We start from the raw sequence: 72,089 nt of genomic DNA on the forward strand, positions 1-72,089 counted from the left end.
GCGTTTATTTTCTATTTTGGCGTTCGTTTAAAAACGCAGCCCGGGAGTTTTGTTTTATCTCGAGTCGTAACACAATGAATTGAAATAACGGAAGAATTGAATTACGCCTTTCTCCGATGAATTCAACTGAATTGCTTTAGGTCTCTTCAATTATTGAAAGGTCCGTGGGTTCAGTTCAACTGTGATTGTGAACGTCCCCGTTTCAAGTTCCCTCCTCACTTCATCGCACCACATCGAAGTCTTCACCAATCCTCCGCTTCTTCTTTTCGTGCATCGGATCCGTGTAATCCGTCCGAGGATTATTGTTTAAATAAACATAAACTCGAGAATTATGTTGTTGTTGTTGTTTGCCGGAATAAGGGGGATCCAATGTAGATGGATTTTACGTTCGGAAGAAGAAAAACATTTCTTAAGCATCGATATATTTTTTAATTAAAAAATAATCTATATTTATGCCTGAGCCATTTAAATTCTTTTAACCTACTACTTTACGACACCAATGGAATTTCTTATTAATACACAGCTCTCCTCCTTGGTCTCTCTCTCTCTTTCTCTTATACGCATCCACACACACAGACAAAACTCGACCTATCCGTTTTCCATTTGGAACATAATTACACCTATTTATTCGGCAGCCTCTCCCGTTTTCGAACAGCATCGTCTCGCTTCGTCTTTACAATCGTTTCCTCCCCCACGCTTCTCTCCTCCCAAGCAAAGTTCACCACTTAAAACAATTAATTCTAATTCTCTCCAATAATGATGGAAGAGCTCCGTCCGTCCATCCATTCCCTTATTACCTCTCTCCGACTTGTTGCTCGTTGCACTTAAGATGGTCTTCCGCAATTGAAGTTACGAATTAGCAACACAATTAGTCGATAATTGCAAAAGGCAACCCATAAAACCCGAACTCAAGGTATTTCGGTTAATGCGAACTCACGGAGTTCTGGAAGACCGTCGCCGTTCCACGTGGAATGATTTACATTCCACGGAAACACGCATCCTATTAGTGACAACTTCTTTCTCTCTGAAATGGGACAATAAATTTCCGTTTTTATAACCCCACCGCAACGGACAACTCGGGATAGAAGATAAGTCATCAAATAAAAGGAGAACGGCTTTTCTCTTTTCGTCTCTTCTCCTTTCCTTTTTTTATTATCATCATTTTCAAACCTCTTTCAGCGATGGGATTTAGAATCATTACATTTTATCTGATTTGTAACACCGTGGTATAAATAATACCATCGATCAATCCATAAAGTTTACCACATCCATGATGCACGTGATAACAATAACGTCACATCTAACTTATTCTTAAACATAAAACAAATTCAAATTTATTAATAAATACTTACATATGAATACATCTAAAATACAATTTGAATAGTTTGCCTTATTTTTGTAATTCAAACAAGGCAATTTGCAATTATTTTAAACGTTTATACCTAAATTATTATCGAATATAAAAAAAATCATTAATAGTAATAATTACATATAAATGTTTACGTAATAAATTACATTTGTAAATTATTAGAAATTAAACATTTCCATTTATTTTACGTTGAATTTAATACATTAAACCAAATCGGTATTTGTATTTGGATAGGATCTTGTCAGGTAGACAATTATGTGTTATATTTGATAATCTATATAGTAGAATAGAAGCAAGCATTCTTTATTTGCATTTCGGTAGCTCCTTTGTTTGGTAAGAAAAAGGGTCAATTGTTTAAAAGGACTCTTTGCGTGTGTGTCAAGCGATTCGAAGTTGGATACTTTTTCGATGGCAGCCGGAGGAACACAATCGAAATGAGAGACCGAAAGAGCGAAAGGAAAAATGATGGATCCCCTTGTTTTCTCTGTTGCAACACATTACCTAAATAGCCTGCGTTTGCCGTGTAATTTATTTTCGACTCAACACGCATACAATACTATTAATTAAAGTTGTTAATTATTATAACAGTATTCGAACACGATCGAAAGAAACCATAATATTTTTTAGCCGTTGTTATTGAGCGCGCCCAGTTTCTAAAAACTTGAAATAATTAATCATTTAGGAAAGGAAAACAAAGAGCGTGCACACCGCGACTCGTTGTGGAGGTTGTGCCGTGCATATGATGATGATGGTGTCTTTACCCTGCTCATTCCTGCCACCAACTTTGGTACGAAACTATTTTAGACCGAGATTTTCAATGCGATTCCCGCGTGTTGCAAATGCCATAAAGGCATTTAGTTCCACCCGTTCGTCATCTTCATCTCCTCTTTCTCTTCTAGTACTACTCTCGTACGTATTTATTTCTGCTCTTCGCGAGAGAGTGATTTACAACGACCATATTCATAATGAGGTTAGAACTGACGGAAATCTTGGATGCTTGCTTGAGTTATGATCCGAGATTCCTTGCAGCAGTGAACGCGAGAAGAGACGCAAAGGCTGGCGAATAAGATTCCTCTTCTTCGCCAAAGAGAGAGACGGATGCTGTATGTGTGTTATGCGCCGCGATACGAATCCAAGGGCGCGGATCTTCCTCCTACCAAATGCAAAAGAATAATATGTTAATTAAGCTAATAAACAAGTGGATTCTATTTTTGGTTTTGAAAAATAAAGAACAACATGGCTTAAGTGTATAAAATGTGGATGAAAATAAACAAGCGGATTATGATCTTCTCTCTCTTGTTTCATATTCTTTAGCTTCATTTTTCTTTTTGTTTGTTTCATGACACCCCGGATTACAAATAAGAAATATTTAAATACGTTCGTCCCTTATTACCATTATTATTATTATTGTCATTATTATTAGCGCTGACCAGCTTTTTAATGCTTGTTTATAGTGTCCGAGACCTTCGCCAATGCTAAGAATAATCGGAATTTATCGTGCTGGAATGGTAGCTCTAATAATCTCCAATTTGAATAACACCACCACTAACAACAACAATAAAAAGACACTTGTTCTTTAACCATATGGCTCTCAAATGCTTCTTCTTTCTCGTTTACATAAAGTCAACGGTAGTGCAGAATATTGGAGGATATTTATATCCAGGTGCATTAGAGTAAAATAAGTTCTAATGCAATTCAATTTAAATACATCCATAATATATTAAATTTAGAAATTTTCTTGCGTTTTAGATTTCAAATATTATATTTTTTTAATTTATTTTTTAAATTTTGTCATTCTTCAGTTCAATATTTAAAAAAAAAATAATGTCAACTAAAAACAATAAAAATAAAAAACCAAAGTTTTCGAAGATTTTATTTGATTGAAACATATTAAAATTCCCATAAAATAAAACCATATATATACATATTTTTTTTATTACACATATTTATATATATATTCTTGGAAGGCGCAATATAGATTTCTTTAAAAAAAATAAGTTTTAAGTAATAAACGGAAAAATAGATATTATTATTTGAAATTACGTTTACTTATAAATTGGAATCATTCCAAACATTTGTTTACTACACTCATGATGTCGTAGTTACTATGATAGTTTTCAGTTAAATATTGTAACAAATAAATAGTTTGTATTTTGTTTTAGATTACATAAATTATCTTCTCGGAATGTGTTAATAGACGCGGATCCTGAATTACCAAATAAATATTTGCGCTTCTAACCGTTTCTGTCGAGATAAGATTAGCAAAACTGTTGTTTTAACAGGGACAATTCACAAATTACGTTGATCCAAGCAGGATTACGGCTACACGAAATTTACGTACTGTCCGAGACAGTTTAATAAATTGTATTTGGGTTTAGAGTATCAACACATGACGAGAGCACGGATCTTGACATAGGATTTATTTGTATTATCAGATCAGGAAGATAAAACAAACAATGAATCGATGAGTCCGCTTGTTTTAGTTTAATTTTTTAATGCAGAAAAGAATGCGACAATGTGTTTTTTGGATTTTTGTAACAGGAATTAAATTTTTTTCTGTTCGATTTTTCAAGAATTTTAAACATCATACTGTTCGAAGATGAGGGTCCAATGTGTACATGAAAAAAGTTAAAATTATAAGATTGATCTATTTATGATATTACCATGCCTGTTGAGGTGAATATATATGTGGGTTAAGTCACGAAATGTTAAAGAGTTAGTAATGCTGCGGTTGCATTGAAATACTGGTAAATGTTTATGTCGCGCCAGCAAAGATAATGGATCATTTCGGTGGGTCCCGTATGGCAGGCCATGGTAAAGAAGTAAGGTGTCTGGCGATCGCAATACGACCTGATCCATTTGTTACCTAACATTCTGTCGAGTCGAGGGATCGCTTCTCCTTCTTCTCTGTTCTTACTTTCATGTCTTCTACCTTCTCCTCTTCTCCACCACCCTCTTTTTATCCTCCTCCTCCTCCGACGTCGTCGTCGTCTTCTTCGTCTTTTTCGGGCCGTGCGTGTGCCGTAAAGAATTTCGCACCGCGTCCGTTCCGCTTGCGGGCAATTATGAATGAACGCACCAACGAGAGAGTAACAGCGAGATACCATTACTGAGCCAATGTTGGCTTAATATTGTAATTTATTATTAATGTCCGTTCGCATGCGATCCTGTAATATTATACCAATATCAGCTCTTCGGATGTAAGCCTTTCAATTACTTTTATTGTACGTCCTTATGTCTGCTAAGGACATCTTTCTACACTAGATTCAATACAGAAAACAATAATTACATTATTTACAAAAGCAATTGTTGTTCTATTTTTTAGAGATTATATATTTATTATATATCCATTTATCTGCTATTTTTTCCAGTATTCAACTGGATTTAGTGAATAATAATAGTTGCTTATTATTTATTTTTATAAGACAATTTGTGGAATATATATAAATGCAAATTTAATAAATGCATTTGCTGATTTTCTGAAATAAAATATATTGCTTTTTGTGCAACTTGCAATCTCTTTCGTTAAGCACACTTGGCCACTTCAAGAAGATTGGTATAAAGTATAAAAAAGAACAGTCAATTGTAATAATAATAAGGATGATAAAGGAAGTTGAAATAATTGTTTCACAATATAAAAAACGAAGTTTATTGAAACAATATGTATATAAAAAAGTAAAGAGACAAGGTACATGCATTGAGATTAAGATTGAGGTTGTTTTAAGTGTCGGTGTATCTATCTTCGGTTTCATTTTTTTTCTTTTTCTCTTAATTTGATACGGGGGGACAAAGTAAATATATATATACGTATATATGTATGTATATATATATATAAAAAGAGGACAGCTTTTGTGGGGGACTTTAGAGAGAGCGACCGAACACGGGGACGTTATCTAAACAAGTCCAGGCACTTAACATCGTCTCGGTCCTAAATAGCGCGAGAGCAAACGGCCCCGGGATTGAGATGTGACCGTTTACTTTATTACCAACATCCATCAACGTAACACCTCTCATTATAACACACTTTACATATCACTAAAATTATAATTAACATTATTTATTTACACGGGACACACTAACTCACACACTCATTAAACTTTCTGCCCCTGCTTCTCCCTATGCTCATCATCGCGCTGTCCGATTAGGTCCAGCTGAATCTCCTCAAGAGTTTTGCCCTTCGTCTCTGGTACGACAAGGAAGATGAGGTAACCGGCCAAGGCTGTGCAGACGGCGAAAGACCAGAAGGGTACTACCATGCCGTAAGCGTCGGTCAGGTAGTGAAATATTTTAGAGATTGCAGTCCCCAACGTGACGGAAATGGTCTCTGCAGCACCCAGAGCGTTAGCTTTTACGGAAGTTGGAAATAGTTCCGATAAGAATAGGACCGGACCGAAGGCCAACCCCAAGCAGAAGATTAAATTGAAAGCCATCAGACTCACGAGTGGTAACCACTGAACGTACTCCAAGTATTCCTCTAGGTATATTTTGATCATGAAGAATATTGCCTCTCCAAGAAGCGCGAAGCAGCATCCGAAAGCGGAGAACAACATTAACGGTCTCCTTCCGAACCTATCTATAATGAACAAAGCCAGAATGGTGCCGATCAATCCGACCATGTTGAAGCTGAAGACCGAAGATACCGGATCCAAAATACCATCGGCTTCAGTGAAGATCTTTACGGTATAGAACATAACCGGGGTCATACCAGTTACCTTGTTGGTTAAAGTGAGGATGATGAAGATTCCCATTGCTTTCCTATTACTTTTCACCGTGACCAGATCCAAAAACTTTGACTTTTCGCACGCCTCTTGCCTCTTAACAGCATTCTTAATCTCATCGAACTCTTTCGTATCGAATTCGCCCCTCAATTTGGTGAGGCTAGCTTTAGCTTCCTCCAGCAATCCTTTCTTAATTAGGAAGTAAGGACTCTCCGGCATCCACACGAACGTGAAAAAGTGAATTAAAGCAAATCCTCCACTGATGATCGAGCTCCAGAACAGCGATAGGTAACTACCAATTACGTTGATTAATAAGTTACCCATCAACGCCGAAACTGCGAGCGAACTTCCTAATATTCCTCGTATCTTCGGATCGGCGATTTCCCCGTAATAAATGGGCAACGCTGTGTAGATGGCTCCCTCCGCCGAACCAACAATGAATCGGATTACGCAGAGGACCCAAATATTATTGAAGAACGCCATGATCAGAAACGAGAGTGCTATTAGAGGGCCCTGGGTCAGCAAAAGATTTTTGCGACCCAACTTGTCGACTAATAAAGCGCCTAAGAAAGCTCCGAAAGGTCCTCCAATTAGAGGCATAACAGCCACCCAAGAAGCTTCATCACTGTTCATAGGGATCTGCGAGTCAGGTTCCTGCAGTTTTGGCAGAAACGGTGACGGCCAACCCAAATTGATCCCGCACGTTAAAGGCAGGAACGAACCTAAACATCGATGAAAGCAAATTATAAACACATTTATTAATTTAATTTGTAAAAGCCATACCTGAGACCATAGCTAAGAATTGTACGATCCTGTTAGCCATCTTTGGGCGGTGATGTTACGCTTTCTTCAATTTTGGGACGCCTCGAACTTTCGACTGCGCTACCGATCCTTTAGATCGCGCCTTTTTATCCTGTCCATTTTTAATTTCGGGGGGAAAAGCGTGTGTGCGAAAATCTTGCCTGTTATCTCTAGGCAGATAAGGAAAGTGCATGCTTTTGTTATAATATATAAAAAAAAAGAGTTCTGTTTAAAGAATATTAGCAATAATTTACGAGAGAAAAGGATGGCACAGGATGCGAACGCGCTGGAGAGAGCTCGCAATAATTGATTACGTCCTGATTTACAGCATTCTGTTCTTTTCCCCTGGTGTCCTTTTATTTTTCGAACGAGAAACCTTAAACGGCACCAACTAAAATTATTACGTCTTTGTTAGAAAAATTCACGGGATGGACGAAAAGGAAGAGAAGAATACGGACAAAAAAGATAAAATATAAATAAAGCAAAGAGTTTGGAGAGAAGCGAAATAATAAAGCAAACGGAGAGCGAGATTTATTGCGGACCGGGTTGTCCAATTTGAATAAGGTTTTGGGGCGCAAAACTTATACCCGAAACTGGGAATGCATGCACGCATTACCATCCACTTTACATATTACAGGGACCCAAAAGGAGAGGAAAATTTTCAACGGTTACGGCAACTCAATTAAAAATTTAAAGGAGTCCAATAAATTTAACTAAACTGTTTTCCTATGTGCATACACACTTTCCTCGATTTTATAGTGGAGATAATTCTGAATGATTTACTGTCCTAGTCAAGGCGGATACTTGATTTGTGTTACCTTCGTTTTAGTGTCATCTCTTCTCTTTTCGTGGTCCGAAAAACGATGACGACGATCGTTCTCCATTTTTGACTTATTGTTTTCAATATAAAACGAGGATGATAGGAATAATAATAATAAGAAAAAATAGTAGTAATAATATATAAATTCACCAAAAAGCGTATAAAAAATATATAAATAAAGTAACAACGCCGTGGACGCCGTGTAATAAATAAAAAAGGTACTAAAAATGCCGGCAGTAAAAATAAATACAACGCGGTTACGAAAGATCCTTAAATCTTGTTCTCCCGACCGACCGTGAGTGTGCTTCTTTATATTCTTCGTCGCATCATTTTTGTACCCTTCGCAAATATCTAATAATTTATGTTTCACATAAAATTAACCACTCTTTATTAAGCATCGTTACCGTGCTTAATAATATACATATAATTATGTAACATACAACTTTTTCTAATAAATCAGTAGTTCGGTACTTGAATTGGTAACCGGCTTCCTTTGCCATTTTGAATGACACTTATATTAAAAGCATACAATTTTCTAGAGTAGCAAATCTTGTAAACACTTAATTTCACATAATGTACACAATTTAAGGTCATGGTCATAAAGTCAGAACTTCCAATATAATAGAAACTGTAGTAAAATTATATTGATATTGAATGTAAATTATAATAACTCATAACATTACAGATGTTGTGCTGGTATATTTGTGCATGTTTATAATACGGCTAAGTAGTCTTGTTTGCTTGATGTCATGATGAAATTAGTGTATAAAATATATTTATTTTATAAAATTAACACAAATATTATTCAAGTTTGATGTGTCTACTAGACAACAACATAATAGTTACAAATATGAAAGGGATGAAACCGTTCGCATTTTCGAAGCGATGATAATATTCTTTCGGTTGTTAGGACTGTTGTTAATTGTTTGCGTAATTGTATTGATGGTGTGTTGAGGTCATTGCGTACATTCGGTTCTCGTAAAAGTTAATCGTTTTATAGTTGCGCTAAATATAGATGATTTAAGAGAGACGTTATCAAAAGTATACAATGGTCTTTATTTTTTGTCTTTTGTATACGAGGAGGAGAGATTCGGTAAATATTTGTACGTTTTGTATCTATCTATGCGACGGGAATTACGTCGGGGAGTTTTCCGCACTCGCAATTAATTTCGGCAAAAGTAAAATTTGATGATGAAAAGCGAAAGCGGCTTTACGGACTCTTTCTCTGTCTTTTTCTGTCTCTCTCTCTCTCGAATAGGTTGAGAGAGTGATGGTTGAGAGAGCCCCGGTGTCCTGGTTTCGCGTTGCGTGCTGATCTCTGCTCTTCTCTTTGCGGAGAGCGCACCACGGTCAGAACCAGTTATGAAAATGATCCGTCTGTTGTGGCGAAAAGAGAGGAGTCCCAGTGATGATCTCCATCACGATGATGATGGTGATGACGGTGGTTCAGATGATGATGATAGGCAACGCGCGCGGTCATCCTGCTTCTATCTGAAAGTCGAAAACGGGAATATGGTCCGAAGGAAGGAAGAAGGAAAAGCGAGCGAAGATCCGGGTAGGTTGTAGTTGTTGGTGAGCGCACCTCGTGTGCGCTCCGGGGCAACAGCTACCGTGCAGACACACCCCCGTTTCGACGCAATCACGCACATCATTACACCCGCCTCGAGCAAATCGGAACCGATAACGATAATAAATTTCGCGACTCCGGAGAAAGAAAGAAGGGAAAAAAAAGGGAAAGAAGGGAACAAAAACTGAGAAATACACGAAAAAAAAAGAGTACCTTCCGATCGCCGGCCGCATTCCGCCTTCCGCCACCTTAAATACCTAATCCTTCATTGGACTCGACCTAAACTTTATTGCGCATCCCTTCGTCCGCCGAAATTCCTTCATTATTTTGCTTTAAAAAATGTAAAACATTGTAAAACGTGAACGCTCACATTTCGTAACGGTCCGGCATCCAAATTCTTATACCTATATATATTTAAACATTTCTTTTACTTCTTCTTCTCTTTTATCCTCCTCTTTCCTTTCTTTCTCGACCAATTCGTTTGTATGTTTAGCTGTTCGCACTTGGATATATGAGACTTTATATAGATTTATTAGAGATCCGTCGATTGACCGAACGCGAGGCTATGCGAGAGCATCAAGAAGGATGAAGAAGAGGAGGACGAGGAGGAGAGAGCCGGGCAATGGACGACGACGGCATTTCTCTTCTTCTCTTCGGTCGGTGCTATCGGGCGCGCGCATCTCTCATTTAAATATAAACCGAAACCGAAAATAATTCAACATCAACGAGTTTACACACACACACAACTCCAAGAGGACACTGAAGAGTTGAAAGAAAAAGAATGCTGAACGAAATGTCCGAAGCAGTGAAGAATTTGCATCTCCTATGAGAAGCATTTCCAAAAATGGGAAATCAGACAATACAGTATTAGCACTTACTCCGATTACCTATCAAAAGTATTTCAGTTTCTACATTTCTTAGGTTTTATTTGAATTCAAAAGTTCATAAAATGATTAACATTCGTCTAATAATTTTCCTTTTGCCATTTATTTCAATATAGCAAATTGTCATTATTGATCACCAATCAAATTAGTTGATTCATCAAATATGTTGAAATGTCAAATTGGAAACCTTTATGAGTTTGAACATGAATATTGATGGAACACAGTAATTGCTTCATTGAATAGTGATGTAATTAAGAAGGAGCGTATGTAATGTTGTTTGTTGTTTGTTCTTTATTTTGTAAATTGGGAATAATTCAGGCTGACCACAGTCGCGCAGTTTATGACACCAACTGTGATTTAAATTTCCACCAGAGGCAAGATGCTGGTTACAAGCGTTTATTGTTTCGGAAGTAGTTTAATTAGTCGTGATTCTAATTAAAAGCGTCTTAAGCATAAATACACTTGGTTTATGTATGTACGTTCGTTTGTCCTTTTGCTTTTCTTGGTTGTATAATGTCCGTGGTTTCGACGTGCACGAGGCTATTGACCCGTCATACACTAGATGGAAGAGCGATAGACGGCAGCGTGGGCCTTCCAATGTGTCGCACTCCGCTAATATATCTCTTGCACTCTCTCTTGTACACATGCACGCATACGCGAATCGAGCGTTTTGCGCAAACGGAATGAAATTGAATTCAAATGAGAGTTATATTTAAAATATGCTATCTGCTTCTTGTTGCAGGTTTCAGCGATTGATCCTGATTGCGGGGTCAATGCTATGGTTAATTACACGATGGGCGATGGTTTCGCCACACTTAAGGAATTCGAAGTTAGAAGCGGTACAGGAGAAATCTGCATCTCTTCGGCGCTCGACTACGAAACCAGGAATGTGTACGAGTTCCCAGTGGTCGCCACCGATCGAGGTAAGAATGTTTAGGACCTTCGAAGGAGGCGTGCGAATTCATGACATGCTATCTTGGACTTTTCTAGGTGGGTTAAGTACGACGGCGATGGTTAAAATTCAGGTGTCTGATGTGAATGATAATCATCCGGCTTTTTATCCGCGCGAATACAATGTGTCTTTGCGCGAAGGCGCTGCCGCTTCGGCGTCAATTCCTGTGGTAATTGTGGCGGCCACCGATCCAGATTCAGGCCGCTACGGTTCTTTGGAATACAAAATTGTTGCCGGCAATGATGCGAATTTATTTCGCATCGACAGAAATTCCGGGGAAATATTCGTAACTCGGCCAGGACACTTGTCCTCACGCTCCTCCCCTTACCATCGTCTGAACATATCCGCAACGGATGGTGGCGGATTAAAATCATCGGCAGATGCCGAGGTCTTCATTAGCGTCATAGATAGTGCCCAGAAGCCGCCGATTTTCCAGCACGCCAGATACACGTTCAGGGTCAAAGAAGATGCAATGAAGAACACATTCGTCGGCTCCGTTCAGGCGGCATTAGGAAATTCGGGTAAGTTTAAATGCTGCTTCAACGATGAAACCAAACTAAACCAACCAATCCGATCAAACCATCCAACCAACCTACCAACAACCTTTTGCGAAGATTCATTTTTATTAAAGTCTTCCCGTCTGTCCATGTTGCTTAAATTGTGTGCGATCGTATGTGTGTGTTTGTGTATGTCTGTTTGTGAGAGCGAGTCGCAGCCGAAATCTCCCATGACCAGTTCCAGTTTGGGGAGAGTCTCTGCGCCGCTTCAAACGGCAACTTTTCACCGATGCAATAAATTGGATGTCACTCGTCGTTTCGCGGTACACCTGGGCCCCGCAAACAAGTCACAAAGGGAATACCTGAATAAAGAGACGGAACGAAACAAAGTAACGAAAAAGAAAAAACCACGAAACGAGAACGGTCAGAAGAAGTAGCGTAAATTCAACCCTCACTTATCCTTAACTTTACTACTTCTCGTCAAAATTCCATTATTTAATCAATGATAAATCTTCAATTGAAAATGTTGTTATGCATTATGATGTGCGCGGTAGGTTCGTTCAGATTTAAAAGAAAATCTGTCAAAAGAAATTTCGGTACTGCTGGTGGCTCTTTTTCTCTTTCTCTGTCTTCGTCCCCATATATATATGTATATACATATGTGTGTATACGTGTGTGTCAAGGAATGGCATGAGACGCATATCGGGGCAGGAAAACAATGCCCCGAGAAGCATTCACTTAGCATACTACCGAAATGTCGCCGCCGTCTCATTCTTCTTGTTCTTCTTTTCTTCTTCCTTTCAACGCGCAAAAATAATTGGACCATAGTTTTTCGGGTCCCTTCTAGGGTTTAGCAGAGCCGCTACTCACATGTGGTTCGCATGCAAATCAACCCCCGCCCGCCCCCGTTTCCTTCAATCCCGGGCGACGTCGACTCCTCGACAACCGCATGCTAATTAACCAGAATACTATCCGCACTCATACCCAGACGTCGCACACAAACACAAACGGACGGACGGACCTTATTTATATAAGTTTCTTTTATCCTGTACGGCTTCTTTTGTTCCATTTAACTTCAATAAACTGCTTCTGTGCAGGAAACAAAGCCAGACCAGGCCTACCCACATTACCTACAATCCACCGGTCCAATTAGTTTAGTAAATAAATTAGTTTAAACGAAGTTCACTTTCTTTCTTACTATTTATTATTAATTACTGTCACCGTTTGATACTTGCCTCTATTCCGCTACTCATATTGCTCATTTTTATTTGGAATTAATGGAAACACATTTATAAATAGGTGATCACTATTCAGTCAGGTACTCCATCTACTCGGGAGATCCCGATGGATATTTCCGAATCGATCCAATTTCTGGAACGATTCGAACTGCGGCCACCCTGGATCACGAACACAGAGCTAGCATCCTTCTGAATATCCAAGCCAACAGCGGCGACCCTCCAGTATATGGACATACTCAGGTATTATTTTGAAAAAAGCAATAAGCAATTGCAAGTTTATTAACGATCTGAATGAAATCGCAGGTGAATATAGAAATCGAAGACGTTAATGACAATACGCCGGAATTCGAATCGAACATGGTTCGAATCTCGGTTCCAGAGAATGTCGAAATTGGAACGACACTGTACGAGGCTCAGGCACGGGATAAAGACTCTGGTAAAAACGGCATTGTCCGTTATAAAATCGTGGGGATGAGCGGTGGATTATTCGAGATCGATCCTAAATCAGGCCACCTGAAACTCTCTCGTCGTTTGGATTACGAAACGACGCGTTGCCATAAACTAACAATTACAGCCTCGGACACCGGAGTTCCATCACTGTCCGCGAATCTTTCCGTAACCGTTGAAGTTCAGGACGTCAACGACAATGCACCTGTTTTTGAACGAACGGAATACGAGGCCAAAGTTCCAGAAACTCTCTCCATCAATGCTCAGGTTAGTTAAGCAAAGCAGAAAAAAGATCGCGAATAATAGAAGGAAGTACTAAATTCTCTTTTATTTTAGATTCTGCAAGTCACGGCAGTAGATAACGACATTGGAAATAATGCCCGTTTAACTTATCGCCTACAAAATACCTCGAATTCTTCGGTCTTCGGGATATTTCCAAACAGTGGTTGGCTGTATCTGCGTGGAACTCTTGACCGAGAATCGAAAGATCGCTACGATTTAACGGTTGTGGCGACTGACAATGGAACACCTACAGAGAGTGCAACTACTAAAGTAACCATCTCCGTTCTCGACGCAAACGACAACGATCCCGAATTTGAATTGGAATATTATGAATTCGGTGTCGAGGAGAATTTACCTAGAGGAGCCTACGTCGGTACAGTTAAAGCTACTGACAAAGATATGGGAAACAACGCAACCGTACGATATTTCCTCATACCAGGAAATACGAGTTTTCAAATGAACACAATATCAGGTAATTGAGAAAAATGTAAAACGAGCTATAGTCATATTTAACGTTCAAATTTGTATTTTCAGGAGAAATTACCACCAAGGATTTCCTAGACAGGGAACAGAAGGAATATTATGATTTGATAATTGAAGCCAAAGATATGGGCGTACCAGTGAGAAATTCACGAATTTCTTTAAAAATTAGAGTGTTGGATGTTAACGATAATGCTCCGGACATAGTCGATCCTCAAGAAGATGATGTCAGTGTGCGAGAAGCACAACCTCAAGGTTTGTCATTAAACCATTTTAGATTTATTGGAATTAATATATTTGATTTGCAAACAGGCACTGAAGTTGTTAGAGTCAAAGCCATAGATGCTGACAAAGGATACAATTCCACGATTACCTACAAGTTACTAAATAATAGGGATTCTGATGGTGTCTTTACCATTGATCCTACAACGGGAGTTATTAAAACAAACGCATACTTGGACCACGACGAAAGATCTATCTATCGTTTAACTGTGGCTGCTACGGATGGTGGAATGCCTGCTAAACAAACAGTCCGGACATTACGTATAAAAGTATTAGATCTTAATGATAACACACCAACGTTTACCAGCTCAAGTCTAGTGTTCGAGGTATGCTCGTATATATATCAAACATTTAAAAGAGTTAATTTTAATTATTTTATTTGTTTTGCTTTAGGTTCGCGAAGATGTTAAAATAGGACATGTGGTGGGATCAGTGGTTACCTCGTATTCATCAAACGAAGAAAACGCCATCTTAGGTAGTTCCAGCGGGCAAATAACTTACACGTTAAATTCATCGATTTCCGATGTTGTTCCCGATGCATTTGATATTGATCGCTCAACAGGATCCCTGGTCGTAGCAAGAAAACTTGACAGAGAACTGCAACCAGAGTACAGATTGGAGGTCACAGCATTGGACACAAGTGCGATGAACAATCCGCAAAGTAGTGCCGTTACAGTGCGTGTCGATATTTTGGATGTAAATGATAATTTCCCAGTTTGGTCACAAGATCCAATTGAAATTCAAGTGGATGAAGATGTGATGGTTGGCGTTAGTGTTTTCAATTTCACGGCGAATGACGCGGACTCTGGTAGCAACGGAAACCTGAAATACAAACTGCTTAAGCAGTTTCCAGAAGACGGGTGCTTTCAAATAGATCCGTTAACTGGAAACCTACTCGTCAAGAAGAGCTTGGATTATGAAAGTTTGAAGCAATACACCTTGATAGTTCAAGCCACCGACCAATGCCTGAACGTTTCCGAGAGACTATCTACAGCTGTTACCGCGATTGTATCAGTGAGAGATGTTAACGACAATGCGCCAAAATTTGTGTTGCCGAGCAATTCGAAGATATACTTCAGTTCATCGCTGGGAATAGGAATGCCAGTTGGCCAAATATTAGCAACTGACTTGGATGATGATGAGAATGGCAAGGTCACCTACATGATTTCTAATGGCAATGAACATGGTTCCTTTACGATGGGATACGAAACCGGCATTATTACTTTAGCAAAACCGTTGAGTACGGTTAAAATTTTCCAAATTAATGTCACAGCTATGGACCATGGTATACCATCAAAATATGTGCACGAAACTTTCAAATTGGCAGTGCAAGACACTTTGGAAAGCCCACCCCGATTTTTGAGTCCAACTTATTCTGCCAGGGTGTCCGAAGATGTTACCGTTGGGACGTACGTTACAAAAGTTTCTGCTCAGAGTATGTCGAATGGACGAGGTTAGTTATATTCTAAAAAATATATAATATGGATTAAATATTTAATTTTTGTTTTAATTTTCAGAGGGTAATTTAACATTTCACATTCCCATCGGTGTGACTGATGACACGTTCGCAATCGATAAGTTTTCGGGGGTTGTGAATCTGAAGAAAGCGTTAGATCGAGAAACCGAGGAATTCTATTCGATTCCCATTTACGCCTTCGACGCATCGCGCGGCAACCACTACGATATGGCCACATTAAGAGTGTCAGTCGACGATGTTAACGACCATTCGCCTGAATTTACGATGAAATCGTGTTATCGCCTTGTGGTTCCGGAAAATGGAAACCCCGCCGTAATTCATACAGTTGTTGCAAGTGATGCAGATAAGGGTAGTAACGGTTTAATCTCGTATAGCATAACAAGTGGAAATGTGGGCAATAAATTCAACATCAATCCAAGTAGTGGAGAGCTAAGTGCAAAATCTTTGGATCGCGAGAGCCACGCCAGATATCACCTAACGATAATAGCCCAAGATAAAGGAAGACCTCAGTTGCAAGGCGTCTGCAATATTACCGTTTACGTCGAGGATTTAAATGATAATGATCCTAAATTTGATAGTATGTTGTATACGGCGAATATTAATGAAGATGTCCCCGTTGATACTTCAGTTCTAAAAGTAAAGGCAACCGATGCGGACAATGGATTCAACGCAAAAATCATTTATTCCTTGGCAAACGAGAGCCAATGGCTGTTCAGGATCGATAATAAAACGGGAATTATAACTACAGCGGGATTATTTGATCGGGAAACTAAAGCCGAGTACAATTTTCAAGTGGTCGCAACAGACAGCGGGAAATACAACGCCAGATCACAGAATGTCACCGTGAAGATAGTTATAGAAGATGTTAATGATAATAAGCCAATATTTACTCAGTATCCGTTCAAAGAAAAGGTACCAGCTTACATCCAGCCAGGACAATCTCTTCTGAGAGTTTCCGCTAAAGATTTAGATATAGGAACGAACTCTGAGATTGTGTATAGTCTAAACGATGAGTACGGCAAATTCAAGATCAATCCAAATACCGGTATATTAAGTGCCACGCAGAGTTTGGCCAGCGAAAATGGTAAAATTTTAAACCTGAATGTTATCGCAACGGACAAAGGCAATCCACCGCAAAGTTCGAATGGTCTTATAGAAATCACCGTTGGAGATATACCGGAAAACTTCCCAAAGCTAAAGTTCCAAAACGAGACATATGATGTCGTCCTTACGGAAAATACGGAACAATTTAGAGATGTACTCCAAGTATCGGCTGTCAGATCAGATGGTCGCAGACAGAAAATTGTTTACTTTTTCGGAACCGGGAACGAAGAGAATATATTTGTTGTTAATGCTGAAAACGGCATATTACAAGTTAGAGATCCAAAATATTTAGATTATGAATTACACAAAGAGATTCACTTAGTCATTGGTGCTCGCACTGAAGGAAATCCAAACCTTCGAGGTTATTGCAACGTGAATATCCGTTTGCTGGATCAAAACGACAATGCGCCAAAATTCACGCAACAGCAGTACACGGCCTCGGTGTTTGAAGGCGACTCTAAAGGGGCGTTTGTTCTGGAAACCAAAGCTTATGATGCGGATGAAGCGCAAAACTCAAAGGTGCTTTACCATATTGTGGACGGCAATCACGATAACACTTTCAAATTTGAACCTGCATTCAGTGGAAGATTGGTAACAAACATTGTATTGGATAGAGAAATTCGTGAGACGTACAGATTAACGGTAATTGCCACGGATGAGGGAGTTCCACAGATGACTGGTACTGCAAGAATTCGTATTAATGTTATCGATATTAATGATAACCAGCCCACGTTTCCTCCACATAGTATAATCACTATAACCGAAGGTATTGCTATATACAAAAAAATAATTGCAGGGCATTTTCATTAAACATATTTTTCTATTTCAGCTACCGAAGTTGGAACGGTTTTGACAACGGTTACTGCAAATGATGTGGATACAAACCCAGCTCTTACCTACGATTTTGCATCTGAAACTGACAACGAGGTTCTGCAGACGTTCAGCATAGACAGATTCAGTGGGAAGGTTATCCTGACGCGCCATTTGGATTACGAGCTTCGACAAGAATACCGTCTGATGATTATGGCATCCGATATGGCCCATGAAGCTAAAACTACGTTAACAATTAAAGTTACCGACGTTAATGACAACAAGCCTATGTTCGCTCAAGTTGCATACGAAGTGACTATACCCAGTGGTAATTCGAACAACATCATTGATTTACTAGCTCTGAATGCAACCGATGATGATACCGGCGATAACGCAAACATCAAATATTCTTTAATCAATCCGGTGCATGGCTTCAGCATTGGAGCACTTGATGGTATACTGAAAGTGAATCAAAGCAACGTATCTACCGCAGACAATTTATATATCAGTGTTAAAGCTGAAGATCAAGGGAAACCTCGTCTTCATTCTATCGCCGTTGTAAGGATCAAGTTCAGTGGCAGCTCGAGTAGTCAAAGTGGTGATTACAAGAAGGACTATTCACTTGAATTATTCGAAAATGCCACGTTAGGTTCTAACCTGCTTCAATTAGTTGACGACAAATTAGTATACTATATCGTCGAAGGCAACGAAGATGGAAACTTTGACATTAGTTATGGGAATTTAGTTCTGTTGAAAAAGCTTGACAGAGAGACGAGAGATAAATATTTATTAAAATTATTAGCCGGAACTGAGAGTGTTGGAATAACCCTTACGATTTTGGACGTTAATGATAACATCCCTGTTTTCGAAGAAGGTAATTACGAAGTCGAAGTTAAGGAAGATCAAGATATTAACTCGGTCGTTGGAAAAGTATCGGCTATTGATCGAGATGAAGGAGAAAATGGTCACGTAACTTATGAAATAACTTCAGGCAATGACGAAGGATTGTTTGGCATCAACTCCGGTAACATTATCATTGAAGGTGGTTTGGACTACGATATCGGACTAACTGAATATACGTTGGTTATTCAAGCGTGTGACGGTGGTCAGCTTTGCGCATTAACCACTTTCATTGTTAAGTTAATTGATTGCAACGACAACGGTCCGAATTTCCCCGTCACCGAGTACTTGGAGTTTGTTGGAGAGAATGAGCCAATTGGTTCTACCATATTTACCGCTCACGCAATAGATTTAGATCGTGGAATATTTGGAACATTAAACTATAGTATAGTAGGAGTGTCCAACAGCATTTACGTGGATGATGCATGGAAACTCTTCTCGATCGACGCTAGTACCGGATTAGTGAGAACTAACGCCGTATTCGATTATGAAGTTAGAAATCGTTATATATTTGTTATCAAAGCGTCAGACGCCGGAGACAAGTTCTCGAACGTCAAGGTACGAATCGAGATCGAGAGCCGAGATGAATTCTCGCCACAGTTCACTGAGCGCCTCTACAAGTTCTTCATATCCAGCACTAAATATTTGTCAGCTGGTCATGTTATTGGACGTGTGACAGCTACAGATCGCGACAAAGGACCTGATGGAAGGGTCGTGTACCAATTATCAACTCAACATACCTATTTGAAGATCAATCGAACAACGGGAGACATTGTGGTAAAGAAGAAAATTGAAACTGCAATTTTAGGCGAGAAAATAAGTTTGACCATAACTGCGAGTTCGGGCAGGCCAAAATCTTTGACGAATTCATCTTCCGTGGAAATTTCCGTAAATTCCGCGAACGATTTTACAATGAACTCGGCAATAAATAAATCTACGAATTCTGGAATTACTGATTGGGCATTAGGTTTGTTGATCGGTGTTATTCTGCTGATTTTGACCTTCGGAGCGATTTTCGTGTTCTTGCACATGAAAAATAAGAGAAACAGACAAGTAAATAAACCTAATTTGAGCCAGGAAACTGTTACGACAAATAATTATGTCGATCCAAGCGCTTTCGATACGATTCCAATTAGGTCGAATGCCGCTGCTCAATTTGCTCCTCCTAAATATGATGAAATACCTCCGTATGGAGCTGCTGCAAGTTCGAATTCGGGAGCTGCAACTACCTCTGAGTTATCAGGCAGTGAGCAATCTGGGTCGAGTGGAAGAGGTTCGGCAGAAGACGGTGATGATAATGACGATGAAGAGATTAGAATGATCAACGAAGGTCCACTACAAAGGGATTCAGGAATACATAGACAGAATGACGATGATGATAATCTTTCAGACGTCAGCGTGAGGAATACTCAAGAGTATTTAGCTCGTTTGGGTATAGTGAACAATGCTGCGGTTCCTCAAACCTCAAGACTGAACCAGGTTCCATTAGATAGTTTAATTTTTGACGAGGAGACGGCTACCGACAATGACATAGTTAATTTTTATGCAAAACTGAACGACGTTGCAAACAGTGATCGTGCAAGTTCCACGGACGATGCAGTCGGTGTGACGATGGACCATGTGATGACATTAGGTACGTACGAGGTGCCCCAGACTCATCAACCTTCGATGAACGGTTCATTGAGTTCGATAGTCCACAGCGAGGAGGAACTGGCCGGTAGTTATAATTGGGATTATCTTTTAGACTGGGGCCCTCAGTACCAGCCCTTAGCGCACGTGTTTAGTGAAATCGCTCGCCTTAAGGACGACACAGTGTCAGTTCAATCTGGGGCCAGTGGGTCCAGTGCCAAATCAAAGAACTCCCAGGTGAAAAACGTTCCGCCACCATTGATTACTAGCGTTGCGCCGCGCTCCATACCCGTTCTGAATGCAAGAGGTGGTTCGAACCATCATCTAAATCAAATGAATGTTCTGCCCCGTTCACCAATTAGTCACGACGCGAACTCCGCTTACCACGGATCAGCAGCGATGTCTCCGAGCTTCTCGCCGTCCCTTTCACCGTTGGCCACCAAAAGCCCTTCGATTTCACCATTGGTCACACCCGGTTTGACCACCGCTCATCATGTGCGTGCCCCACAGCGGAACAAAAACATAGACAGTGAAATGCGCATCTAAAGACTTAAAAAATTAATTATCTTATAGTATTATTCATTAAAGATAAACAAACAAAACAAAAAAGGACGAACCTAACTAACTGACTTAAACGACGAAACAAAGCAAAAAAAATGCAATATATTCTTTTTCGGCTGTGTTAAAAGAAAATTACACCTAATTACTTAATTCTTTCACTTCTATTTATTTATCATTTAAATATTCATTTTTGATAATGTAAATATAGTCGCTAGTGTAATTGTTTATATTAAAAATGCCATGTTTAGCCATAAATTCCAATCGACGATGCGAGTAGTGCAAGAGCATTTGTTTTAAAATGTCTTCCACTTATTACTTTTATTTTTCATCTACTATTAATGTACTACTTTATGCCCATGTACATTAGTGTGTCTCTCTTTTGATTATTATTTTTTAATTAAATTATTCTTTTTTTGAGTAGCGTCCATTTATATTCTATTCTGTACATGTAGATATTGTAACAAAATAAGACTTATATTTTTTATTGAAACAAACAAACTGTTCTTTTAATTGTAATTTTGTGTATATTTCTACGAACTATTTTTGTACATTGTATTTTATAATCTAAATATACTTACTGTACGTTTTTTACAATATTTATTGAATGTATTTTCATTATTTCCAACCAATAATTATATTATAGAGGAATACCACTGTCGTGTCCCAGGGATGGAATTCTGGACACAGTGGAATATTGTCTGGTGTTGTCGTTGTGGAGTCTCAGTAGTTGGGAATTAAATAATTCAATTGGTTTTACATAACTTTATTCGTTACTTGGTCGATTTAAGATTCATCTAAGACTATGCTCGTCTTAGGTTTTTATGAGACCATGTCAGTCTTTGAGGGTTTTACTGAGACTATGCTCATCATATAAACGTTTTACTGAGACTCATTCTCATTATGTTAACATCTTACTGAGACTATGTCAGTCTTTGAGGGTTTTACTGAGACTAATTCTAAATAGTTATTCTACTTACAAAGTTAATTCTTATTGATACGGGGTGGGAGTTGTGATCGGGAGTAGGGTTTGTTTATATTGATGACTAAGCGTTCCCACGGGAATCGGCCTCGGTGGTTTTGTTTATTATAAGACCGGGACAAATTCCTATGCATTTGTTTATATGAATAAGATGATCGATTACGATTGTACATGTAACGATCTTTATGTGTTTATAATAAGGACTTGAATTCGGTATAAAGGTATAGGAGTATCGATGGGAATGTTTACGCTTGGTCCCCTTTGTTTATATTAAAGTTTATCGAACTGGAATCACGATAGAGATTCCTTTATGCTAATGTTTATATAATAATGCGACTAAGAGACGCTTTGGATGTCTATAGTTCGTTAATACACTATACTAATAATAACAATTACAATAATAATGGTTGAACACAACACCTCCCTCGTTGAAGTAGAGAAAACTGCGAGGAATGAGCATTTTTCTCGTCTAAAAAAAAACTTAAAATAACAATTAGTGTTGCACAATATCAAGAATAATTATAGTAGTTTTTTCTGCTAAAATTCACAATAACAATATCTAAATATGTTTCAAAACATCACATTCGTCGTCACATTTTAACACAATATAAAAACAATAAAACAAACAATATTAAAATAAAATACATAAAACTGTGAAATCTTTAAGTTCTAAAAGTAGCAGATGTGTTCATTTGGCATGAAAATTAATTAATATCAGTTTTCTATAAAAAAAAGCAATTGATTTAAAAAAATATTTATTATTATTCAATAAAAGGTTGATAATGTTCGTTTTCAAAATTAATATGACTTATCTTCTTAGCGTTTTCATTAAAAATCAAGTAATTATTATTTTGTGTATGTACACATACTTTTATGTTAAATTCTAATGCAAATATGATCTGTGGTACTCTGTTTTATTTTTGTATTTTTGCAATTATCCTAGTTTGAAAAACGATATCTCAATGTGATAAATCATTTATCAGTTATCCCGGTTTGAAACGCGATATCTCAATGTAATAGACACTAAATTACATTTCTTTTGCATGTATTTTGGTTTTATTTTAGAAATACATTTCAATAATTTATAGACGTATTTATTTTCTTATCCACTCTAGTACCGTAGGTCCGAGAAAATGTTAGGTTAGGTGAAGTTGCCCTAAGGTTTTATGTTTAAAAATATATACAAACAATTTTGTTATATGGGTATTTTCATATCCAGTGGTCTAGGTCATGTTTCTGTTAGAGGTTTTTTTTTTTAAATAACATAAAAACAATTTGGTGATATGGGTATTTTCAACTACAAATTGGTGGAGGAAACGTCTAGTCAGGAAAAGTCGAGTACGGTTGAGGTGCTGCTGGACTTGACTACGGAGATTAGAAGAATTCTGGACAGCCATGTGAGTGCTGTTGCGGTGTTTGTAGACCTAAAAAAGCTTTTGACACGGTCCACAGAGGGAGATTGCTCCAAAAAATGAGGAGTTTGGGAGCAGTTTGGGAGTGGTTGGTCGGGAGGCAGCGCTGTTTGAGTCTTACCTTACAAGTAGGGCTCAGCGAGTAAATATGATTAGTACAGAGAGCTCTGAAATGTGCTGCGAATTTGGGTTCCCCCAGGGGAGAGTCCTTGCTCCTACGCTATACAATATTTATACAAACGACATAAACGACATTGAGTTAGAGGGAAGCATATACATGTATGCGGACGATACATGTATTCTGTACGGACACAGGGATGAAACGGCGTCAACAGAACAGCATCAACAACGACATTATTAAATTACAGACATGGTACGATGACAATCTATTAACAACGAGACTAAAACACAATACATTATCCTACAACAAAAAATGTTAGAAAGATCCAATTAAACACCACTTGGAAATACTGCTAAGCAACAAACAGGGTTGGGATGATCACATAAACTTACAAAAAAAATGCTACTACAATTGGATGTGTGAAAAATAAACAAATTTCACCCGGATAGGTACAGGGTGGCAGTATACCATATTATGTTTAACTCAAGGATGCGCTACGGTGTGGCGGTGTGGGGAAACACAACAAAAGAAAACATAAAAGCATTAACAAGACAAGAAGCAAAGCTAAAAAAAATATGTCTGCAAATAGTCGTGACACGCAGATACTGGATGTGGAGAGATTGATAGAGGCACAGACAAACATACTAATACACAAAATAGTAAAAAAAAAAATAAGACCCGGATAGGCCTGTCTTTGGGCTGCGACACACACGATCATAATACGAGTGCTAGAAGAAATATAAGAATGGAACAAAATACAATTAACATAATGAACAGGAGTCTGCTGGTACAGGGAGTTGCACAGTACAACATGGTTCCAGAAGAAATAAGATTAGAAAATGACATAAAGAAGTTCAAAATAAAAATGATGTGTTGGATGCAGGGTCGTAGAACAAAGACATAGAACATGGAAAACCAACAAGCCCGCTCAAAATACCGGTTAAAAGGAGCATTCATTTCAACTATAGGCAACATTTTTCACAATCCCCAACAATTTGCAATCGGGAACATTATCGTTCCTGATCTAATAAAATAAGAAATTAGTTCGGATATTAGGACTGGTTATAACCAGTTATTTGTTTCCAGAGCAATTGCACTTATACACAGATGGTTCAATTCGTCCTAGCCCCAGATCAGCTTCTTATAGTATCTGCAGCAAAGAAGCTAATATTAAGGAAACTGGAAAGTTACCCGAAAACTGTTCCTTATGCAAAGCTGAACTTAACGTATATACAGAGCTCTATCCATCGTTGGCAAATTTCAAAACATCAAGAACGTGGCAATTTTACTCATGATACAAATATAATATATAGTTGGTTCATATTTACTAGTATAATGATGTATTTTAATAATATATAATGGATTTGTTATAAACTAAGAATGAGATCATAAAACATAATTTGTGTATTAAGTTTCAAACTGATAGCTATTTTTATCAAATATTTTTTTTTATCATATGATAAAAAAACGTAATATTTATTATTGGTATGCGTACATCAATAATATTTGTAGTGGGTATACGTTTTAAAATAGAAATGTACGAGTAGGAGTCTATTGGTTGTACTGTACAGTCATCGATAATTCTAGTGTTCTGTGCTTCGCCTCACTTCGCCTGCAGTACTCTAGAATCATGACCAATGTAAGTTAAATTATTGCATCTTCAAGTAATTCATAATTGCTCGGTTGATAATGACATCGAATTTTGACACGAATTAACAAATTATTATTGATATTCTTCTCTTGGCGTTTAATGGCCACCACAATGTTTTGTTGATTTTGAACCAAATTTTTCTTATCAGATTTTCGTGATATAGACTATAACCACACGGCTACGGCCCTTCTCTTAGAAATATTATTGTATTTGTTTGAAATAAGGTCAGGGTGTCGAGTGAAACAACACTAATAAGGACTTGGTATTGATATATATCCGATAGTAAGTAATATAGTCGGCAGAGCGTGCTATATATGTGTTAAGGTTGGTATGCATATTCCCAACAGTATTCCCAACCCTAAATTGTTTATTTACATTTATAACCGTTGCCTAATTCTAAATCTTCTTTCAGAATGAGGAACCATTTTATAATCTCGGAGGTAATACAATTGGAGAACACAAACGTAATTTTAACAATTACGTAAATAATTTGAACAATCTGAATACATCCGAAGTAATACAGATAATAACAAATTTGAAACCAAGGAACCTTCAAGAACAATTATTTCATCTTAATTTATTATGCAAATATGAGCAACACTACTTATTATTGCAAAATCTCATGAATGGGAATAGAATATTAAATAAATTAACAATCAGAGATCACAAATTCTGCAAATATATTGTGGACAATACAACTGCCAATGACTTTGTGGAGGATATATGCCCTAATATATCTTATGTCACGCGCGTAAATTTGATTCAAAATATGACCTGGGCTTTTGAAGAGCCAGCTGATTTGTATTTCAATTCAATTAGAGAAAAATACGGTTTGAGAGAGGCTATATTGATTCTACCATCATGTACAAGACCTCTGATTGAAACGATCTTGAAGGAAACGAAATGTCGTATTAAACTAAAACATTTGATTAAGCTGCATCAGAAATTCCCGGGCATTATCAAATTTTATTTTGAAAATAGCAATGATTCGATTGATGAATACAAGGCTTTGTGTGCATACTTGATATACAATGATCCAGATGCATTAGACAAAATACCGTGTAGTGGCAGAAAGATTTTTTTGAAATATTTCACTGTCAAGGAGAAAGAAGTAATCGAGAAACCATCAGATTACCTCAAATACCTAAAAATAATTAACAAGGAAATGAAAAAGAGAGGACTTTCTTTCGATGTGATATTGAAGAACGTTTTTCCAAAGAAATGCGATGATTTCTCTTTAAACTATACAATCACATCGGTACTAAATATGTATCCAAAACATTTGAGAGCCACGGCAATTTTGGATACTTATAAAGAGATATATGGGACTAATTATGCAGAATCAGTTGATAAACACTTTCTAGATATAATTGATATCAAGGATTATGAAGATTTTAAGAAGGATGATGATTATATTGAATATAATCCGAAAGAAATATCCATTCCATTAATTAAAAATAAAATTAATGTGACTTCAAATCTGTTCGAAAGAAGGAAACTGCTGGAAAAAATGATAAAGACGTGTAAATTGAATGAGAGTAATGAAGCGTTATTGGAAGTTTTAAAATATTTCTGCCAACGACACCGAAACGACACAATTTTATCAAGACAAGGTGTATTGGATGAAATATTACACAATTTCAAAATTTCTAATTTAAGTGAAGAACATTGGCATTATTTGAAAGAAATCTTGTTGGTTTTCAAAGTTAATAATGAATACTACAATAATAAATTCAAATATTTGGAAATTATAATTTTGAGGAATATTGAGAACGACCTGGATTATATGGAAGAGTTCAAGGAATATTTGGAAATCGTGAAATTTTGCCATTTTTGGAATAAAATCACTGATTACCCTGAACATGAAAGGCTGCTGATTCTGAGATATCCAGAAATATTTGACACCGAAAATGTAAATGTTTTACATGAACAAAAATTACAATTTCTACAAAAAATCTTTGATTTTAATAGAAGGAACAAGAGTATGTTTATTAATCCACACGATTATCCGGAATTAATAGACCTTGTATTTGAACACTTGGCAGAGGGACACAGACATTTGGCTTCTTCATGCATAGAGAGTATTTTTAAATGCACAACAGATTTCAATGAGAAAGTGAAAATAGCAGACAAATATTTCGCGATTAGCAAATTTTCCAATAACGACACCATCTACTTCTGGGCACTAAATTTCAAACCAGACTTGCTGCTATTACATTTGGATAACGTAATTCATAATTATAAAAATGCGAACTTTTATTATGAATTAAATAAAATGCATTATACGGCATTGCGTCAATCTGTCATGTATAAAGCAATATCAATGTTCAACAGCAACGAATTGAAAGAAGTCGAAAAAGCTATACAAATACTTTGCTATCAATCGAATTATTTGGATTTAATCAAGATGTATCCACCGTTAGAAGTTAATGTTTACCAAACTAATGCATCAGAGAATATTAAGTTAAATACAAAAATATTAGATAGTTTAAAAAAATTCCCGATTCCGTCCGAATCATTAGAAACAATATTTAAATACTGCTTTAAAGATTATCTTCAAAATGCTTTGGAAACTTTATATTTTGCCAGTTATCACTGTATATCGTCTGTGTTTGAAAAGCAAATTGTACAGTTGTTGAACAGATCGGTAACAGTTCGTAAACACGCAATTTTCCTAACAAAACAATTATCTAAATTAAGCACTAAACTGTCGCTACTTTCGTCACTATCGAAGACAGAAAAGAACGTATCCATTAAAAAGTATATATTCAGTAGTATTTTCGGGCTATTTCTCGCAAATCAAACTGACACTATATATAATATGCTTGTGGAAAATCTTAAACTTTTGGATGAAAATGATTCGGAATCTTTGGCAATGATTTTAAACATCTACGATATTTCAACAATATTTAAATCGAAATATATACAAATTCTATGGGAATACTTAAAAGAAAAAAATAAGGGTTTCGAATTACAACTTATACGCCATATGGATGAGGAAATTATCAAAACTCTACCTATATATTTGGGTGATGAAATATTGAGGTTGGTAATATTCGAACATCAAGATGAGGGTCAGAACTTTATTTACAAGTACTTGAAAATATCTCAAACTCTCGATACTTTTTGGAAAGCCATTCACGACTACATCAGTGCACCGTATAGGAACAATTTGGGATTCGGTACGAAATTGAACAAACTGAACCAACTGTTCAACACACTCATATCGACATTCATTAGCAACGCAAAAGAATCATCAAATAAAACGCTATGTTCTAACATGTTTAATGGATTCAATAACTTATATTTATCCAACAGTTTGGCATATTTACAACTGAAACTAGATCTAACCAATCATTACGTTCAGTTCGGTTTGCAACCGTTCGAACGCTATTTGATTACCAAACAGAGGGATTACCTGGGTTCGGAAATGCTGGAAATATATTGGGAATGCGTCAAGGATGTTTTCGACAATGTTCGATATTACTACGATTGGCAAAGAGATCAGTGGGACATTCATATGGAGTTGCTTGAATCCATATTGTCATTGGATAAAAGTTCCGGAACGAAGATTTTGGTGCTCTACCTAATGCCAAAACCTGAACGTAAAGATGTCACCGATTTGAATCGTATTAATAAAATGCTTGACATAATTAAGCAGGATATGAATGGCACAATTGAAGTTTATTATAATAGATACATTGCGCAATAATTGTTATTTTTGTAGTTTATAATTTTTGTATATTATATACATATATATTTTATTTGAATTGTTAATTAATATGCTAATAATAGAAATAAAACGTTTATTTACCAGAACCGCCTTACATTGTGTTATTAAATTATTTTGATCTACTTATTCAAATCTAAATATTTGAATGAATTTTCATATATTCGAAAATTCATTCAAATATCTAAATTTGAATATCAAATATTTGTAGTTTTTCTTCAATAAGAATATAAAATGTCGTCTGCTTAAAACTAATTATATAATCAGATGTATTTTTGTTATTCAAAATATTCACCTCCTCAGAGAGAAGGAGCCTTCATACTAAATGTAAATTCACCGCCGCAACAGTTTATGGCATACGCAATTTATATAAGAATATGCATCCTGACTACGAGTATTGCTAATCATAATGATACAAATATGAGAGTGATTATTGGCCGTAATGGTGTAGGAGTGGGATGTAAACAGTTTTCAGAAATTTCAATTGATCGACATGCAGATTTTCTTGATAATTCGGTAAAGCGTTTAATATTTATGCAACTAACTTCAGAAACGATTTGTATAAAACTAGACAAAATTTATATATTTATTATCACAATTAAAATTTTAAAAGGCAATAACAATTGTATATTAAATTCTTTAAAAATGCTATCCTAATATGTTGACCTGTAGTTGACCCTAGCAACAAAAAATGTCAATAGATAAAAAAAATATAGGTCAAATTTTACATTAAAATTTTAATTGAAAAACATAATACAAATTATTTTATTAGCGAGAAAACAAACATTGTTCATTTCTTAAAATCGAGCTTGTTAATGAGAGATTCAATCATGTTGGCATCAACTAAACCTATGAACTTGTCTACAACAAGCCCATTGCGAACGGCAATAACCGCAGGCACTGCTTTGACTTCAAACGTGTGGACCAACTCAGCATGGTTCTCTACATCTACAATAACTAAATCTATATTATCCTTTGGCTCAATCAGTTCTTTCATTTTCGGCGTGAGAATGTGGCAAGGTTCGCACCATTCTGCATGAAAATTAACTATAACAGGATTATCAGAGTTCATAACTTTAGCTATAAATTCATCATCATCTTTGATGGTGATCAGCCTCCTCAAATGCGCAGTTGTTGAAAACAGTCTTGATACTTGCTTGCATACTCTAAAAATGGACATTGTAATGTGCTTTGGGCCTTCTCAGCTGTATGCAGAAGCCCAAGAAAAATACTAAAAATGAGAGGATGGCACAAGTTGTTAGAATCCCCAACAAGAGATATTTGTAGATTTGACTATAATCTTTCTCCTAAAAAAAAATTATAGCAATACTTAGTTAATAAATCTATAAACAAAACTCTATTTACCTCTGGTACAAGATCATTAAGATTATTTGATTTGTCCTCAATGGGGATCAAGGTTAAAATTAATGTAAGCACAGTCGCAGCACCTAATCCTATCCACCCTAAGTTGCTTTGTTGATGCACTGATATCACAAAAAATATTAGAGCTATGATCCAAACAATGATAAGAATTAACAATCCTATTCCTATGTTACCTACAGTTGTCATCACCCTCTATAAATAAACATATTATGATCACTTTAAATATACCACTAACTACATGAAATATATTACCTGAATAAGGGTATGTTTGCACTTTGCGACATGTAAACTATACTATTCGAAACTTATAAAATATGCATTATAAAACAAAACATTTCTAAATTAATGATAAAACTAAGTGACATATTCCTCATGACAGTGTAGGAAACTAGAATATCAGTCTTCAATTTCGACGCTAGATGGCGTCAATATTTATAATTCTTTATTAGGAGTCTATTTTATAATTATTAATGTTACAGAAATTAAATGGACTATAAAACCAAATCAATTAATGTCTTCGCATCTCGTCATTGTTATTGCTAAAAACCATGGTTAAATTATTGAAAAACCCTTACTGTAAAACTTTTTCTTTTTTTTTTGTGCCATTAAACAACCCATCATGTTTCTGGCTAAATGAGCACAAGCTCACATGTACGCCACCCCTTAATAATAATAACACCATTGTATATGCATCTACACTGAATAAAGAATTTTGAAATTGAATTGATGGACTATAAATTTTGTTCCCTATATTTTATGAATTGCAATAATTAAAAAGTAAATTTTTCACTTAAGTAATTGTTTGAGTTAAGACAAAGATTAGCTACTTCTATAGGTTTTATCATTGCATCTATGATTTTGACTACCAAAACAGCCATTATTTCACTACAAAATGGTTACTAGTAATAGAACAAAGTAAGTTTTCTCAATAATCGACGTTGTATAAGGACAGCATCAAAACAAATATAGCTATCATTGCTTCAAGAATGTACAAAGTTAAGTAATTGTTGCTGAAAAATTACTATACATATAAAAGGTATATATTCAAAATTATACAAATGTTGTATCTATATAATGCGTGAATATTAATGTACTATTATGTTGGTCTGTAACTAGACATTGGTTCAGTTTATTGTCAGCTTGTTGTGGAATTGAATTTATGCATGTTACATATTTTTTTAAAATATTTATTTATCAGCGAGTAATGTAGATAAATAGAAAATGTTAATATACAAACAATATATTTAATACTGTTATCCCCAATTAAATATTATTTCGTACGAAAACTGTATTTCTTTCCTTTCTTATTTTCTTTTATTTAAGTTTCTCAATTTTTTTTTTCAATAATATATTAAATACAAAATCTTCTTATCTATGAAATATATACTAATATTAGATAAAATTTTAATGATTATTGAGTGATTGGTTTCTTTTGTATATATATATGCGTTTTGATTACATACATTTTGTAAATATGAGTATTAATATGAGAAAGAATATGCTCATGAAATGAAAATCACTTAAAAGAAACGGAAACAAAACGATGGTGTTTTTCCTTTTCGTTTACATATTACAAAACTAATATTGCTTGAATTTTCAAATGTATGTGTGTATAATTGAAAACGGTAATATCATTAAAAAATCTTTGGCGCAAAGTTCGTACACGTATTTTTTTGTTTGGTGATTTTTGGTGTATTTAAAAAGGCCACGGTAACAATGCTTAGAATAGGTATTAAAATAAACCGTATTAAATTAAATCACAAGTGATTAAAAATATGAATGTCCTCCACTTATTTTTTTTTGGTTTGGAATTATTTTTGTTTATATATTATATCACAATGTTTAGCGATTGGCCATCAGCTTGATGCGCAGCACAAAGTAGGAGAAAGTCCGCACAACGACGAAGTATGCGAATAACGCGAGAACGTCGATCATGTATGTATACAAATCCCCAGTCATTGACATTTGCGATAAGAAGGTTTTGGGGTACTTGTAATGGCAGTAAATATCACTACATGTTAACTTCTCCCTATCCATACCGTATATGGCAATCATGCTGCCTTCGAAGCCGTAACGGACGTAGCTCACGTACGATAGCCAATTCAGGTATTTTGGTAAGTCGTTGAGATTTGCGAAGAATCCAGAAAACAGGACCATCGGTATTATAGATATTGGACCCAGGAACACGCCTCCCTACAATACGTGAGAAATAATAATCGTAGAAATCAAACGTTATTAAATTACTTCTAAATTGAATGCGGCTCCCACTAATAAACCCACGCTCTGAGAGGTCAAAGCAGTTAAGACGGTTATGAGCAACATCATGCTGAATCTGATCCAATCCATCGGCTGCGATGTTAAATAGTAGACTCCCATCATAAAGCTCGCAGTCAGCAATATTTGAAATGGAATATCCGCCAATGTCTTCGCAAAGTAGAACGCCTTCAAGGAGTACCAATAATTCAAATGCTCTCGCACGAAAACCGACATTTCTAGAGGAACTGGAACATAATCATATAACAATTATAGTTGAATGAAATGATCATCATTCATCTATCTTACATGTTAAGATTGTCGGCATCATAGCACTGAACATGATGAACATCACGGTAAAGAAGATGCAACCTGCGTTGCTCATCACTTTTCCGGCGTCGTTGCCGATGTCGTAATAAATTAAACCCAATAAAATGCCAATTATAAAATGGGCAATTAACCTCATTCTTGTTAGAGTTTTGTCTCTTAATATTGTAAAAACGGTGCGTTTGAGCAAAATCCAGAACTGTTGCCATCCGCTAGTGGGAAAAGTCGCTTTGTCAGCCAACGGTAAACTCTCTGATGAATTATCTGCAATTGAAGCAATTCTTAAAGCTGAATTTGCATGGGGCGTTGATACCCACCTAAGAGAGATGTCGTGCAAGTAGCACTGGTGTTTGTTGTGCTAGAACTCTTCTCGTTGACGCCATTAGGTGTATTCGAAGTACTTGCTGGAGAAATGGCCGGTGTTTTGAGGGGCGTCGATTGCTTCGCTATGTCGTTCGTTATGCTAGTTCCTGTATCTGGACTTTTCGATTTTTCCATGTAGCCATTACAGCTGCCCGCGTTCACGGCTATCACCAATTTCTGTACATAATCTCCATGCTCGCCGCATGCTACTTCCATTACTGCTCAATAAACATGATATTAAGATCATTATTGGATTAAATAAGATATATAGATATTACCATAATCCGCAGGGTTGTGGTAACTGGGACAGCTTAGACCCATGTCGGAGAGGAAAGGAACCAATCCCGTAACTATTCCACGGTAAAGGCACTGCCCTTCACCGAGCATGTAGAGGTTATCAAACATCTCAAAGATCCTGGCGGACGGTTGATGTATAGTGCAAATAACTGTCCTGCCACCTCTAGCCAAGCTCTTCAGCAAACTTATACACTGAAAACACGAGCTGCTGTCCAATCCGCTTGTCGGCTCATCGAAGAACATCACAGGTGGATTATTGACCAGCTCCAAAGCGATGGACAACCTCTTCCTCTGCCCACCGGACAAGCACATCGTCGGCGTATCTTTACAATCGATCAATCCTAAAGTATCTATGATCTCATCTACGACAACCTTCTTCTCCGCTTTGGTGACGTTCTTTCCAAGCTTCAGATTCGCGGACACCGACATGGCCTCCTTCACAGTTAGATGCGGCGATAGGCAGTCATCCTGCATAATGTAACAAGACATTTTGCGGAAACGCCTCAAGCTACGCTCACGACCATTTATCTGAACGTTTCCTGTCAAGTTCTTAGTTCTTAACACCGCCGAAGAAGAGAATAACAAAACAATAAAAAGTTATCGCAAAGCCCTCACTGCATGCATTTATTAATAATTTACCTATAACCGGCCAAGATATTCATGAGGGTGGATTTGCCTGCGCCCGAAGGTCCCATAATCGCCGTTAATTCGCCGGATTTAAATTTTCCGTTCACTCCTTTTAGAATAGTTTTGTATCCCCGTTTGCGTCCTTCCGACACCGAATACGACAGTTGATTAAACTCAATATCCACCGGGGGCCGTTTTGGCAGATGAGTTAATGATATCATCGGTTTTCGATGTCCTGTCGGACTTCCGTTCGGAATCTTTTTAAGCGGTGTTTGGATTTTAATCTTCGTTGATCCATTGCACAGATTACCGCTTGATCCACTGCAAATAAAAGAACAGCTTTATTAGCTCCTTATCAATTAATTTTATATCAATAGCAGGTGTTCAAAATAATAATTTATCGTTAATTGAACGAAACTATTTTCTAATATATTACCATGTTTTTCGGATTATAAATATATTGTTATATATATATTTTTTGGTTGTTTCCAAAAATAGTCTCATAAATTTGGCGTGAAGTTTTATAGTCCGAAAAACCTGTTTGCATTGCATTGTTTGCATTTGTATATAACGAAGAATTTTCAGATGAATCTATTTGATTACCTGACTAAAGCGTTATTAAGAGATTCTGCATCTTTTTTGGATTGAAACGAGACTGTCTCGTCGCTGTTGAGGGCAACGGTCGCACTATATTGCTCCAACTGTATTTTCACATCGGCCATCTCGTTTGAAACAGGAAAACTCTCACAGCATCACAAGTATGAACACAACTAGAGGAACAATTGAAAATTAATTTAAATACAAAATTGTTTTTATCGATAAGACATGATTAGATTATGAGTAGTATATAATTGTGCAGATGATTTGGGAGGAAACAATGTAAAGGCGATGACGAAATAATTTCGGTGAAAATGTACACGATTTCAAATTAAAAATAACCTCCATCCAAGGACGAGCGCTAAAAAAAACGATAATTTTAGTTCGCTTCATTACAGGCACGAAGTGAAATATTATGTTTTTATGCGCTGTTTTTTTTTTGGTATTTCTGGATATCTTGCACTCGATTTCCGGTAACGTTAGATCTATCAGTGAATCGCGTTTAATTTGTGACACATGTGACTTGATGTCACCAAGCATTTGCATTAACAATTGCTGCTGCAACGAGATGCAATCTTTGTTTAGCAATTTCTTTAAAAATATAATCGATGGAAATGCTTCATAGTCTTTGTTGTTGGAGTGAAAGAACTCGTAGGTTTGATAACTATAAGTCAAGGATAAAACGCGCACGATTGCTGCATGAGAATTGCATTTTAATTTTAAATGGCCTAAGCACAATAAATATCCTTGCTTCGATGATTTTATTCGCCGCGAGGTGAAAGGATTCGCTGCAACAAGAGAAATTTGTTGCAGAAAAAGATTTGAAATGTCGCTAGAAAGTTCACATGTTCCATTGAAAAACAAACAACACACGTTCAAACGATTTTGCTATCTGTCTCTAGACAAGGTTTTCAATCATTATACGTCATTATACACTTTATTGATAAATAAATGTATTAAATAATTTTCTACTATTCGAGATAGATAATAATAGGAAGTATACTTTCAATACAATAGATCGAAAATAAAGTTGTTTTCATTACAATGTTCTATTGAAAGATGCTTAATTATACTCGTTTATATTTTTATTTACTTACATGGTTTCAGCTATATTAATATATAAAATACGTTCATCTAGTTTTGTAGTAGCAAGTTTACTGAATTATGTTTTGAGCAGAATGTCTGAGGCGGTTTTTCGTCAGAATTATTATCACTTGACTTTAATGGAATCTGAACAATGGGTAAACATAAAGAAAGCTATCTTGTGTTTTACAAACAGTAAAATAAATATTATTCTCAATTTACATTATTATGTGAAAAATATGCTGAATGTAACATAATCAAGTATAGACGGTGATCTGAATATAATTGCGTTTAAATGATAGTTATCATGAGAACTAATGAGCATTTGTTTCCGGAAATTTGAACAACGTATCCAAAACATCAGTCAACAAATTTAATCTTTCTTCCTACGATTAATATTCACTCATTTCATGTTAAATTTACTAATGAATGAAGGATAATTCAAGAAGATATGAATATATACTACTACTATATTTTAATAGTAATGTATAAATAAATGTTCTCATCTATAAACTAAATAAAAATCTAATTTTAAATCACATCAACTATTTTTATATCAGAATATAAATATTTGATCATATCATAGAGGTTATTAATAGACGGGATCATGTGGTTTACTTTTAATATTAAATAATTAATAGTTAAATTGACTTTGACAAAATTTATTTGAATTCAGCAAATCTAATGTTAACCGATTGTTGTTATATCAAAGTATTCCGTGTGAATAAGTTTACAAATAAGAGCTGTTTGTAAAACATGGTTTCCAATTGGATACTTGTAAATATCAGGTAGAGTGAATCGTTAAAACCACGGGAAACTAGAATATGTTGTATTGTCATATTATTTTTCTAGCGATAAGAGATATATTCGATTATTAAATAACAAAAGTATTAAATGCGTGGAAAATATGTTTACAAATAAGAATCCGTCTTTCAATGAATGGGAGGCCATTCATGATGTTAGAGTAGATATGTTTTCGTGCGCAAATTGAATTTATTTGTTCGATAAAATTGGAATCTTGCACAAACAATTTTTAATCTTCAACAAGAAATTATTTGAAGTACAGTAAAACGTCGATTATCCGGTCTTTTTTTCCCTATATACAATGATGTGTCTTTTTGTGCAGTTTTAAAGTCCTCGATTAGTCCGGTTTCAAACAGTCCAGGATACTGGAAAAAGGGGGCCCCATTTCTTTTATTTTAAGTTTTTTTCAGTTACTCAACGTGTATAGATATATATTATTAAATGTACTGAATTAATAACAATTTGTAGCAGTTTATTATTATTTTTATGTATGAAAATGTTTAATTTTGTTTTGACTGTTGTCTATAAAGATTATTATTTTTAAAAATAAAATAGCTTTGTTATTATTGATTAATAATAAATTATCGAATGAAAATAAATGTGTGGCATTTAATTAAAATCCTTTATCATTGTTTGCTTCAGTTTCATGTACAAGGCTCTCATTGTGATTTGACCTTAGAGTTGTTAACTGCTATATTGCCATTATATTTTTAATGTTAGTAATTTGGCGCGATTTTAACAAATGGTTAAAAAAAATATATATAGAAACACGGAATGTGTGTCTTTAATTGCTACTAATATTTTTTCATTTCGTTCGTTTGTCGTGTGAAAATATATAATTATGAGCAGATGTTTTTTTTCCTTTTGCTGCATTTGCTATCCCATCCCATTTCGTCGTGTTCAATGTACGGTAATTTACCAATCTAAAAATAAATCCATGTGGGATCCTTTGCCATGGTCTACAATATATATTGGCTACAAAGTAAATTGATAAATTTACTCGATTTCTTCCTAGTTTACTTTAGTTTGAAGAATGTGCGCACTGTCAATCTATCCATTAAAGTGAGTGTTAATTATTAATTGTTTAGGCAAATCTGTGTTTTCGATTTAATAGTTAAATGATGTAGTTGATGATTTTTAATGATAATGATCAATTGAAGTGCATCATTACTTACTGTAATAAGACGAATTTAATATTCCATTTATTTGTTAGTTGCTTGAATGGGTAACACAAAGAGCGGACAGATCCAAGAACGGCACATTGTTGTACGTCGTCGGGAGGAGCTCGCATTCACTGATTCCGTCCGTATTCATGCAGCCGGTATTGCCATCGCTTAGTCATAGTTTTAGCCACAAAGATTATGACGGATGCGAACGAATAGAGCAGAACTAAAACACCACCACCATCGTATCACAACCTATACTTTCATCGTGATCAGCTGTTGAATAAGTCTAACTGCGTAGCGCTCTACGAGCCAAAATCGCCTGACTGCGTCATGCGAATCGAGTACTTATCGCTTTTTGGTAGTACATGTGTACCGGACTCGTTGCATGTGCTGTAAAGGCGAGATTCGTTAGGCTATTGTTACACGATTCTAGCCTTTATGTGATCTCGGTGCAAACCAATTGATTTTCCACGGTCCAAAGTCTGCAACTTCACTTCGGCTTTCCACACGCGCCCCTATCATTTTCCACAGCAGTTTTCCCAACATTACATTTATGAAAAAAATCGCGCGAATATGCAAAACAATAAACGATCATTAACGACAACTTTTCATTAATTTCATTAATTTATCTTTCCATAAATTTGCAATAACATGAACTTAATTTCCTCACAGTTTTCCTAACATTACATCATATATAAAAAATCGCTCAAAGGTGCAAAAAATTAAACGATCGTGTTTCTTAAATTAATTTTCCAATCATTAAACTCGTAATTACATGAAATAATTGCATTTTGATTATGAAGAAAAAAAAAATATAATTTCTTGGCAATAAATACAATGTATTTCAGTAGTTACGTTCATGTTGCATTGCGAACGGAAACCATGCATTTAATATATATATATCCGGAAGTTTACCAACTGCTATAGGTAGAAAGTTGGTACTTGCATTAATAACGTGTAATTTAAATAACAAAACAATGGATAATTTAAAAAATGCTACTGGAGGTCCACCAACCTCGAATACGTACATACTAATGAACAAATATTTACATTTCTCATATCTACATGAAAAATGTTGCATACATTCTCAAAATTTTCAAAGTTAAAACTGATACAAAATTTGTTTTTCTTCTTTATTTATTATAGTTTTATATTTCTGTTTTTAATACATACATTAATTCAGTGTTTCCCAAACTATGTATCACAAGTTAATAGGTGTTTCGTGAAAAACTGGACTGATTTAAACATGTTTATTTTTTTTTATAGATTATGTGTTATTACTTACCCCACAAAATAAGCAATGTATGAATACTCGTTACATTTCCCAAAGAAAGGTTTCATCAGGTTTCATACGCATCTTCTGGATTCATTTTATCTATTACAGTTTTTGAGAAAATCAATGAAATATGAAAATACTTTTTTCAAGCGTTAATTTTTATTTTTGCAACTTTAGACACGATTCAGCTTCCATATCCATCTTGTATCAACTATAGTTTTCGAAAAAATCAATGAAATGTGACAATACTTCTTTATCGTGCGTTAATTTTTCTTTTGTTCAACTTTGGATAAACAAGGTGTTCCGCGAAAATTTCAGGATATACAAAGTGTTTCGTTACAGGAAAAGTTTGGGAAACTCTACATTGATCATCTTCAACATATACAATTGTCTATTTTTATTTGAAAATGTATCTTGAAAATCATTACCAAAACTTTCAACTGGATTTTTTTATAATTTATCTAAAACAGTGTTTCTCAACTTATGGGTCGCGTGACATCTGTCACCTTATGTCAAAGCGAGGAACTGATGAAATACACTTAGCAATTGAGTTGCAGTACAAATACAAACAAATATGTTAGGTTCTACAATTTTTTAAATATATTTAAATAAGTAAATAATAATTTTTATTGCATCAAGAAATTACAAATTGAAAATTCAAAGGGCTGTTGACCACAAAATATATTTTACTGCAGTATTTCAATGCGGTTTTCTCTTTTCATATGAAAATATTCAAATTCCAATAAAAATATCTTTGTTTTTTTTTCAATTTTCACTGTTAAAGAAGCTGTTGAAATTTTCAACTGGATTTGTTTTTCGACTCTATTTATAATTTCATTCATTTTCAGTTGATATGTTTCAATGATGCATTTAAACGTTTTTTTATCTGTAAATAAAAATAATCATATTTCAATAAAAATCAGCATCGCGTGCGTTTGATATCTCTTATCCAATTTCCTAAACAACATTTGCAGTTGTTATAATACACGAAGCGTTCAAAATATTGACGTAATTTGCATTAAAATAAATATTCCCATGTTTTTTTTAATGAGATCAAAATACTAAAAATAAATATGTAATATGTATTTTAATGAGGGATAAGTTGATTTATCGAATAAAATTTCTTAATAATTGTCAAGTTAATTTAGTTTACATAAATTGATATTTTTATCTGGCAATTTGTTGTTATTAAAGTAATTGTGTATAATTATGTGATATTAGCATAAAATAAATTATTATCAGTTGCTATATAAATAATATTTTAATAATCGCAATTATTTTTAAACAGTAAATAATTCTCAGCAATTTCAATATTTATTATCGTAAGAAACCTTTTTTTTTTGTTTTATGAAGATTATTACAAGTGTACTTGCATAAAAAAGTACTATGTGGACATTTTTTGTATATTTTTTAATGATATCAAGTTTATATTTATTATTTCTTTGAACTACATGATAATATATAGCCGCAACAAAACACAAATATTATATATATTTTATATTATGATTGAGAATTTTTAAAAATTATTATATCAAAAAGTTGCAAATATGGATATGGCTCTTGTTGCAAAAATGGATATAAGAGCTTTGTAAATTAAATGAATATCCGTGTTCATTATCTTCCAGTATTGTTTATTTGCTTTAGTTACTATAAATTATTTATATTTTTGCAGTCATCTATCTCCAATTTTATAAAAAAAAACAAATAACAAATTTAATGTTGAATTACTGTAAAATTCTAGTTATTTCTGTTAATTATATTAATTGTAGCTGCTTATGGATCTAAATGAATGAATATGATTTCTTGAATGCATCTCATTTAATTCCTGATTCATTCACTTAACTTTTGAACTTAAAACGTCCTCAATAATAATATACAAAGTCAGCACTTGAGCCACTAGGATTTTGTAAAATATTTATTAATTTATTTATATTTCTTTGTCATTTCATAACACATAAAAAATAAACGGAACATAGACTATACAGTAAAATATAATAATGTAGACAATATAATCCAAGTTTGTTCTTTCAGTCAAATTAGTTTTTGGAATCGCTGCTAGATAACTTATTCCAATATGTTTTCTTCAAGTAGAAAGCGGCAACTCCGAGAGCTGCTACAACCAAGCATACCACGAGCAAACCAATGGAAATCGCCTTGATGCGAGAATATGATGGCACGGTAATTGCGAACTTGTCGCTCGCCGCTTGATATTCATCGAATGCCATAGCCAAAACTTCGAAATGATAGTCGTTTCCTTCTTCCAAATCAGACACTGAAATATAATTATTCATTGAAATGAAGTTTTTTTCATTAACATTTATTTTAATCATACCGAGATACGAGGTGTTCTTAGTTTCAGCTGTACCGCAGAGATATTGCCGTGGACCTTCGTACCATCTAACAACGTAAACCCTAAGCTCTTCCAAACCGTATTCTGGAGGATTCCAAACAACCAGAAAGCCATCCGCGGTACTCTTAACTTGAACATCTTTCGGACTACCAATAGAATGAGGATTAGTTGATCCCGCAGAAGAATATTCAGCGTTGTATCCTTTAGTCCAAACGCGTATAGTTTTACTGAATAATCCATCCCCGTGTTGGTCCTTGCTTAATACCATAAATTCGTATTCCCTTCCTTCAAAGACATATATATTGTTTTTTATACAATTAAAATTAACGTAAATCTGTCTAATTTACCTGAATTTAAGTTGGAAATTGTCGTTTCCAGTGCTTTTTTACCAGAAACTTTTATGGTTTTCCATTCAGGTGTTTCGACCGGTCTGTACCAAATGTTGTACTCGATGTTGGGGACTTTCCGACCCGCTTCCCATTTCAAGTGAACACTAGTTAATGACGAATCCGCTGTTAAATTGTATGGAGCTCTTGGTGGAACATTTTCGACGATCAACTGAGTTTCCGTGCTAATCGTAGCCGCTTCGTTTGTAGCTGAACATTGATACATCCCACGATCGTCCTCCTGAATATTTATTATTGTTAAATTACCGTCTCTGATTGAATATCTTCCTACTGGCAAAGAGGAACCGTCCTTCTAAAAAAAAACATTGTAAAAGGAAAACACTAAGATTATTAAGATTGTTTGGAAGTTACTTTGTACCAAACAATTATGGGTTTATGTTCGTTTTCGCCATCTCTAGCGTCGCAGGGCATTTCCAAGGTCTCGCCTAACTTTCTTAAATACAGTGGATTAGGGGTGACCACGAAAACTGGAGGTCTTTGGACTATCACGTGAATCGAAGGCGACGGTCCTTCCGTGCCCAAATCGTTGTAAGGAGTGCAACTGTAATGTCCGGTGTGCGATTCATCCACTTTGCTAAAATACAAGCTTCCATTTCGTCGGTAGAAAACCCCTTGAACGTTGTAAGGATCGAAAAGAAAACCGTCTTTTTCCCAGCGCAAATTTGTTAGCGGTGGATTAGCGCGAAAATGGCAATCGAGTATTGCCGATCTTCCGTAAGGCAAATGTATTTCCCGAGGAGCGTAGATGACTTTTGCTTTGTCTGATCGATTGAAATATTTAGAATGTTAATAATATTTTTGCTATCGTTAATACTTACATTGTACGTTGAGATAGGCTTTCGCAGATTGCTTTTCGCCGTCCGGTGTTACTGCTTCGCATTCGTACTCGCCCAGATCGCCCATTGCGGCAGGTCGAATTGTTAAAGAACCTTCGGAAGAAATCCATGATCTCTGTAAGATATCCGGTAATTCGTTTAGAGGAATCCCATCTTTGTACCAAGTAACAATTGTGTCTTTGTCCTTTGTGACACACGAAAAGTGTGCTTCCTCATGTTCCATCGTGGTTTGGTTGATTGGTGGCACGGCCAACAAGTTACCTCCTCAAATAAATTTAATTTAGCTACTATTGAAATACGTTCTTCGTTGATATTTATACCATTAACTGTAAGGTAGAACCAGGTCCCATTGTTGCGGGAATTGGGCGTTCGATTTGGGAAGATCACTTTACACTCGAACCATCCAGCATCTGATTCCCGAATTGATGTTAAATTTATGGATGCTCCTCCGTATCTAATGGCATGTTGCTCTTCCAGCAAATGAATTCTTCCGACGTACGGATCTGTTGCTGTTAATCTTCCGTTGTTCCAAGAGAACACAGTTTTGCCCTGAATTGTCCGTGCATGGGTTTAGATGGGCAACGATTCATTGATGGATACTGTACCTCTCTGTTCCAGTTGAGTATGTACGGTATGGGGATGGTCTGAGGGAAGTCCAGATCGCAGTTCATGATGGTGAAATCGCCGACGGCCGCCGTGAGGTAGCTGGGCTGCTGCTTTTCGTCATCTTCGTAAAAGTAGGCTCTCACCGTGAGCAGTGAGAACACTAAGAGAATCGCGCCAGGATATCGACCAAACATTTCAATAAAACTCCGTAAGGACAACAACTTAAGTCGTGCGCGAAAAAGTAAATCAAACTGAATTGAGGCGAGTTGAGCGTGTGGACGGGATGGGAAAGAACGCGCGGCTTCAGGAATTAAGATTAATTTCACGGGCTGATAACACACTTCCAACACTAATCCCATTCACAACAATACTAATGCAGTAGCGACGGCGGTGGTAGTGGAGCCAATTTATGAAACGGTCTCAAAGATATAATGGTTTTCATTGGATTATCCAACTAAAATTTCAACTTGTTTCTCATTTTTCAGTTTAATTAATTACGTTGCGAGTTTGGTATGCAAGAAGGTATATAGCAGGAGTACGAATCGTCGTACCGACGACCGTAATTGGGAGGAACGGAAAGGCTGAATTTGCGCTGATCCGATGAATGTATGTATGCATCAATTATGTAATTGGACTGGCCACCTACATCACTTGTCTACTTATGTATAATGCTCACAAATATACAATCTATTTTATTCTATCGTAAGGAACTTACACGCGCTCTCCTACAATACCGCCACTAACTCGGATTATTCATTTATCAACTAGTTAATGTCCATGATTTTTTTTCATGCAACACGACACGCTTGTTGACAACTCGCATGTCCTCCATGCGAAAACCTCTTGTCTTGTATTAAATTGCAGAAACTATTAATTACACGTCTACCTACAATAACAAAAAATCAATTATATTGAAAAGTACAATCTATTCCTAAAACACTTGCATTTTAAAGCCAACAAACTTGATGTGAACGTAGATATTACATTTCTTAGGAAATGCTACTACTATTTAAAAATATTTACATACAAGGATACTAGTAACCATTGCCTGTTAAAAAAATTAATAAAAATAAGCTTCTATTGCCTAAGCTTTTGCTTTAAATTTAAAAAATATTTATCAAAATTAGAATGAATCATAGCTCCATTAAATTAATTATTCTTTTACTAACATTTTACTTTATATTATTTTTATAAATTATTATTATTGAACTTGCTGATATTTACGTTCAAGTAAACTATATTGTCTTAATAACCAATATATTTCACTTGAACGTAGATATCATATTTCATAGGAATAATTTATTGTAAGTATTTAAAAATTATTTACATTCAAGGCTGTAATTAACTATTGCCTAAAAAAATGTATACTCCCAAAACAACAAATACATTGAACATAACAGGAAATGTTCAACGATATTAACAATTTGAACCCTATGCAGTCTTTTGATTAGTCATCAAATTAGTCATCAGGACACTTTAAAATGCCGCTAATTGCTGCAAAAATAACACGTTACAAATTGGAATAACAAAAACAAACGTCAAATCAAAAAAAAAAATTATTGCTTGAATTATATATAATAAAAATACGTATTTTCAAAATGTTTAGAGAAAACAAAGCAATTACATAACAGACGATAAAACGCACTGTTTTATTATAGACATATATTTTTTTTATTAAATCATTAAAAAAAAGTAAATTAACTTATAAAGTCAATAAATATGCTAATCGCAAATAATTAAAATTATTTATTGCATTTTGTGTTTGATCGCGTAAAATTAAAAATATAATTAATTCATATTTTGCTTTAGCTTAAAGCGTCTTTTAACTTTTGGTTTAATGGTGTGTTTGTCCTTTAAACCAGATGTTATATAATCATATTTGAAATAATGTAAAGTAAACACACTTGCAACTAAGATATATTTCCTTGCGACTACTAAACTGTGTTTCAACAGATTTTATCACTTGGAGAAGATGACATCACAGCAAGTGCAAGTGCGTTACGTCAATGGCTATTCTTGTATCACTGCCGTAATCAAAAACTTGAATGTCTATAATCATTTTGTTGGAGTCGTCTTTGAAAACTGTTCTTAAAAAAATCCAAATTTATATTTATAAGTTGAATTTTGGTATTGTACATGAATTTGTAGTATTTTTTTTTGTTGTTGTTTGCTTTTATAAGAAGAGGCGAATGCGGAAATAATTCATACAAGGTTGCTTCAATTATTGACTATGATAAACAGCAAGTGGTTCAACGCAGAACGTTTTTGTAAGTGGTCATTTAAGAATTGCATCTAAGAAGTGCAGACAATAAATGTGCAACAATTTAGATAGCAATTTTATACTTATTTATAATGTATCTATGCATAACTTTACATATAGTTTTTAATCTTCTTTATTAAGCAAAAGCTTTTATGGAAAGTTGTCTAGAATCTAAATTCTTTTTTAGTATAAGTTGTGGTGATTCCTTTAAAAAAATCTTAAACACTGATTTACAGTAACTTCTAAATGGAAATGGTAAAGATAATTATAAAAAGAATCAAAAGCACATATCAATCCACTTGGCAATAGTTCAACAACAAATATTAAATAAAAAATAAGTCAATATTGTTTTAATCATCCATAATTTACTTAGTATTAATAATATATGTGACAATATAAAAATTGTGTGAAGAGATTAAGTTTAATATGATATATTTTTGTCGTGTCTCATGAAAAAAAGCATACACGAAAGATTTATTTACTACGCACAAATCTCAGTAGTCTACCAGACCTTACAACCTTGAAACGCGCTAGTCTTTCAACAACGTTAAATTGGTTGTATAAAATGAAATGATGAATTAAACTGTTCCTAAATAATCCTTGCGGTATATTCTTTCTACGAATTTTCAATATGATGCATTTAAATGGAAATATTTAAATAATTATGTATGTACTTTATTCTTAGAAGTTATGTGTGTTCCAGCAATAGTTTTATTCATAAGAAATAGTAAATACAGTGGAACCTCGCTTAACGAGTTTAATCCGTTCAAAAATTTTCGGATTTTTACTCGTATTGTGAAACATATTCATAAGTACAAATAATATGTGTACACCAGTTTTAAAAATGATGTAACAGGCTCGCAATCCGGGACTTTTCTTATCATCGTCGCTCGTTATGCGAAACATCGCTCGTTAAGCGAGTCATTTTTCTTACAAATCATTTTGCTCGTTATGCGAGGTGCTCATTAAGCGAGGTTCCACTGTACATGGATTGTTGTCTTGGAGATAGAAAATTCATATTTCATATACAAAATATTACAATTCTGACGTAACAAATTATGGGAATATCTATAAAAAATGATTTGTTGAAATTACATAAGAAAGTCTTATATAGATGATCAAATTATGTTAGTTTCAAATGTCGTATACTTTCACAAGTACAAAAAAAAGCAATGATTGTGTTTGTTGGTGCTTTTGCAACAGTCAGTTTAATGTTGAATCCATTAAGGTCTAGGAAGTTGCTAATTTTAAATTGATTACTGTTGGCGTATTTAAACACAAGCGTAATTGCATAATTGGATTGAAAATGCTGGGAAAAGTAGAACAGGAACTTTGGTGCAATTTGCATGGAACGTAGGAGGATGTATTATTAAGTATTCAAATAGAGAGAGAGAGAAAAAAAAAGTAATGGTGGTGTTTATTTAAGATTTTTTTTCTTTATTCATTTATTTACTTGTATGTTCTGTTGTTGTTGTTGTCGTCACCATTTTCAGTGTTTCCAAATGATGTGATGATGCATCGTAGTAAATCCATTTTTTTTTGGTTTCCTCATCATCCTCTTTGCTCGTTATTTTGTCATCATCTTTTCTTCTTTTAAATAGAGCGCAGTTACATAGTAACAACTGTCTTCTACTCAACACTTACAACTAAAAATATATATGCTACATTCTAAATATATCAATAATTATACTTTTTTTGTCAAGATCATATTTTTTTTATTCCTCGTTCATTCCAGAGAATTATTAACCTTGAAATCATACAGAAAAGAAAATATATATATATTATATATTTATATATTGAAGAGAAAAATAAAACTGGACAACAATAATTTATAAAAATAATAAATAGTTTTAGAGATTTAGAATATTTCGTGTGATATAATATTATTATTTTTTTTTGTTTCATATATATTTCTTTTATACAATAAATTTATAGAAATCAAATCGATTCGTAACAGATTACATATACATAATTCATCTTTCTCCTAATAGCATTTACAAAAAAAAATAAAAATAAATCGTGAAAACTCGTTCATAAAATAGTCGAAAACAAATCGAACTTTTATATATCAAAAATAAATATAATCAAACTCGTTTATAGCGTAATCCAAGTTGTTGCTATAATCGAGTTAGATTGTATTAATAAAATAAAGTAATAAACAAAAACAAATAAATACGCATTATACAATAATCAAAAACATTTAATATAAATATCTACAAATAATTAAGTAAACAAAAATAATAATTAAGGAAAATAATTATTAATGCGAACACACAAAATTATGATCATTTTTGTTTTCCTCTTTGAAGGCAAGACGTATTACATAATCGGTTATGTTGTTTTGTTGACTTTCAGCTTAAAACTTAAATTTTAGAATTATCGTTTCGTGGAAAGAAGTTCGTGTGACTTTTTTTCACAATGGGTGAGTGTACCGTTCTCTGTGATTCATTTCAAGTTTATATAGAGTACATGTGTTGTGTGTGTTTTGTGTATTCCACATTCATTCAGTCCCATTCGCGCTCAGAAAAACAATGAAAAACGTTCCTTGCATCCAGGATATACAAACTAAAAGATAAGAAAGTAAAACGTACGAAACAATAATAACTCTAATTGTACTATAAACTTTGTTACTAATGAAGATCGACGAATCGAAACGCAAAATCATCGTGTGTCGTGTACTTGTGTCAGTGTGTACATATTCGGATGAATACAAGTTTCGTGTTGCAGATAGAGAGAGAGATAGAGAGATTTAAGAACTTCGTATTATTAATATTTCAATGTAACCTTTTCTTCGAACTTCCTCATCATCTTCTTGCCCTTCACTTTGAGCTCGTAAATACATGTTATATCCTAATTAAAACATCTATATATATTTTTTTTGCTTCATATCCTTTCCTGACCGTAATAATAAATTTGTTTAATATTAAAGTGTTTTTTTTTCTCTTACGAATTTTTACTTACGTTTTTTTTTATATGTATATATTATCATAAAATGTTTTTTTACGCAACAGCCTGTGTAAGTTGGTCGCGACTTTGGCCGCGCGCTAAAGCGTTTAAGAATTTATTTGTATTTATTATTCATTAAGTAATGAAGTGTTTTGTGTTTAATGTTTAAGTATTTTGTTGTTGTGTAAGTGTTCACGTGCATAATCGTCTATCGCATATCGAGTCGATCAAAAACAATAGACGATTACTTCTTTACTTTTTGGGGCGATTCCCGATATGAATCGTCGTCCCATCGTCGATTGGAAAGAACAATCAAATCGCGTCTAAACTTCCAATACTTCCTGCTCCGTTATCTCTTATAGTAAATACAATGGTTAAAACGTCGAGATTTCTTCCTCTCGACAATTCACGATCCCATTTCAAGTCTGTTCTTTATTGATAGAAGCCAAATATGGAACTGAACGTTCCTTCGATAATTAATCATATTTAGTCTAATTAATCCTTCATCTCGATCAACTCAACTGAATTCAGCAATGTCGAAAGGAAAGTTCACAGTTTCCACATTTAGCTTTCATCAAAAAAAAATCCGCTACATACCTAGGTTATTTTGTAAATTTATCATCATTCCTTTCATTAGAAATATGTACAAAAATTCAACTAAAATTCGTTTTTTTTATAGTACGATTTTTTTTTGTTGCGAACGGAACCAACGGCATTTATAAATTTATTTATAAAACAAACACAACTTTCCTGGACAAAATCTATTGACTTCAATCACTTCATTTCATACGATTTCTTCTTCTTCCTTTGATACAAAGAGTTCTTACAATCAGGGTAAGCTTTGTTAAGGTGTAAAAGGCACCGTTTTGTTTATTCTTTAATATATATTCATATTATTTTTTTCTTTACTTTTTTTTAATTTATTTATTTATTTAAATTACCTAATTTTCCACCGAAGAAATATGCTCCAAATGAAAATTTATTTGGATCTCGCGTTTTTTTGTTTGTTTGTTTATTTGTAGGAAACTTCACGATCGCTGGAAAATTCACGGTAGGCAAATAAAAACTAGATCATCTAGTAGAAAATATTGCTCTTCGTTTACTATTCAATTTCCTTTTATATTTTTTATTTCACCGTTTTTAATATATTCAATTTCTTTTAAATATATCATATTTTTTCGCATTTTTCTTTTCTTAACAAGGAAAATTTCTTCGAATTGTATACGGCCTAACAAAGATATCACGATTATAAATTGATTTTACTTACTTATTTTCACGATACAAAACTTTCTCGGGGGTTTTGGGAGAGTCGTAAAAAATGTATCGCGTTGGTTCCGTTCTTCGATATTTTCTTTTTTATATTATTATAATGTGTTTCGAAAAATTGAGCTTCTTCATATTTTCTTTCATTATTTAAACTTACAGGGTACGTCTACAGTAGAAATAAACCAACCTTTTTTTTTTTTTTTCATATTATTCAATTTATATATGAATTTTTAGTAGATGTAAGTGTGTTTAATTAGAAATGTTTTAATTTATATAGTTTAAGAGAAAGAGTGAGAGAGAGAGAGAGATAGATAGAGATAGTTAAAGTCTGTTGCGGTGGTTTCGTTTTACGTTGCTTTTTTAAACTTGTTATATATATACTTGTTTTTTGGTTCTTTCTTACCTCCTTTGCGTTTAATTTAGAACATGGTTAATCACACTAAGAACATTTTTTAATGTTGTTCATTCGTTTATGGTGCTTGCGTTTTTCTTCTTCTTTTTATTTTTTTTCGAAGGGGTTGGGAGTTTTGGGGCAAGTGTTAGCACGCACTCTCGAGTTCGTGGCTTCGGCGGCGTTTCGCTTGTCTCTTCCTAAACTCGTTGAATTCCTCTTTCATGGCTTGCACTCGGGCATCGATGTTGTCGTACCGTATGGAGCGGATGGATGTTGGGCCGTAATTTTTGCGAAATGTTGGAGCGTCGAAGTCGATTTCGCGAGGACCAGTTGGAGTGCTTGCTGTGGGCGTTGGAGTGGATGGATCGAATTCGTAATGACCATCGACGCTGCCGACGTCCACAGCTTTGTGCTCGGACGTGGATGGAGAAGATGACGTCAGCTCTAGCCAGTGGGTGACTAAAGGTGGTGGTGGCGGGAGGGTGGCTGATGGTGGTGGCGGAGGCGGTCTGTAGGGTGGCAACTTCCATTCCATGAAGGTGCTGCCACTTTGAGAGCTCTGGTTCTGGGTTTGCGATGTATTCTTGGAACCGAAACCGCTGGAGCTGGATCGACTCTCTGGTGATCTGTCTGATGGTGAGCCCAGTTCGGGGGCGCTTCTGGCGATACGCGCGTGTCTCGGAAGAAGCTTGGCTCGTGATCTCGAGTACGGTCCACGGATACGGGGACTCTCCCTGATGGGATGGACTGGTATGAATCCTTGAGATTCCTCGTGTATCGCCCGTAAACTGGGCAACTCTTGAGAGTACCTTTCGTGCACGGATCTCAGTTGCACGAATCCGGGGGGCGTCGGGTATGAGCGTTCCGCGCTGCTAGGATACCGAACCGAGCTGAGATCACTGAAGTACGGTGTCCATGGTGACAGCACCTGCACGGGTGAGCTCGATTGGATCTGGCTTCCGTAGATAGTCGGAATCGGTTTCACAGGATACAAACCGCCCAGATAACCGGAAACAATACGCGCACTCTGTCCGGAAGCGTCCGATCTTAAGCTTAGCTCGCTTGGATATCCGATCAGCGGTTTCCTCCAGGATGCCCTGTTAGGTATGGATCTTCGCGTGAGGAAGCCCCCGTCATCGCTGCTCGAGATGTTTGACAAACTCTCGGCCCTCAAAGATGAGTCGCCCAGCACGAAACGACCGTCAGCCGTCCTCGATATTCTGCCCAGGGATTTCGATGGGGCCTGAAGGTAGTCTGAATGGTGATGGTGATGGTGGTGAAGATGGTGGTGGCGGTGAGACCAATTCAAACTACTACCACTGCTCGATCGGCACCTGTCCTTCGGCCACACCCAATTCACCACGAAAGCGAGCACGTTCACACCTGGTATTCGGCCTTTTCTAAGTCTACATTAAACACACAAATCGCAAACAATTAGATCTCAATTACGGCAAACACGAAACGCTCATCAATCTCATCAAATGGAAAAAATTGATGAGCGCTTCCATAAATTACTCCAACTACAAACAGCAGCATTCCAAAACTAATTCGATCCGCAAATAGCTCATTCACAATCAAATTTTTCAAATGCGATAATCTAAGCATGCTTCTCTAAAATAAAACCAATAGATGAATCTATTCAATTTAAAAATCAAACTGCTGCAAATTATTTCTTGTTTAATTATTAAAAAATAAAGTAAAAACTTGAGCAACTCATTCCAATACAAAGTGCGTGATGTATAATAGTTCTTTTGAAGCGAAACGCAAAAAAATAAAGTGATTGAATATTATTCGTTTTTCGGTACTTGGTAAACAAAATGAGCTAATATACATGTGACAGTGCGAACAGATGATGTGTAGATGCTGTCAACAGGCTCATCGCATCCCTTCACCTTTTTTCCTCCTGTTCCACGCGAGCGGGCGAGCAATTGTAACACATTGTTGGGATCAGAGACTGAGAGATACAGAAACAGACACAGAAATAGACGCAAAGTTTCAAAAACAACAAAACATCCGGAAATGTGAAAAATAAAATCAAACGCAATTAATTAAAGAAAAATAAATGAATCTCGGTGTAAGGGAAAAATATGAACTAAATGAAAATCCTAAGTGGAAAGGTAAAAAATTAAAGGAAGAAAATGAAACGGGGAGAATGAAATAAATGCAATTAAATAATTGCTAAAGAGAGATAATGAAATAATAACAGACAACAGACAGAACGACCCTATCGATCGCGCATTCCAGGAACAAATGAAGCACACTTAAATTAAATAAAATATAAACAAAGAATATGTATAAAGAGCCGACATCGAAACAAGCAGAAGTACAAAGTATAGGTAACGAAAGAAAGAACTAATGAATTCTCTAATGTTTATATGTATGTATTCTGCTGGTTTCTGATCTGTTTTAAAATTATCTAAATTAAATCTAAGAGTAAGTAGTTTTACAAATTCCACCGTCGTAATCGCTATTTAAGTCGGTTTAATTGCGGTAGATATATATATATAGATTAGTTTTGTTTCATTTGCATATATATAGAAAGAGGAGAAGATTCGAATGACAGTTATTTCAAATTAAAATCGCTCGTTATGTCCGGTGGTGGAATCGTGTTAGCCTTACGGTTCGTGTCTACGCTTGTCCCAGGAATAATAAACACGCTCTCGTAATCCCGATAGGACTCTGATTCAACCGTCCTACAAGACAACAAACAATTCCTTCTTACAAAATAAACCAATAGAAATTTACACATGGGCTTTGAGAGTTTGTGTTTGCTGAGAGGCGTAATTCTGTTAAATCTGTTTTTGTTGTACGTTCCAAAAAAACAGGAAGGGTAAAACAAGAAGAAACAAAAATAAAATTTAACGAAATTTGAAAAACGTAATGGAAGGAACGCAAAAATAATGGATTTAAATGTAAAATATAAAAAAAATAAACAAATCAAATAAACGACAGAGGAGGTAAATATTTGTGTGTTAAAAGTGATTGGAAAGGGTCGAAATGGTAAACCTACTTTTTCAAAGGCACTTGACTATCTGATGCATTTCCTCCACCGTTCCTCGAGTCCGTAATTCGACACGCCACCATGTTGTAAGCTGCAAAATTCAAATTAGTCTTCAATTTCATGGAAGGCTTCCACCTTCTTTTTTTGATGATTTTACCTTTCTCCTGTTTCCGCCGCTTGCGTTTATTGCAAATCTTGACGGCGCAGACGGACAGAATTATTGCAACGATGAAGAACAGAATTCCCCCGACCACGCCTGCAGTGATGGCTTTGTGTTTGACGCGCGCCGGAACCGGAAACTTTACCTCTTCGCTGCTCTCGTAGCTCTTCAACGAATTCGCCAACACCCTGAAGTAGTACGTCCTTCCTCCAACCAGGTTCTTAACTGTAAGCGCAAGTTACTTTTGCGATCAGCACTTCTATTCGTGATTGATAGTCTGTAATATCTTACCTAAATATTGCGTATCCTCTGGCCTTATCGAATTCTTGTTCAGATTCTTCCATGGTCCGTCAGTGCGGTATTTGATGGTGTAGTATTGGATTAGCTGAGACCGCTCAATCGGCGGTTGCCAAGTTATAAGAAAACCATTCGGTATTTCCGTTACCGTTAGATTCCTCGGTGGTCCAGGTTTGGGTCCTGTACGTGGACAAACAATCAAAAAATTTCATTAATTAGATTGACTATACATTTCAACTCGCAACCTATTAACAATAGGCGATATTCATGTTCAAAACATTTCCGTTTAGTCAGATTGCTCTTTTTTTTTCGAAACATTATTAATTACAAATAAATAAATAAATATATAAATATCAGAGATTGTTAGATGGAAGTTCGTTATTTTGTTATGGCAGCATCTAAACTCGGCAGTAAAAAGAGGATAAATACACTTCCAAACTAAATTAATAGCTAATTCATAATTAGTTTACAAGGTATATTACAATAGGAAACTTTTCATCACTTTATAATAGTTTGATAAGTTTAAAAAGTCAGACGTGCTTAATACTAATTCTTATTAATTAAATTGGTATAAAGACGTGATCTTGTTCACACGTCCAATAATATTATAATCCCAATTACATCTAGACGACCGACGGAAATCAAAATGAAATCAGTTTCTGTCAAATAAAATATATCAATTAGAAACGCATATAAATGATCCAGTTTGTAAGCAACATATTATAATATATCTTGTATTTAGAAGTAAATTGTTATATTCAGCACAGAATGATTAAAGATATAGAGACAGAAAGAAGTGAAGAAATATCAACGATAGAACAACAATAATCAACAAAGAGGATTTTTTTTTAATACAAAACGCATCTATTTTCGTGGGGATTTAATTAATACCTTTGGGCTTCAAAACTGGTGGTAAAAATACGGCTCCCGTTGAGTCCGTCGGCAAAATAATAATACTATAATCTAAAACATCTGGAAATAAAATAAAAAAGAAACAAAAAGGAAAATATGTAATAAAGAAATAAACAGGTAAGAGGAATCATAATTATAAAAAATAAATGAATGTATTTGGTAACGATGAATGGATGATGATGACGATCGTGTGTTCTCTATTAATGATTAAGTATGAAATTAAATTTTAGATCATTCTGTACTGAATTCGTGAATTGCGTGCTGCAAGTAGTGTTTGTATGTATGTATATATATAAATACATATATACATACATAAAAAACACACACAGCCAAGGGTGAAACAACCTTGACCCGATAGAAATAGAACTGATGGAACTCAATCGATTCAGCCGGAAAATTGTATTTGATACGAAACTGAGTTTTCGTAGCATTTAAGGTTTCTGATGTGGAAAATCTTACCGGCGTCGTCGCTGGCTGGCAAGAACGGTGTCGGGGTTACTTGCACCTTATGCGGTAATCCCACTTCTTATCCAATAGTGAGCAATTAAATTTTTAACGAAAGAGAGAAAAAAGAAACATATTCAGTACAGTTAGCGAATTCGTTGTTTAAGATGATGGTACGTCTTCGATGACGATGATAAGAATTATAACCTCACCTAATGTTCGAGCGGTGATCACTTTGCTCATCATGCCATCGCCGAGCGCGTTCTTTCCGATGACTTGAAACTCGTAGGTGGTGCCAGGTGCAAGACGATTTATAGTCACTTGCATGCTACCAGAAGGTGTTACAGGGATGGTAGACCATTCGGAAACGCCTGCTTCTCGATACCAGATCGTGTAATCCTGCTTGTAGTCGGGTCCTCCGCTGTAGCCGGGGAGCCAACTTAGTGTTACGGCGAACTCGGAGGCTACACCGCTTAGATTGTAAGGCGCATGGGGTTGAGTCCCTTCAACGACAAGTTGGGTAGCCGTGACAATAGTGGCCACTTCATTAGAAGCTACGCATTGGTAAAAACCGAAATCGGAACGTCGCAACGACTCTATGGTGATGTTTCCTCCTGTTACTCGGACTCTATTTTTCTGCAGCGGTGCGCCGTCCCTTCGCTGCCACTGGATATTAGGTTTTTGTGTACCCTCGGCTTCTTGGGCTTCGCAATGCATTTCTACCGTTTCGCCCACTTTCCTCTGGTACATAGCCTCTGGTTCGATGGTGAAGACCGGAGGTTTCCTAACGAGCACCTCCATGGGTCCGGACGATCCTTGGGTGCCTTGCGCGTTATACGGAGTGCAGGTGTAACGACCCTGATGGTTCTGGTTAACGCGTGTGAAGAGTAGCGAACCGTTGTTCATTATCACTATGTCTTTCGTTTGGTAGGGTTCGAGCAAACGCTTGTCTTTAGTCCAAGTTACATATTGCAAGGGCGGATTCGCTTTGATGTAACATTGGACGACCCCAGCCAAACGGAACGGTAGGTACTGAACGGTCGGGGTGAAAGTCACCTTGGCTGGATCTGAAACGTAAATTCGGAAATGTAATTTGATGTTTCAGGCTATTTGCGTTTTCAAACGCTAATGAACAAGACGTACATTCGACGTTGAGATAGGCTGAGGCTGACTGCGGTTCTCCGATTCCGTTGCTGACTTCGCACAAGTACTGGCCGGAGTCGTCGGCGCTCACTGGGTTTACGACGAGTGCGCCGTCTTTGCGGATAGTGACGCGTGTTTCTAGCGCCGTGACTTCCTTCACTGGAGCACCCTCACGGAACCATTTGACTGTCACGTTTCCTGGTAGGGCCTTCGCCTCGCAGCTGAACTGCACCTTTTCACCCTCGAGTTTTGTCTGATTGGTCGGCGGCACCATGATAACGGCACCGCCGGCTATGATCACGCGGGCAGTGTTCGAGATCTGACCCTCGCCGTTGCGGGCGATGCACGTGTAATCGCCGATGTCTTCGTGCCGTATGTTTGAGATCCGCAGCTCGGTGCCATCGTTGAAGATTCCTATAGTCGCAGATGGATCTACGGGGTTTGCATCTTTATACCAGAGGATTTCGGGGGTCGGCGTACCCTCTGCCTGGCAATTCAAGATGATCGCATCTCCTAAATTCACGTAGATTGTATCTTCTGGGGTTTGGATGAACCGTGGTGGAGCGTGGACGTCGAGGTGGAACCATGTGCCGTTCTTGTGCGAGTTGGGCGACCGATTGAGGAACACCACCTTACACTCATACCTACATGTACAACAACAAAAGAACGCCATTGATTATGTATTCATTATAACTCCTCTACTTCTTTCACTCACCATCCTTGATCGGACTCTCGAATATTGGTCAAGTTAAGGGATGCCGCTCCGTAGGGCGAGTCCGGTGAGACCCGTGACACCCTTTCCTCGTATCCCTCGCCGCTGTGGGTCGGATAGCTCTCATACCAAATATAGATGGGAATGTCCTGCCGCTTAACAAAATTTTCATATTTCATAACCGAAATAACTTCGAGCATGCTTTATTAAAAGCAAAAACACCAAACACGCTCATTCACATACTCTTATATTATACATCCACAAAAACTAAAGTCATTGTTATTATTACTTTTTACTTTTCTGCTTAATCTACACACGTACTAATACTAACACAATTTGAACTAAAACAAAATTAAAATTACCATTTTAAATTTCAAATATTAATACCCAGAACAAACGAGTTCTATTTTTATGACACCCAAGAAAATATATATTAACGTAATCGCTACTACTATCTATAGCAGGCTTTCCCAAACTTTTCCTGCAACGGAACACTTCGTAAATCCTAAAATTTTCACAAAACACCTTTATAAATTAAAAAAAACGGACAAAAAAATATACATTAATTATTCCAGATTTTCACTTAAGGCGGAACATAGTTTGGGAAACCCTGATCTATAGTATCAAGACAAGAAAACTACATATTTTATTATACAGCAATTATTATATTACAATGAGATCATTACATCAGTGTCTGTATTATCAACGCGATAGATAGTTCTGACAATGAATTCTATCAATTGTCGTAACATCTATAATATCATAATAGACAAGACATAATGTTCCTTAGATTAATCAGTTGGTAATTTACTTAATTATTCAATATTCAGAGAAAATGTGGTCTGTATAATATATACATTACAAACATACTTTTAAATCAATATCACGCCTTTATATACTAAATCATAGGTTTGCTATTAAAAAAATAAACTAATTATTAATCTAAGCAACGAATAAAAAAATATGGGAATAAAGAGTGTCGAAGAAAATAGAAAGAAGGTGGATGGAAATAATAAATTGCACGGATTTAGGCACGGTTTAAAAGTAAAGCAGATATGAAACAATTAGTTCTACGACTACATAATATACAAAACAATAGTCAACTAAATGTTATTTGAATTATTTTTTTTGCTACAAACGTAAATTTTGTTTATTCTTTTATCACCATCACCAATTGGAAGAAGTTTTTTTGTTTCTTTGTATCAGCGAGTACTTAAGGAGTACCAGTAGTAGTAGCAGCAGCAATAGTGGAAATAGTAGTGCTGAGAGGAATTAAGAACACGTACCGTTTCGCCTACCTTCTTCTCCCACTGTAACACAAATGGCACCGGATGTCCTTCCGGGAATTCGACGTGGCAATTGAACACCACCGACTCACCCAATATTGCTGTGATATGAACGGCATCTTGAAAGCACAAGCCTGAAACAGGTGTTTTTTTTTTGTTAATATTCATGCCAAGAATGTGATGATTGTTCACTTACCGATGTCTGTAAATACGGCCAGGAAGGCAAAGACAGCAGCTAGCAATATATTGGTGATGCCTGTCAGTGGACGAGACTTGCCCCCTGGGTCAGTACACATTCCCATTCCGACGATCCCATACCTTCAGCTAGCGCAACCTCATTGCTGATTCTCCTGAAAATATAATTACCATAAGTCACATGTTAAGAGGTTCATGTTTCGTTTCTTCATTGTGTGTTTGTGTGTGTGCTTGCCATTTTTTTTCTCTCTTAGGACGAGAATTAATTAATGAACCCGAAGAATTAGGGATTCCGTGCCGAGGGGGTTGTGTGTGCAAGCAATTAATTTGGAAAAGCAGGAGTAGCTACAAGGATGTCTTAGTTAACCCACTAATTTTATTTATGGAGACAACAGCAAGACAGCCCACTTGATTTAATGCCCACTATACACCCCCGCAAACGTACACACTCGAAATATAAAGAAATGTTACAGAACCAAGAGCAACGTATAATAAAAAAAAGAATGGATAGGTTATTTGTAATCCTCCACAAAAGATTTCCGTATTTTCAATTTGCATCCCCTCGGTTAATGCGAATCGATTAGTTCCGAGCGAATAATTCTAAAGACTTAATAATAATAAAAAAAAGCAAGTAAAACATAAAGAACTATTATATACGCTATTTGTTCAATGAAAATCCAAATCGGAATTAAATGCATTCATAAATAGACCGAGTACATCAAAGGAATTTATTTTCAGTCGGACAGTTTTCAGGTTTTCACATTCAATCCAAAAGCGCAAAGGCTTTCGGAATTTAATTAATATTCAATGAATCAGCAGATCCTTGTTTCGTTTGTTCAATTAATTCTGTCACGATCTTTTATTTTATTTTTGTGTTAATTTCGCATTTTCAAATTCATGGACTTGGAAGAAGCGCTTGCAACTATTTTCGGTTAATTGGGCTTTCATGCATTGCTGCGATGAACTGTGGAATAATAATTAGGCATTACTGCATATAACTATATATATATATATTCAATACATATCCATAGACACGATCCGACAGGGAACGCATAATTTCCGACCATTAATTAAGGGGCGGCTGTGGCGTAATTGCGGCGGATTTCCAGCAATTCCATTAATCAAGCAATTGAAATTTTGTTCTGGAATGATGATGTTTGCACAAAGTGGAGAAGTATAAGCAAAAAAATATATTTAAATAAAACCCAAGATTTGAGAAATATGGTTGAAGGTTGTAAGAAAATTGGGGCGGAATTCGATTAAATTAAGTGATGTTTCGGTGAAACTCTAATATTTATGGAGTGTTTATGGTAATAATGGATGAGGTCGACGGGTGGAGGTGGCCTATCAATCATTCTATGAATTCGAGACATCGATTAGGAACACGTTGGAAATTAGTTTTAAGGCAAGTAAATTCTTATGTTTGATGTATGTAAGAAGCGAGAACGATTAATGGTTGTATTAACTGAAGGCTACCAATTATTAAATTAAACGATCAAATGAAGTTTTTGGAATGATATTGTTTAAGTAAGATTTTTTTTTGTTAAATGAATAAAGAAATACAGGAAACCCCATGCGCAGAACACACCTTGCTTTTATGGCCCGGCGCCTCCGCCGAAATAATCCTCTAGGAGCTCTAAGATTTCCTGCCCTGATTTCAGAGGAGGGGTTCAATTCCGATGCAGCCTTAGTCAGTTTTTTTTTCGATTATTTTCCTTATTTGTATATTACTAGTTTAATTTAATGGGGGAAGGACAACAGCACCGGACCACACGCACATCCATACATCCAGGCACACTTCTTCGTCACGCACATCATTCTATAGTAGTATAGTACAGACGCACACAGGGCACTCGTCGGAGGATCTCGGCCCATCCAGTCCGGTCGGAAAACCTAGGCTGCAAGCCAGCCACCAGCCTCCACCTAACTCGCTCGGAAGGGCGGCCGTTCGTACTCTGCCAACTCCGTCGCGCCGCGCCGCTCCTCCGCCCTTTCGCACCCTCTCTCTCTCTCTCCCTTTCTATCCCACCCTTTATATCTCTTTCTCTCTCATATACACACACACACACAGACATGCTCCGCCACAGCACGCCACGACATGCCGCGCCACAGCACAGCACGCCACCCCGCCCTTGCCTCCTCCATCCCCTCTCGCTCGCTCCGCTCGTTCGACATATTGATCGAACACGAACACCAGGTCCCGGTTTTACGCGGGACTCTCAAAATTAAACAAACAACACGTCCGACGTTCCTTAAGTAGACAAACCTAGGTGCAAACTTTCTTTCGGGATCTCCTAAATCATGGCCCGGATCCGACGATATAGTCCCAATAAGCTTACACGTTCCAACGATACGCCATCATTGTGCAAACTTGTAATTCGGCATTAATAGGGATATTCTGACTAAAAGACCGTTGGTCGACGGGCCTATTGATGGCTTATAAAAGTTCTATATATTTTTTTTTTATTACTTTACCATTTTTTATTTTTCAGTTTCTTGTTAAAATTGTCATACATTTTCCTCCATAGTTACAAACGAGCGTTCTGAGGCAACAGCATATCGAGCCAATTAGCTTACATATACTCCACTCATCCGATGCATATGTTCAATTCAATATGTAAATTTCGGGTATTGCCTAAACAACTGCCCAGATCTAGTTCTGACTATTCCATACTTTATGTATATGCAATTTATTGTGAATTGGATATACAAATTTCGGTATTAACTGAAAAAATGTACTAGAACTACTAACCATCTAAAATACAAATATGTGTTTACTGAGTAGTAATGTACATAATATATTTCGTTGAAGTAAAGTAGTAACTTAGTTCTCTTCATTAGCCTTTGTGGAAAAATGTAAAATTATATATGCAACCAATATTACATATAAGAGGATTACATATCGTGTACGACTATTAAAGAGTAAAGGTTACATAAGTACACCTTAAACATTGCTACATTTTAGATGCATTTTGATGATAAAAAGTGCAATATAGAGAAATACCTCGCATAGTGCGGGTAATAGGTTCCAAAAATATCCTATCCTGTTTGTAACCGGGATATTCGAGAAACTAAAAATAAAAACTCTTTGTAAGACTGATAAAAATTTAAATTTATAATATAATAAGATATTATTTTACTAGTTAAATCAAAACAATTTTGGGTATCAAAGGAATTTAATAACACAATAGTTTGACTCTAGTTAACAACTTGTATAAACTTTGGTTGATATGCGTCAAATTGACTTAAAGTAAAGAAGATGTGTTTGTGTAGATGTGTTTGATGTATAAGAAGTTTTATAAAGACTAAAAGAAATATTCTGATCGATATTTCTATTATAATCAAGATGTGATGTGATGACATAGAAAATGTATTTTTAATATAAATAGAATAAATTAAATAATCTAATTGAACTTTTAAGCATTGATATAGCTCAGATGTAAATTAACAAGTCTTATTCACAAATGGTCAAAATACATTAATGTGCAATTTTCTACTTTGATTTTTTGTTCTTAGCCATTGTCACTTAGTGAGAACTGGATATCCCTTTGAAATCATACGAAACCCATAATGGATTTCGCTGCAGTCCTCGTAACAAAATGAAAATCCACTTAGCCAAAGTCACGACAGGAAGTGCATGGATCCAAAGAACGCATTCCATTAAAAGTGTATCTATCATACGGCCCTTTATGCGCATAGAATCCTTTAGAATTTGTTACATCAATTTTCATTTCAACAAAGCTCGTCATTCCCGATCAAAAACAACCTTTGCAACAAAGGATCTGTCGCAATAATGTAGATATTTTGTTAATTATCTCGGTGCATGCAAATAACTTCGATTATTAATAATATTATTTGCACACATACATTTCTACAGTACAATAAAATAAAAGCGAACAAAACTTTTCGGCAAATGCAATTAAATTGATATTAACGTATATTAATATATAGACAGACAAACAGATTGAAAACGCGTTCGGTCCCTTTAATCAAATAATGCAATTTTAAAACGATATTTACGTAATTCCATTATATTTATTATTAATTAGTGCTGAACATTCGAACTGCTCATATGGAGCCCAAATGCATAATTTGATTTATCATCCAATTAGTATTTATAACACAATGAGGTCCATTATTAGTCATTTCGATACGTGGATATTTAATAATGCACTGATCTGAAAACACCAAAAGCAAATGAATGAATTACATTCATATTTATATATATGTAAAATAAAAAAATATTTAATTCTGCATTGTGCAGAGAAATTTATGCAATTCAATTGAACTTTTTATTTTACATTCATCCTATTTCGTAATTATGAAATAATGCAAATTTATGAAAACGGATTAAATGAACCAATAGAGTTATGCTAATTAATTACTATTATTATGATTTTTTCGTCTATAGATTTTAATGTCTTTATGTTTCGTTTGCTTACAAATATTTTTTTTTATTAAGTCATAGTATAATTAATTTACAATCTTATTCCTGCGATTATTAAATAAATCTAATGGCGGTAGACATTTGTTTTTTGGTAAACTTCCCAATAGAAGTTTTTACCATTATATTCTTCTGTAATTTGTTGGTTGGCTGCCGTCTTGTAGGTTTACTTCAGTATTGATGTTTTGCGATTCTGCTATCCCCTTTGTATATCTGCTGCTATCCTTAACATCGACTTGGCTGAAGGTCCATATGCTGATGAACCTCTTTCATTTAACTGTCCATTCATGATGAAGGTTGCTGCAAGTACCGAGAGAGCTTACAAAAGGGCTTGACCAGGATTCGAACCGGCGCCCACGGAATCTTGGATTGGGCAACTAAACCATTCGGTTATTAGTCGCCCTGCTTACAAATAATGAATGAAATTAAATCTTTTAAATATTACAATATTTTCACATCACAACTATTATTGAATAACTGAAAACATTCAATATAATAATAGTTAATAATAATAATATTTATTACAGAAGTCAAAAACAGAATTAAACATTTTCATTCACTGCTTCTGTACTAAATTATTTAATTAATTAATTTCATATAACTTGTAGCTTTATATAATTGAGTTGTATTTCCTAAATATTTAATTTAGTTTCAAAAAATTGTTCAATAAATGTATATATTTTGATAATTGATGAAATTAGGGTGGTCAATTTAATTAATTGTCAAGAAAGTATCATCAATTCAGTTAAAAGATAAAATATGTATTTATACTATTTTATTCATTTAGGTTTAGGCTATAATCCAATAAGTCTATGGTACATTTATTCGTGAATAGAGCATCCCTATATATTCGTAGATAAATTTGTAATTACCTCTTCGGGGATTACAAATTCTTGATATAGTGTTCTTGTTCATAATATACCCTTGTACTTGTTCAAAACTATCTGAGGCATTATGATTAGAATCGTTGAATAATTTTGATTCTTTTATTACAATTATTGGTAAATAATTTAATACTAAATTACTACAGTATATTTATATATTAATAAAAGATTTTAGTTGAGTACAGATTTATTAAATTTTATTTATAGTTGCTAATAAATCTTCTATACATTTTGGTTCTTAAGGATAATTAAAAGTTACATATAATTATGTTCACTTTGCCCAAATTAATGCAGGTTCTACCAAATCATTTACAACTTTTCTTAATTTAGAATAATTACAAGTAATTAATATTAATAGATTTATGTATTAGTTGGAGTATGTTTTAGAATAGTTTTAGTAACATAGTAGTTATTAAAAAAAAATCAAAAGTTAGTAAAACTTCTAGTTTTAGTAAGAAGAAATCTCTTTCAGTGGTAACAGAGATTCTCAAAGTGTGGGTCACAAAATATTAAGGACAGATCAATTCTGGTTGTTTTTCTACACATATCCATTCTTCGGGGGTCGCAAATACTTTTTACGTCCAAAAGGGGGCCGCGCACCAAAAAGTTCTTTTCAAGTACTTTTCAAGTATAGTATTCAGTTTTCTTGTTCAAATTATTTTGTTTTATTTAAAAATTAATTACTAAAAGGTTAAGAATTATATAGTTTTGTAGTTTATTTAGAATTAATCTTATCATTTAGTAGTATTAAAGTGCAATATGTTTCGCCTAATAACAGCTCTGCTTGAAGATCCTTTTCATATATTTGGTTGCGCGCGTAATTAGTATAAGTATACAGAACATATTAATATAAGCCTATTTAATTTGGTGGTTTTCGTAGGTGAATAATAATTATTATTATTAGATATTAACAAACAAAATTAAACATACAATGTAGGATGCTGTATTTATCGTAAGCTGATTAAAGTCATTCGCTGCATTCATTCAACGTACATCGATTTATATTTTTGATCTGTTATTTTCAATCTAGATTAACATTATTATTACGTTATTTTCGAAACGGCACGAATCGCATTCAGAGATTACCTAATTATTTTGCGAATGCCTAGCTAGCCACCAATACTGTCGGTTTTTGGATGCGCCGATAAATAAATTAAACGAAATTTACGCTCCCCAAAATTGTAATTGATATATGATGCATGCCCGAACTTTGAATTTATCCGCATTGATCAACAAGGATAACTCGATTATATGTATATTAGTGTATCGATGCCGTATCGCATCGCATTTGCAAATCACCCCCAAATCGTGCACCTCGGTTACACGTACAGCGTACGTGTATTCGTGTGCATTTGCGAATGTGTGTTTGTGTTTATTTGGATGAATCTGACAAAAGGCATTAACGAAATATAATTATTCGACTGCAAACGGGGTGCAGACAACATCGGAAAACTCTATCCTAATGGCACACACACATATCAAAAAGCTTCAACATTTATTAAAGCCATCATCGAATATAAATGCATTTCCCTTGTACACGTATTCGGACTAATTACTATAATATTAATGAATATACTCATTATAATAATTGGCGCGGTTAGACCGCGCAGCCTAATTGTAATTTGCTAGAGGAAAAAAATAGAGAAGGGAGGGTTTAATTAAACGCGGATGCAGCAAAAAAAGAGGTACGAAATATAAGACGAATTTTAAACGGAGTTTTCGCAAATCTCATTACTCATTAATTGCACGTGTGCGCGCAGTTGCTGAATTTAGGAGAGAAAAAAGTAGCGACGATGCGCTTTTTCACGTGAACGCCCTTTATATATATATTTTTTTTCTTTTCGTTTGTGTTAATTATTTTATTGGTGTATTCAGTCCATAATAAAGGTGGCCGTAATTCACCCTTTTACTGCTCTAATATAACGCCGGAGCAGACGAACAGGCTAATAACTATATAATATATTAATCCAATTAATAAAAAGTTATTGGATAATATTCGTGCTGGCAGCGAGCTCGAGCTACAAAGGAGCCCCTCCGTTCTGTTACCCCATAGAGATTGATCTAAATGAAGTCCAAATTGTATTGCACTATATTTTCTACAGAGTCTAACAACTTTCGAGCACGCCATGACTAACTTATGGTGATCGTTTCATGGAATGGGGGGAAAAGTCAAATGAAATCTAACATTTCAACAGAAAATAATTTATTATTATCTTTCTTCAAATACATAATATATTTTCGCAATTAATTCATTTATGAAATATGATTTTCTTTGTCATGAAATAATATTAAGTTATAAGTAGTTCTTTAATACATAGAGCCTCTATTGAAAGTTGTTTGATTGATTATACTTTCAGGTAAATATTTCAAGAAATGTAAACTTGCTTCAAAATTAATGATTTTGTTAATGTTGTTTCGTTCATTCCTATTCGCATTTCCTTTTACTTCAAGTAGATTTAACTATATTAAGAGTCAATTATTATGTTTATCGATTCAAAAAGAGCTAATTCGAATATTACTATAAATTTTATATTCATTATAAGTCATTATTACAGAAATGTCTAAAGGATTCAAGTTAAAATCTAATGAACTTTTTAGGAAAATAGACAAAACTTATTTTTTTCTATATATATTATTATGTATTACTCTATTTACTTATATGTTGTCAATTCTGAAAAATTATAGCTATTTCAAGATCAGTTTGTAATTTAACTATAAACTAGATTTCGAACACTTTTCATTATAAAACATTCTGATAGATATACAGACTTCGGATTCGGAAGCAAATCAAGATATCGAGTACTTGGATAAATTCAAACTATAACACTGACCAAAAGACTTAAAATTTGTGCAAATCACCTAAAATAAAGACACTAATATAATAATGGTTTCCACAAAAATATGATTAGTTATAAACTGAAAAAGTTCATAGAAACGCATGTCAGCGTTTCTCAACCTAAGAGCGACAGCTGTCACCTTATGTCAAAGCAAGTAACTGGTGAAATACTCGGGTCGCAGTACAAGTACAAACAAATATGTCAGGTCAGCCTGTAAAAAGGTTGAGACAAGATGTACTTTATTAATGTTAATTTATTTGGGAAAATATTTAATTGCAGGCATAAAGAACAATGTCAATATTATTTTCTCCCCTTTTTGAATTCACAATTAATACATACATGCATATCACTAATACATTCTTGTAAATTTTCTCGTAAAATTTTGTATCTTGTTTTAATGTTAAGAATTAATGACATCAGCACTCCTTGCATTCAGTGACACCATGAAAAATGAATGTGTATAGTTTGAGCAAAGAAGTCGAATTATCAAAAAGGAATTCCTTATAGGACATGAATGGGGTTTATGAGTGTTCCGAGATCTTATATATATTTGCTTTCTGTGGATTATACGTAATATTGGTTTCCTGAATGCCGCTAATGGCGGACCCATAGGGTTGCCAACTCGTGCATTTGACCCGGAAACTGCGATTGTAAAGACTTTTCTTCGGATTCCCAGGTTCATTGAACATACCTCCAGGTCAATGCATCGCAAAAAAAAAACACATATACTCACCTTACTCTTCCATCCACTCGCCACCGAAGAATAACGATTATACTTCCTTTTATCATACCTCTCCCAATTTTATGTAACTCCCAAAGAACTTAAAACATTTATCCTTATTAAGAATGTCTGTTTACTTAATAACCCATATAGATTTAACGTACAGATTTCATTTAAAAAAAAACAAAGATAAATATATTTAACTTCAAATTGTAAATAAATAATATTACGCTATTAATGAATAAGCGCGTGTTTGGCTTTCATTTGATGGTATTATAAAGTACACAAAATGCACAAAATCAAACGGTTGCGGGTGAATAACGCAAGTGTGTATGTATTTTTTTTTATTTTGGCATCATTATAACGATCAAAGAAATGAAACAAAACGCGTTTGCGTCACCAAATTGAACTCGATAAATAACATCAAACGTCCAAAATTTCATTCGGTCCATTGACTCTATTAATTTAAACCTGATTCTATCAATTTATACACATAATAAATGTGTATAAATAAATGCCATAATTACACAGAATACAAAACAATAATAAATTCATAACTTGTATACTACAGATAATCGAATACGCCAATATCATGGACTAATATACAACAAAGACTTGACTCGATTTTCTTTAAATTTTGCTCAATTAAAATTTAGTTTCATTAAAAAAATTTAACGCACGATGCGAGGTATTGCTGTACCTACTTTTGAGTAATTCATTTCAAAATAATTTTCATTAGATATTCACTTCTTTTGATTATGAATCATAACAAATATTAATTTGAAGCTCAATAATTAATGATTTATTTCTTGTTAAAGCATACATAAAAAATCTAAAACGAAATCAGTTGAAATCAGTTTGATTTCTAGATCACATTGGAAAAATCAAGAGAAAAATAAATGCAGACATTTCGAATTGCTTGTAAATTTATGGAATAAACTTTGCATATTTTATTTCGGTGGGGTTCGACGAAGCTTCATTATATTCAAATATAGCAATTTCTTAAAATACTAAATATTTCTGAATTTAATATCGGCAGAAAAAAAGGTACACGAGAAACCCGTGTTCAATTAAAGAAACAGCCGCAGCGCCAATTCCGCGGATTACGCGACGACTACTTAAAGAGGGGGAACATCTTTTAATTATAAATTAAATTGCATTTAAATTCAATTACATTCCTGTAGATTTGCAGGAAGAATGAAACAAATGTAAATGGTCTGTCCTGACTGAATAGTCCTTGGCCTATATAATATTGCTCAATTTCGTCAAAAGACAAAAATGGAATTTTTATATTTGTTTAAAAATTATTAAGATGATAAAATTCAAAATTAAATGTAAAAAATATAAATAATGGAATATACTATTAAAAATTTAAAACTTTCTTTGACTCTGACGATTCTAGTCATTAGTATATCGTTTATATGTTTCAGAATATAGTATTGACCAGTATTGATCATCGATTCTGAGTGTTGAATAACTATATAAATTTAGTATTTCACTACCAAATTAGTTCAGATATTAGTAAAGTATCTAATAAAATTTATTATATAATATACGTTAAGTAATAAATTTTACATACAGCCTGAAATGGTTAGTTAATATATTAAAAAAGTATTGAGTTTATCGATACATTAACCAAAGGCATTAGTCATTTTATGTACTTTTATATATGCCTGTAAAATAAGCAATTTCATTGAGTAGTTTATGCACTAAATTACTTTTATAATTTAATGGAAAATATGTTTTTGATTAAATTAAATAAGTTATTACTTAATTATACATTTTTAGTGTATAAACTAGCCACGTTTGTAATTTAATTATATATAATACATATTTCGTCCATTCTAATTTGAAATAATATTTAAAAAAAAATTTTTTTTTACAAAATATAGATATTGTCCATTTCAATGTAATATGCATTTTTTTAAAACGCACTCTAATGTTTATAATGTGAAACACATTATTTCTTTAAAGAACAAACAAAAAATGCATTAGAATTAATATTTTAATATTCATTACAACTTATCAAATATGTAACGATTTCCATCAAATAAAGGTATTATGTCGACTTCAATGGTACTTTTTAAAGATATTTTAAAAATGATGTATTTGAAAATTTATTTTAATCTTTATGTAATCAATGTAATTTGCTAAAATTATCAAAATATATTCTAAAAAAGAATGCATTTGAATTAGATGAAGATGGTTATTACTATGTAATAATAGTAACGTTTTATTTGTGCGCTGACATTTGCCTCAATTAATTAATAAGTAGCATTATATATTTTTTTACAAACATCAAATTAATTACGTGACATAAATTAATGGAGTTGGAGCAAGTTCTGAATCGCACGCAACATACGTTTCTTTTATTATCACTTTTGGGTGTGTGTGTATGGATATATGTTTCAATTAGCGAAGTTTCAATGCGCCGCAGATTGCATTGAAGAGAAGAAATTCCTCTCGCGAGTTTTATTGCTGAGAGAGGGAGAATAGAGCGAAATGCATTTTCTTTTGATGCGCTTGTATTCCTTCCTCTTCTGTTGTCGTTTTTTTGTTCTTCTTCAGATGGTTGTTCCGAGGGATTGCATTCACTTCAAGTTTTGTGGATATGCCAATGAATGACGTTGAAGTGTTGATGATGATGATCATCGTGATGCAGTAGTTTTAGATTGATGGCGACGATGATACTCTATCGTCCAGGTTGAATATTGGCCGAATGGCGATATATATCCGCCCCATGTAGGAGAGCGAAAAGCGCGCAATTCTGGTGGCGGCGGCGGTGGTGGGAGTCACAAGGGGGGATGATCGATACTAGGGGCGTAGTGACGTCAGACAGACCCACCCATGACGTCATTGGCGAACTAAATATTACTCCAGGCCGATGCACTTTGCACAGCTATGTATATATATAGATATATATATTTATTTATATATATCTATAACTATATATACACACAGATTAGTATGTGCATGCATGCAAAGCGCACATCCTCATCCCAAAAACTAATGCCAATAACTAATTAGGGCACAGATCGCAGAGCCAAACGCGATGCAGCGATCTGTGAAAATAATACGACAAAAACGTGAAGAGAGCAGCGACACAAAAAAAAAGGAAGGTGGACCAACCATCGCCCGGGGAAATTTCGATGAAAACTAGCTATCAAGTATATATATATATATATTTTTCCAGATTGGAACACCTTTTTTTCGCAGACAATTCATGTATCATCATCATCATTTGTAGGTGAAAATCTCTGCTTGAAATAGAGTAACCTGATTTCGCCCGTCCCGATAAAAAGTTGCGGCTTTTATAATGTTGGAACAATGCAAGGAAAGAGAAATCGAATTGCGGGAGAGATAATGGAAAGGATGCGAAGTGGCAGCAGCAACGGCGGCAGCAATAGAATTTCCAGCCTCCGAAATTCTCTCTCTCATCCAGCAGGATCGTCCAACCGCCGCAGCCCCGAACATCAACCTACCCTCTCACCATTACCCAAAAAAAAAGCCACCCAGCACCTCCCATTATTCGTCCCTTACGTTACCCTCCTCCCCGCAGTCACCTTATCCACCCGGTTCGTCCTTCCTTCCTTCTTCAACTTTTGTGTTTATTTATTTATTTCTTTATGTTTTCTACTGCCCGTAGCGATGTGTTTTATGTCTGCGCCTCCGAAGAACGTGATCCGATTTCATACGCGGTATGAGCCGGAGGAGGAAAGAGAGAGAGAGACAGAGGCATACACATACAATGTGTGAGACAGAGGGAAAGAGAAAGAGACACCCTTGCAGAGCCAAACCCCGGAACCAGGAATATTTTCCATCGGGCGCTGATGGTTTTTTATTCCTCTGCGAACTGGGATCGGCAGGATTAACTGACACAAACAGAGCACACATACGCAATCGGAAAAATAAATAAATGAAATTGCAATAACTCACCCCGCCAACAAACGCCACGGTCACGTTTCCCACCAAATCACTAGATATTTGATGTGTATTTATATTTACCATTCGGACGAGAAACGTACCATACGTAACGCACGTAGCAAAAAAAAATAAAAACACACACACAAATAACCCTAAACAACGAATTCAATTTATATTTATTTCACTTATCCCGAAACTCGTACCACCCAACCCCCAATCATCATCATCAACATCGGTAATCAATAATCCACTTTCACAAACAATTTTCCATTTCCATCGCGTCCAATTCCGACGCTATCGGAAGCGCATTAGGCCAACTTCAAATATTAATAAGACGCGTTTAAAGCTCATTAAGGGCTTTATTATGGAAACCAATTTCAATTACTCTAAGTAAATACCACTTAATCCACTACATCGCTCGGAAATCAATTTGGAATTTCACCTCAACGTCGCCGGTTTCTAATGCCTACATATAATTAAAGAAATTACAGGAAATTTGAATTTACTTTGTGGTTTCCTCCATCTATTATTTTTCTTCGCTTATGTTTACCTCTATTTCAGAGAAATTACTCCAATGGTTTTATTGATTCAATTAAGAAAATACAAGAAAATAATTGAATGTAACGAAATGGTTATTTCATTTTCCTTTAGAAATATATAACTTAAATTATATTGAACAAGTAATGTTCAACTAGAAAACGTCGGGTGGCGTACATCTGCTACAAGATGTTTGACAACTTACAAAAGTTAAGCAATGCGTGAAGCGTATTATACTTCGAATGACAAGTATTAACACCATACATATTAAATTAATAAACATATATAGTTGAATATAGTCATGCCATTTGGGAAAACCATATGTAATTTTGTAAGTTTCCATCAGTAACAATTTGTCTGTGTAAACGGTTTTCTTGATAATAGGAAGACTGCAGTCAATGGCCTTTCGGTATATGTTTTTTTTATTATTTACATACTGATTCATGTTGCATGATATTTCCATGTAAATAGAGTGCAGTGAACACACCCTTAAAGTGTATTCGGAACTTTAAAGAGCATATGTTGAAATATACAAAGATATTTTCGTATAAAGTTAAGTCTCCCAACGGACACCTTTATAAATATATACATTTCCAAGACACAGTTACTTTAGAATTGAAAATAAAGATTTTTTTATTTC

At 35.1% G+C, this 72,089-nt stretch overlaps 7 protein-coding genes across 15 annotated transcripts; 2 read left to right on the top strand and 5 right to left on the bottom strand.

The window, feature by feature from the left end:
• Positions 1–5,057: 5,057 nt before the first annotated feature.
• On the bottom strand, positions 5,058–6,948 carry LOC108560070 (facilitated trehalose transporter Tret1-like). Its single transcript, XM_017917505.1, has 2 exons — positions 6,871–6,948; positions 5,058–6,809 (listed from the first exon to the last, which is right to left on the bottom strand). Exons 1-2 carry the CDS (start codon positions 6,908–6,910, stop codon positions 5,461–5,463), a joined length of 1,389 nt encoding a protein of 462 aa, XP_017772994.1. The 5' UTR covers positions 6,911–6,948; the 3' UTR covers positions 5,058–5,460.
• Positions 6,949–10,538: 3,590 nt separating this feature from the next.
• Positions 10,539–20,950, top strand: LOC108560057 (protein dachsous). The gene is made up of 11 exons (XM_017917485.1): positions 10,539–10,544; positions 10,902–11,082; positions 11,150–11,632; positions 12,908–13,086; positions 13,150–13,560; positions 13,630–14,047; positions 14,110–14,310; positions 14,368–14,663; positions 14,731–15,790; positions 15,855–17,684; positions 17,748–20,950. Exons 1-11 carry the CDS (start codon positions 10,539–10,541, stop codon positions 20,801–20,803), a joined length of 8,121 nt encoding a protein of 2,706 aa, XP_017772974.1. The 3' UTR covers positions 20,804–20,950.
• A 3,913-nt stretch (positions 20,951–24,863) lies between these two features.
• LOC108560074 lies at positions 24,864–28,724 on the top strand. Its single transcript, XM_017917511.1, has 2 exons — positions 24,864–24,969; positions 25,394–28,724. The coding sequence occupies exons 1-2, from the start codon at positions 24,961–24,963 to the stop codon at positions 28,691–28,693; spliced, it is 3,309 nt and encodes a 1,102-aa protein (XP_017773000.1). The 5' UTR covers positions 24,864–24,960; the 3' UTR covers positions 28,694–28,724.
• Positions 28,725–29,428: 704 nt separating this feature from the next.
• On the bottom strand, positions 29,429–30,465 carry LOC108560058 (thioredoxin, mitochondrial). Of its 2 annotated transcripts, XM_017917487.1 has the most exons (4): positions 30,347–30,465; positions 30,272–30,286; positions 30,077–30,195; positions 29,429–30,018 (listed from the first exon to the last, which is right to left on the bottom strand). In XM_017917487.1, the coding sequence occupies exon 4, from the start codon at positions 29,889–29,891 to the stop codon at positions 29,502–29,504; it is 390 nt and encodes a 129-aa protein (XP_017772976.1). In that variant the 5' UTR covers positions 29,892–30,018; positions 30,077–30,195; positions 30,272–30,286; positions 30,347–30,465; the 3' UTR covers positions 29,429–29,501. The 2 variants fall into 2 exon arrangements, with proteins under 2 accessions (XP_017772976.1, XP_017772975.1); XM_017917486.1 differs by having other exon boundaries at positions 30,077–30,286.
• A 1,048-nt stretch (positions 30,466–31,513) lies between these two features.
• Positions 31,514–37,703, bottom strand: LOC108560072 (ATP-binding cassette sub-family G member 4). Of its 2 annotated transcripts, none has more exons than XM_017917510.1 (8): positions 37,621–37,703; positions 34,565–34,731; positions 33,974–34,282; positions 33,316–33,890; positions 32,992–33,255; positions 32,657–32,926; positions 32,339–32,595; positions 31,514–32,287 (listed from the first exon to the last, which is right to left on the bottom strand). In XM_017917510.1, the coding sequence occupies exons 2-8, from the start codon at positions 34,681–34,683 to the stop codon at positions 31,937–31,939; spliced, it is 2,145 nt and encodes a 714-aa protein (XP_017772999.1). In that variant the 5' UTR covers positions 34,684–34,731; positions 37,621–37,703; the 3' UTR covers positions 31,514–31,936. The 2 variants fall into 2 exon arrangements, with proteins under 2 accessions (XP_017772999.1, XP_017772998.1); XM_017917509.1 differs by having other exon boundaries at positions 32,657–32,938.
• Positions 37,704–40,830: 3,127 nt separating this feature from the next.
• LOC108560071 (protein borderless) lies at positions 40,831–43,813 on the bottom strand. 3 transcript variants are annotated; one of them, XM_017917508.1, is made up of 7 exons: positions 43,086–43,813; positions 42,801–43,029; positions 42,463–42,744; positions 41,996–42,405; positions 41,585–41,933; positions 41,220–41,522; positions 40,831–41,159 (listed from the first exon to the last, which is right to left on the bottom strand). In XM_017917508.1, the coding sequence occupies exons 1-7, from the start codon at positions 43,443–43,445 to the stop codon at positions 40,924–40,926; spliced, it is 2,169 nt and encodes a 722-aa protein (XP_017772997.1). In that variant the 5' UTR covers positions 43,446–43,813; the 3' UTR covers positions 40,831–40,923. The 3 variants fall into 3 exon arrangements, with proteins under 3 accessions (XP_017772997.1, XP_017772996.1, XP_017772995.1); XM_017917507.1 differs by having other exon boundaries at positions 40,837–41,159; positions 41,585–41,936; positions 42,463–42,741; positions 43,086–43,812; XM_017917506.1 differs by having other exon boundaries at positions 40,843–41,159; positions 41,585–41,936; positions 43,086–43,811.
• Positions 43,814–50,042: 6,229 nt separating this feature from the next.
• Positions 50,043–60,076, bottom strand: LOC108560069 (protein turtle). 5 transcript variants are annotated; one of them, XM_017917502.1, is made up of 11 exons: positions 59,691–60,076; positions 58,104–58,257; positions 57,920–58,041; positions 56,625–56,770; positions 55,910–56,553; positions 54,979–55,833; positions 54,782–54,847; positions 53,405–53,590; positions 53,111–53,338; positions 52,963–53,044; positions 50,043–51,358 (listed from the first exon to the last, which is right to left on the bottom strand). In XM_017917502.1, exons 2-11 carry the CDS (start codon positions 58,207–58,209, stop codon positions 50,098–50,100), a joined length of 3,696 nt encoding a protein of 1,231 aa, XP_017772991.1. In that variant the 5' UTR covers positions 58,210–58,257; positions 59,691–60,076; the 3' UTR covers positions 50,043–50,097. The 5 variants fall into 5 exon arrangements, with proteins under 5 accessions (XP_017772991.1, XP_017772990.1, XP_017772988.1 ...); XM_017917501.1 differs by having other exon boundaries at positions 56,625–56,776; XM_017917499.1 differs by having other exon boundaries at positions 57,908–58,041.
• Between the last annotated feature and the right edge of the window lie 12,013 nt (positions 60,077–72,089).

The sequence above is a fragment of the Nicrophorus vespilloides genome, unplaced genomic scaffold (assembly GCF_001412225.1).
Source record: "Nicrophorus vespilloides isolate i.1.1-1 unplaced genomic scaffold, Nicve_v1.0, whole genome shotgun sequence".
Taxonomy (NCBI): Eukaryota; Metazoa; Arthropoda; class Insecta; order Coleoptera; family Silphidae; genus Nicrophorus; species Nicrophorus vespilloides.

Coding starts and splice junctions, on each gene's coding strand:
- LOC108560070 (XM_017917505.1), bottom strand. CDS start 6,910: ATGGCTAACAGGATCGTACAATTCTTAGCTATGGTCTCAG. Junction 6,810..6,870: donor ATTCTTAGCTATGGTCTCAG/GTATGGCTTTTA, acceptor ATCGATGTTTAG/GTTCGTTCCTGCCTTTAACG.
- LOC108560057 (XM_017917485.1), top strand. Junction 11,083..11,149: donor AGTGGTCGCCACCGATCGAG/GTAAGAATGTTT, acceptor GGACTTTTCTAG/GTGGGTTAAGTACGACGGCG. Junction 11,633..12,907: donor GGCGGCATTAGGAAATTCGG/GTAAGTTTAAAT, acceptor ATTTATAAATAG/GTGATCACTATTCAGTCAGG.
- LOC108560058 (XM_017917487.1), bottom strand. CDS start 29,891: ATGTCCATTTTTAGAGTATGCAAGCAAGTATCAAGACTGTTTTCAACA.
- LOC108560072 (XM_017917509.1), bottom strand. CDS start 34,683: ATGGCCGATGTGAAAATACAGTTGGAGCAATATAGTGCGACCGTTGCC. Junction 33,256..33,315: donor CCACAACCCTGCGGATTATG/GTAATATCTATA, acceptor TTTATTGAGCAG/TAATGGAAGTAGCATGCGGC. Junction 32,939..32,991: donor TTGCACGACATCTCTCTTAG/GTGGGTATCAAC, acceptor CTTCAATTGCAG/ATAATTCATCAGAGAGTTTA.
- LOC108560071 (XM_017917506.1), bottom strand. CDS start 43,445: ATGGGATTAGTGTTGGAAGTGTGTTATCAGCCCGTGAAATTAATCTTA. Junction 41,937..41,995: donor CCATAATTGTTTGGTACAAA/GTAACTTCCAAA, acceptor GTTTTTTTTTAG/AAGGACGGTTCCTCTTTGCC. Junction 41,160..41,219: donor TAAGAACACCTCGTATCTCG/GTATGATTAAAA, acceptor ATTATATTTCAG/TGTCTGATTTGGAAGAAGGA.
- LOC108560069 (XM_017917499.1), bottom strand. CDS start 58,209: ATGGGAATGTGTACTGACCCAGGGGGCAAGTCTCGTCCACTGACAGGC. Junction 56,554..56,624: donor CGAGAGTCCGATCAAGGATG/GTGAGTGAAAGA, acceptor TTGTACATGTAG/GTATGAGTGTAAGGTGGTGT. Junction 53,339..53,404: donor AGAGGATACGCAATATTTAG/GTAAGATATTAC, acceptor TTGCGCTTACAG/TTAAGAACCTGGTTGGAGGA.